This window comes from Rhyacophila brunnea, unplaced genomic scaffold, assembly GCF_057557595.1.
Source record: "Rhyacophila brunnea isolate RB1 unplaced genomic scaffold, BYU_Rbru_1.0 scaffold_1, whole genome shotgun sequence".
NCBI lineage: Eukaryota > Metazoa > Arthropoda > Insecta > Trichoptera > Rhyacophilidae > Rhyacophila > Rhyacophila brunnea.
In genome coordinates, this window is record NW_028232751.1 from 24,756,253 (window position 1) to 24,828,341 (window position 72,089).

Genomic DNA, 72,089 nt, shown 5'->3' on the forward strand with positions numbered 1-72,089 from the left:
ACTCGTAACTGGACAAAATCTGACATTCGAATGAAATTTTCAATATGGCGTCTTATGTATTTCGTAGTTCCATTTTTGGCCATTCTACAGATAATTTTGTAGGTCTGTACTATATTTTTCCACACAGTCCAGACATAGCACACTATTATCAAAAAGGTATCAAAGTATAATTATTAGCAAGATTTTGCGAATTTCCGCAGAACCTCTGGCATAGCTCGCGGAATCACTGTTCAAAAACTAATACGATTATAATAATTTTTCAACTGTCATATTATGTGACTCCGTCAGTGACGTCCCGTGGGGGTAGGCAGATTGAGCGTCGCTTGGGGGCGGCATTTACTTGAAGGGTGGCAAATTGAGGAGAATCACTTCATATATAGAAATAGGTACCTAAACTTGTAATAACGAAAATATATTTCCATTAAAAATTTCAGCTCACTGATTGGAAATAAAATGTATTAATTAACAGGACTGCAATTTTTTTTTGTCGGGTTCGCGATGTCTAGTTTACTTCCATTGCCTCTCGACGTCTTGGTAACCATAAACGACACGTACAGATTTGCGAATAATATACCGTCTGACTTATTAACCAGTGCGCACGGAAATTGCGTTGGCCGTCGAAACTAAAGATGAACCCCCTCTTACAGAGCGTCTCACATACCGCTCCTGGGGGTCTATTCTGTACTTATCGACCGCTAAAGTGATAAAATGATAGATATTATCAAACTTAGGGTAGGTAAGTATCAAAGTATTAGCACTTATTGTAACAATTACAATACGTTGGTTGTAATTGTTGCAATAAGCGTTTTATTTTAACAGCGCCTCTCTTGCTGCTGTTAAAATATAGCACTTATTGCAACAATACAACCAACTTATTGTAATTGTTACAATAAGTGCTAATACTTTGATACAAACCTACCCTAAGTTTGATAATATCTATCACTTTAGCGGTCGATAAGTATAGAATAGACCCACTGGTCCACGATTTTAGTCTGTATTTAGTCTGTAAGAGTTCGTGCCGTCATTATATCGATTATCGATGTAAGATGTGATAATGCCTAAACCTTTGCGATCTTAGGTTAAAATATCATTACAAATATTGCCAAGTTTTGTGAAGAAGAAAATCGACAAGAATCGCCGTTGATTCTTCAAGACAGAGCAAATGAATGTATCGCAAAATGACATGGACAGAAATATTTCTTAGAAATTAGAGTCATGAAAGATAATATAAAATACTGTAGGTACCTAAAAAAATGGGGCGGCATTTTGGCTCTGCCTAGGGGCGGCATTTTGTCTAGGGACGTCACCGGACTCCGTCCAATTGTTATACAGGGTATAATGAACGGATTACATACATATTTTTTAGTGGTAACGCGGTGACTTATTTAATGAGAATTGGGTATTAATAATTAATAATGTATTATTATTTAGATCTTTCAAAACACGATAATTCTGAAGCCACTTACATTGTTATGTCCAGTCAATGGTAGCGCCAAACCATTCGTCTCGTTTCCTATGACCACGCTGGGAGCTGGTACGGCGGAACCCTGGGTCTTCTGAAAAAAATACGTATTTATTTATGATCTAAATAAATTTATTTAGTATATTATTAACTATCCATTCTGTACTGCACTGAGCTAATAATATATACGGTGGTTCTACATTTTTTCGGGTGATTTTGTACAAAGTGTACAGCAGTGGTTTCCAAACATTAAAAATATAATCTTGGCGCCTCCCCCCCCTTTATTTCATTAAATAATACAGACACATTATTAAATAGTCAAAAAAATGTACTAAAACAATGAAAAAGATATATAAAATAAACAAGGTAGTTACTTATAGATATTATATTCATTTTTTAATTAATTTTTGTTTTTTTTTATAATTAATTTAAGTAGGTATATCAATCATCATATAGGTGACTTTTTTTACTATTTATAAAATGATGTGAAAAGTGCATTAGCAAACTATCGCAACTAACTGGCGCAGAAATCATTATTTAAAAGTGGAAACATAGCGAACTTTTTTTGTAATTTTGATTTCTAAAACTCCAATTTTTTTATGAATGCCTCCACTTTGTCTTTTTAAATCAGTGAATGCATTAGTAGTCCTTGCATTGATTTATTCACTCATTTTTTTTTTAATTTCAACCAAATAGACAAGTTAAACTATAAAATTATCGTTTCTAAACAAATTTGCCTCAAATTTCAATATTATGATTTGACCCTTTTATTTAATTTTTCACAAGATAGCCAGCGCGCTTCGCAATAGTATGTGAGGTATTATAAAATTAGTCTCCATATCTTCAGACAGGTTTGCAAACAACCTTTTATAGGACTGTTTTTATGTAGTTCATAACTAGCGGCCGTTTAATAAACTATGCATTTGCAAACTGCAAACCTGTGGCTACATTAATTGTGTTAAACTTTTCGCGCCTCCCAGTTTGGAAATCGCTGGTGTACAGTGACAAAGCTCGGCTTATGAATATTGCCGTATCCCTATATATTGTTACTTCAAACCCACTATAAATCGACATACATCTTCCCGCAAACAACATACAGTATCGTTTTTAAACTTTTGCCTCTACATACAAAATGCACGTGGACAAACATTGGTCCGTAACTTAAAACATGTCCATACACATTGATATCGAATTAATTAATGTATGGACAGTTTAAAACACTCCGCGCTACGACGGGTTGCGAATACAAAAAAAATATGAGCATTTGTATAAATACATTTTATTCAGTTTTATACCTACTATTGTTTTACACTTCTAAACAGTTTTTTTTATTATTTGCGAGCATATATCAGTACGTATGCACATAATCGATTAATAACATATACATGCCAAAGCCAGTTGCCATAAATCAAGACTTTGACAGCAGTTTTGGTTTATGACTTTAATAGAGGCAAGTCATTAAACACAATAGATACTGAGCTCCCAGCATATCTTCAAATATAACTAAACTTTAACGCACATTGTACCTAATACATACGTAAATATTGAACATATCATATTCTTTGACATATGTTTAAGTTTATCACATATCTACGCACTCAAGATGCGTACCTTCTTACTCGCCCTGGAGATAACGCAATTCGAATTATTTCGTATTGCCTGTATTAAGACGATACATCAGTGAAACGGCAAATAATTTTCAACTATAGGCGCGACGAAATTTTGGACTCGCTGGCATTCAGAGAGCGAACGTCGAGGTTTGAATACGTCAATTTGTTTCGTGATGGCGACGGGGGTATTAATTCTTAAATCTTGTAAAAATGACTAAAAACGTTACCCATTTACCTGAATAAGAAAACATGTCAATGAATATATTATTATTGTTACTAATAGAACAATAAACAGAAAATTAAATGGACGCATGTTGGATTTATATGACAAATTATATTTCATTCGGCATATTGCGTCATTTGCACCCGCGACCCGCAATCCGCGCATCGCCTAGCCACGATCTTTTTAGACCATACCTCAACGGCCGAACGAAATATAATTTGTCATATAAATCCAATATGCGTCCATTTAATGTTCTGTTTATTGTTCTATTAGTAACAATAGTAATATATTCATTGACACATTTTCTTTTTTAAGTAAATGTGTAACGTTTTTAGTCATCTATACACGATTTAAGAATTAATACCCCCGTCGCCATCACGAAACAAATTGACATGTTCCCAGCTCGACGTTCTCTCTCCGAATGCCAGCGAGTCCAAAATTTCGTCGCGCCTATAGTTGAAAATTATTTGCCGTTTCACTGATGTATCGTCTTAAGTTTTGAGCATCCAATAAGTTTAGTAAACACATAGTAAAAATTGTGTCAAATAAGAGGAAAAGTCGACGCAAGCAATCGTATCCACGGAAAACGTTGCGTTGCGTTAGCGTGACGTACATATATCTACGTAGATATATCGGTACATAGATTATGTCGTGATTCGCTTTTTTATTCTAGGATTACGGTATACTGCAAACCAGCGAAATTTTGCTCAAAACAAAATTTATATTTTCCGAAGCATCATAATAATATTGTATGTACCTATACTAACAAAAAAATACATATTATTTAAAATACGAAGCTTGCAATTTGAGACATTTTTTTGATAATTTACAATTCCAACTGTATTAATTAATAAATATGTATCTGAAAACATTGAAAGGAAAAATATTTTTTTTAATCAAAGATAAACTTACCTACAATTAATGTAAAAAAAATTTGAATTTGTTACATAAAATATATTGAATAAACTCCAAGTATAAAATATGTATACGAACCAGGTACAAACTTTTTGTATTCTTTTATTCTCATTCGGGATAAAGTGTTAAGAAACTGCTGAAAAGCCGTCAACTTAACAAATGTCAAGAAATATACGTACTTACATATATTGCATATTATGGATGTGTGTAAGTATATTATTTCCGTGAATCTGGCCTTTCCGTGGACGTGTCTACAGTTACGTTATTATTACATTATATTTTATGGTCATATTGATTATAAAAATTTAGTTTATTAAGTTTTCAATTTTTCTTTGTACATATTTTTGACTAATTCATAGTTTAAATATTTTTCATATTTATTCTAAAAACATTGATTTTTATAAAAATATAAATGTGTATAACTTGAGATCCTTTTTATTATGAAGCCTCCCCCTTAATTAATTTAAAGATTAGTTAAATGGAATTAGGTAAGCAATATAATATGTTCTATAATTAATTTAAAACATATTCTATAGTTTTAAATTTGATATCAAGTCCAACTCGGCGTACGACTTTTGACGGTGAAGTTTTTTCTAAAGCAGCGAATATATTTTTGAATAATTTACAGAATTTATATTTATTTTTATAAACATATTTTTTTCGAAAAATAAAAATATTTAAATATTTCTTGAAATCAATTTTTTTTTGAAAAATCAGCGTTTTTCAAATAAATATAGAATACATACTTTTATTAAAAGGATAAATTATTTAAAAATATTTTCAATAACTGAATTTTAATGATAAACATAACCATAAAATAATATGTAATAATAAGATGCGATCCTTCAACGGATTCACATTTTATTACGTTTTTATTTAAAAGTTTATTGTAACTTTAACTTTGCCATCTAGTACTAATTTAATTATGTTATTAAATTAATGTAATGTTTACTTGCTAATTAGGAACATATTTCTATTTTTAGTTAGCTGCTTATTGCCTTCAGTGAAAACCAAATTCTTCCAAGACGTAAAAAAATATTATATTATTATGAATATGTCAGAGCATAATTTATTTTAACTATATGTAGGTACTTATGTATATTAAATTTATTAAAATTCAACTTTGGCCATACCTTTGTATTTTATCTATATTTTGATTTAATAGAGAAACATACAATAAGTACTTACAGGTTTCTGTTAAGTCGAATGGAAAGTTATATAAGTAATATAATGTTTTATTTGGTTTAACAAAATCATCTGATTCTAGGTTTTTCTATTAAATCATAATATAGATTAGAAAAAAATAGATAGGCACGTATGGTTACAAATGAATTTTCATAAATGTTCATATTTAGTATGATTAAAATTACACTTTACTATTTGTTTTATTTTATTTATTTAAAAAAGACACGTCGAGTACATAACCAATTATTAATTCAGCACTTTCACAACGTGACATTTAGAATAAAAATTACAATTAATCAGTTAGAGAAAAAACAAAGCAATAAATAATAATTTATACAAAAGAAATAAAATTAAAAAAAACAACAATAATTAAAAAAAAATACAAATTAAACAATAAATTAGAATTAAAAAAACAGAATATATAATGGATCGCCAAAAATATCTACATCTCTAGGGAGTGCATTGACCAGCCGCACAGCCCTCGCTATTGGTGCCTGGCGAGTCTGACATGAGGAAACAGCTTTTACCCTATTACATTACACCCTATTTCACACTATTTAATAAAATATCGAAAATATGCGTTTTGAAAGAATTTAGTTCACACTGAAGGAAGTAAGTAGCTTCAAAATAACTTTAATAAAATTAAATAAAACAAGTGCAACTAAGTACATAAGCACGGCTTAAATTAAATTTATAATAATTCCTACCTTTTTATTATTCCCAACAGGAGGGAAACTAGTGCCGCCCTTTTTTTTCATTTTTCACAAAATCAGTGTCACACATAAAATTTTACAAATGATAAATGATTTTATTCCTAAGGAATATCACTGAAATTAAAATTTAAACGTTTTTGGAACTTGCACAATTTTTATTCGCGTATTTGTAGGGTATCTACTTCACTAATTAACAAGTTGTTACTCTTCTGAAATGTAGACCTGACTAACAGATTGTCACGTTACCATCATTCTTATATGAAGGATTTTCAGCGAGCGGAATGCAAGTGTTGGTTGAACTACACACATCTAAACAGATTGGTGATGTTGATAATATTATTTTATACTGATACATTGTAGTAAAGTATTTTTTTAATATTCAATATCAGTGTCTGGACATAATAAATAATGTGCAACGTTATCTTTCTTTCCGATTGTTTTGCAATCCGATACGAATGTTAACAGTTTTTTTAAAACTAAATATGAATATTAGCTACTTGTTCAACGTATAATTATTATCGTGTCCTGGGTCTATAGCCCCCACAAGGTGGGAGGGCTGAGGTAGTAAAAAAAAGTCGCCTTATCTTCAATATTATTGTTATTTTAAATTATGTGGTCGTACGATACAATTTTTAATTGTGTATCGATACTCAACAACTCCATAATTCAAATAGGTAGATGAATTCAAATATACTAAAAACACTAAAGCACGTTAATTTTACTGCGTACATCATTTTTTGGAAAACGCTACAGGATGTGGGGGCAATGACTATAATACTCAGTGGCGAAGGGTGGAGGTAGGCTGTTAAGATCCGCCATAAACAGTGCACATTAAACTTTTTCAGACATACATATTTGTTTTCATTGAAATAAGACTACAATTTACAGATAGTGTTGGTTAGTTTTCAAAATTCAATTAAATCCTGAGAAACCAAGCCATAATAGATAATAGTCAAAAAATACATGTCTATCTATAAAATATCTAAAATTATGCAATTAAATGATACATAACTTTGAATATTTTATAAATGGAATAATATTTTTTATTTATTATAGTTTGGTTAAGTCAGGGCTTAATGAATTAAAAATAATAACCAACAATATGTGTAATATGTATTTTTAATCCAACGAAAACGAATAACTATGAATGAATAAGTGTGCACGATTTCATCGTATTGCCCAAATTAGATCAAAACTATTATGGTTTCGTTTAGGCATGGTTTAATTGATTTTTAAAAACTAACTAACACCATCTGTAAATTGTAGTCTTAGTTCAATAAAAACAAATACATATGATTAAAAAAGTTTCGTGTGCACTATTTATAGTGAATTTTAACAGCCTACCTCCACCCTTCGCCACTGAATTAAATACTACTACTTGTAACAGTTGTAATACTAATACTTGTAATACCAACTACAACGTAAATAGGTACCAATGGCTTCACATAAAAAAAAATTATAAAAAAATAAATCTTGCATTCTAGTCAAATCAAAAAACCCAATTGAAAAAGTAAACTGACATATTGTTTCGACAAAACTATTTTTTAATTCGACCTTTTCAAATCGAAAATGTAGCAATTTTACGCAGAGCGTTGGAGCGGAGCTCGGAGCAGGAGCACGGAGCAGTGGAGCAGTGTTGCCAACTAAAATTTTCAAAGTTCAGTAGATTTTTTGATTTTTGCTTCAAAATATCAGTAGATTGACGAAAATGTATGAAATTCAACGATTGTGTTTGGTGAAAGCGTGCATATTGACATAATCTCACAAGTGTCTTCTCATAATCATAATTTCTTCTTTTCCTGACAAAAATTTCAGTAGATCTACTGAAATTTCAGTAGACATGGCAACACTGACTATGCGATCAACCCAGTGTTGCCAAGTCAAAATTTAAAATTTCAGTAGATTTTGACAAAAAATTCAGTAGATTTCATAAAATATCAGTAGATTTTGAAAAATGTGGTTTATTAGATATGATTTAAAACTAATAAGAATAACAATAACTAATAATATTAATTTATTGTAAACAATGATGATATTAATGGGTAAAATGGCGCTCTTGGGTAGAGTTACAATGCTTTTTATGTCAATTTAGAAGTGTATAACATCAAAAAAGGTCATGCGTAAATCATTTCAAGTTTATTATTAAAAGAATCATCAGTTAACTTACAATTATGGAGAAACACAAATATCAGTAGATTGGCAAAAAATATCAGTCGATCTACTGAAATTTCAGTAGACATGGCAACACTGCAGTGGAGCAATGGGAGTTTACCTGGAGCCAGAGCAAATAAAATTTGTAGTGCTCCACTGCTCCGGATGTTTTTTTTTATTATTTAATTTTCGTCCTAAAATCCAACGAAAATAGTATATTTTGACACTGCAATACTGTGTCGGCAAATTTGGTTAGAAATGAAAATGACAATCATTTGTATAGGTACAATAATACTTTTCATCTGAAGCGGATCAGACCCTGGAGCGGAGCCGGAGCAAGTATTAGGTCCCGGAGCGGAGCAACTCAAAAAAGGGTTCGCTCCAACCCTCTGATTTTAAGTGAATGAAATCTTAGGGAGTTCTGAGGTCGCGTTTATTTTTTTTCGACCATGTCAGATCCTAATAGGATCATATGGGCCTCCACAGAGTAGAGGTTTGTATTAACAGATTTTGTTTTTTACGAGAAATGGATGGCAGTCACTTGCTCAACCTATTAGGTCCATACTCCGACTCACACACAAATTGAAAACTAATATGTGTACTTGCCAGAACCAGGATTCGAACCTGGGATCCACGGCGTTATAGTCCAACGCTTAAGCCGCGCGGCCACCGTGGGTGTGGGCGTCTTCTAGTCTATTTTTAGTCATATCAGAAATATTCTTTCTGGATGTTTGAGTGAGCTGGTAAATAATTTTTTTGGTGTCACTTTGGAAATCTTAGGTTTAGCAGAGTTTGACAGGCTAGCCAAATAAGTCCTACACTTTATTGTCTTCCGCGACGCTTATTTCACCTGGAATCGGTTTGAAGATGATATGAGGAACGAACACTGATTTCTAGGCGTTATGCTAATTTTATTCTTAAATATTTATTTCCGAATTCACTGCCGTGTTACTGTGAGTTTTGTACGTTGCACAAGTTGCGCGTATGGATATTTCCCCTCGAATTTCTTCGAAGACTTGCTCCAAGATCACCGGTTAATAATTAATTGTTATGTGGCGTAGTTTGCTGTTTTTCATGTATATTCACGCTATCATTATTAAAAGAAGAAGAAAACAACACAAATAACTAGATTGACTTCAGACCATTGGACTACTCAGCTCTTAATCGCACGGTGGCTTTAACTCCAAGCCAGCGAACTCAGAAATAATGGGAACTGAAATACATAACGGGTAAGGCGATAGCAGGTAATCGACTCGAGTAAGGCAGAATCCGAGTTAAACTTACACACGTGTCAAGAATACGTTTTACGTCGAATACTGAAAACTGCTCTCGGTTTATGCATTTACGCTCATTTAATGTTGGTGTATTACACACACTATTGCACGTGCATAATGCGTGCTTCATTTTCGTAGGACACTCACACATTCAAAACCCTGCATCAATATATACCATATTTATTATCTGTTCTGTGCTCCAAGCTCTATCAGCTGCGCTTAATAGAATATCCGACTTGCTTATATGACGAATTACAGGATGCCGATTACATCCTTTGTGAGCGTCCCCATATGTCGGTTGAAAAGGAAGAGCTTCTCAAGTTGATTTGACCATCGATTGGACCGGTCATCCATTGCGATTTGGTATTTACGAGGGAAAATTTCTCAGCTTTCATAAAGTTTGCAGCATTTTACGGCGAGAGAGGAGGTTTTTTTCCATCGAGAATTGACTGTAATATTTTATATCAAAATATGAATCACACACACTCTAGCCTTGCGTAATATACCAACTGTCTTAGGATGTTGCTCCTGGAACATTCGTGCGCTTGCTTAACAAGTGTTGGAGTTGGGTTTTCAAGGAAAATCATTCTTCATAATTCAGTTACTGTGTGTTGCGGATTTTGACCTGGAGCACCGCCATCTTTAGATTAATAAAGCCTGCGCATAACTTTTTGCACAAGCAACGAGTGGTCCACTGCTATACTATTTATTGATAAAAAAAACTTGCAAGCAGAGTTTGTTACTCTATAATGACTGAAAAGTATAAATAAGTTATTAGTTATTGTCGTTTAGAATCGACTGTCACATTGACAAACGTCCTAGTGCATATTATTATACACAGAAGAAGTTTACTTACGTTGATCGTCACTTCCAATTAGTAATAATACATAACCACTAAATCAGATGAACTTCAAGGTCTCCAAGATACGTTAAAATAATCTGAAAATAAGAATACTCCGACAAGTGAACACGACAGACGCGTCAATTTGAGCACTCTATAGACAATGACAGGTCATCCATAGAGAACGGGAGGGGCGGAAAGGTAGGACCAGTCGTGAAATGTATCGGCTTCCCTCTTCAGTCGGCAATGGCTGGAGGTGTCATCGGGCCGTACTTCTACGACAATAGTAAAAAAGCGACCGTTACGATCAATGGCGTCTGCTATAGGCAAATTTAATTACAACTGAATTTTTGTGGCTAGAATTGGGAGGTGGCAAACATGTAGCTCCAACAGGAAGAGGCCAGATGCCATATAGGTAGTTCGTGAAACACTTACTTTATTGCGCGTAAAAAAGAAATTCGTACAAGAACTTGGATACAATGACATTATTAATGGACGACGCACTCAGTACAGTAGCTAGCAAGTAAATTCGCGCATAGCGACATTGGCACGTGCATAGGTAGACGACACGCAATATCCATTATGCGATAACACGTATCGGGAATTTATAGAAATATCACCTTTATTGTAATGGCGTTAGAACAGTGTTTCTAGTATCAATGTTCATTTGAGCGAACCCGTTCGAACCGAACGATTCGGCAGACCCGACAAAAAGCATCGGGAATTTATAGCAATATCACCTTTATTGTAATGGCGTTAGAAAAGATTATGCCATTCGGTAGACCGACAAAAAAGTGAGTGTCATTTTTTTTCAAATGCTTCGTCCATATTAATGTCATTGCTTGGGTAACACTTTATATGGTTAGGTACTTTTTTCGTTTGTTATAATTTATTTTCACCAGCCCAATATACACTGGTCCTTTATCCTTTATGTGAACTATACATTCAAGATTTACTAATTACAATACTCACGCACTTGTCTATAGAGTGTTTTTAAAATTAAAATTATTAGAACTGCATACAAAATTTTAAAGTTATCATATACTTACCTAATATTTTTAAGAGATTTCAATGCCTGGGTAAAAACTTTAGTATTTATTTGGTGTTTAAAAAATATCACATTATAAACGGAGGCGGGTTTATTGACGTGAATGCCCTAGGGCCTAAATCAGAGGTCGGCAAACGGCATTGGCATCCAGCTCTTTTTTTGCCAAATTCCAAATTACCAATTTACAATTTTTATTTTTTGTCATTGATATAATATGTACATAATGTTGTGATATGACACCCACGATGGCCGCATGGCTTAAGCGCCGGTCTATAGTGTCGAGGGTCCCAGGTTCGAATCCTGGGTCTGGCAAGTACACATATTGTTTTTAATTTGTGTAAGAGTCAGAGTATGGACCTAATAGGTTGAGCAAGTGGCTGACATCCATTACTCGTAAAAATCAGCGCTCGAAATGGAAAATTTTACGAACCGGAGCGTTTGATAATTTTACGAAAATATTAACACTGTTACTTATCTAATTCTATACATATATGTGTTGGATTTTTTTTATAATATGACATCTCGCTCAGACGGTCAAATTAATATGTACACGAAACGGAGCGACAATTTTGGGAATTGTATGAACCGGAACGGCGCTCCGGTGCGTTCCGGTCCATTTCGAGCCCTGAAAAAATAAAATATGTTAATACAAACCTCCACTCTGTTGATAATGATCCTATTAGGATCGGACATGGTCGAAAAAAAAGAAATGTTATCTATAATATAAAAATCAATATTTGTTTGTTTGTTCGTATTTTATGCGCTGCCATACCTTTCATCCGATTGCGATAAAACTTTGTCAACTTATTGCTTGCACTTGCGCGAAGAGTATAGGCTATATCTTGTATGTAAAAATGAATGTCTGTCTGTCTGTATGCCTGTCTGTCTGTCTATCTTTCTGTCTGTCCCGTATGCGTTCCTATACCATTCATCTGATTGCGATGAAATTTTGGTAAGTGGTTGTATGCACACCCGCGAAGGTTTCTGAATTAGAAAAATCATCATCATCTTCTTCTTCTTCATCATTCTATTTTCTTTTATTCGTATGGTTACTACTTATACCATTCATCCGATTGCGACAAAACTTTCGTCAGTTATTGTACGCACACCCGCAAAGGTTTCTAAATTAGAAAAACCATCTTCTTTTTCATTATATCTTCTTTTATTCGTATGGTTCCTATACCATTCATCCGATTGCGATGAAAACTTCATCAGTTGTTGTGGTAACACCCGCAAGGGTTTCTGAATAAGTCCAACCATCTTCTAATTCTTCTTCATTCTATCGTCTTTTATTCGTATGGTCCCTATACCATTCATCCGATTGCGATGAAACTTTCTTTAGTGGTTGTGCCAACACTCGCGAAGGTTTTTGTATTAGTACAACCATCATTTTCTTCTTCATCATCATATCTTCTTTTATTCGTATGGTTCATATACTATTCATCTGATTGCGATGAAACCTTCGTCAGTTGTTGTGGTAACACCCGCAAAGGTTTCTGAATTAGTACAACCATCTTCTTCTTCTGTTTTATATACTTATATTCGTATGCGTTCCTATTCCATTCATCCGATTGCAATAAAACTTTCGTCAGTAATTGTGCCAACACCCGCGAAGGTTTCTGAATTAGTACAACCATCTTCTTCTATTTTATCTTCTTCTATTCGCAAAGAAACTTTGGTGAGTTGTCTTGCGCATGCCCACGAAGATTTCTGAATTAGAAAATCATCTTCTTCTTCTATTCGTATGCATTTTCTCCGATTGCGATGAAACTTTTGACCAGTTGTTGTGCGCACGCCCGCGAAGGTCTCTGAATTAGTGCAACCATCTTCTTCTTCTTCTATTCGTATGCGTTTCTATACCATTCATCCGATTGCAATGAAACTTTGGTGAGTTGTCGTGCGCATGCCCACTAAGATTTCTGAATTAGAAAATCATCTTCTTCTTCTATTCGTATGCGTTCCTATACCATTCATCCAATTGCGATGACACTTTTGTCAGTTGTTGTGCGCACACCTGCGAAGGTTTCTAAATTAGTAGATATTATATAAAATACAAAGTTTGTTGTTTGTTTGTTCCGTCCAATTTTGTTTTTTTTTTACTACATATTAATAACATTAATAACGTTTGCATATTTTGGATTCGATTTTAATTTAGTATTCTTTTGTTTGACCTTTACTCCTATTAAGATTATTTTCATATTGCCGTATTGTATTACACAGATATTTTAATATTAAAAAAATAATTACCTCTTATTATTTTTTAAATATCTAAGATAAATATAACTACGAAGCGACCATGTGCGAAGCCGGGTACTTCAGCTAGTTATATTATATAATAACATTATCGCGAGCCTAATTACTCCTCCGTGATGCTGATGCAAAAAGGCATGATATTCAAATTATTAAATTTATAAAGCCGGTCCAACATAGATAATACCTACACGATATAATTTGTAGAGGTAATATTATTAACCTTAATCCTATAAACATTAACAAGGAATCCGTACCGTGGTCGTGGCTCCATTTTTTGATTTGGTAATAACTAATAATACTTAATGTATCATAATTCTATTATGTATTTAGGTACCTACTTACCTAATAAATGTTGAATATTTTTTTTGTTTTGTTATTTTTGTTTTGTTACGCCAAAGAAGTATAACTTCTAACGCGCGTACATATTTTTTTTTTGTGTACGCACCTGACATATTTGTTTGAGTGGCTATTTTATAGGTTATGTTCGATGTTAGTTGCGGGTATTTTGTTTCATACAATTTAAGAATCGTATGACTGGTTTGAACTATTTCGAGGCCCTCTTTTAAATCTTCTGACGAATTGATTGCGTCATATGCATTAAAGAAAATGTTCGCTGCTTGGTATTGTAATACCCATTGAGATACATATTGTGATGGCGGTTTATCGCACACGGAAAATATTTACAAGGGTGCCTTCAAACCTGTCAGCGCCACAGACCTCCATGTACCTAAGATTACTACTGTTTGAGTTTAAGTAAGGGCGGCACTTTGCCTACGGACGTCATTGTATAGCGAGCACTGATTTACGAAGTCCATTTCCTTTGTCTCCACGCTTGAATCCGGTACCGCCTTCTCCAGGGCGATGTTAAACAATAGGTATATGCCAGGACATCACCCTTGAAAATGAAAATTTATATTAGGTAGGTACTAAGTCATACAAGCACTGTATTCTAGTCCAAATAACCATTATGTATTATACCAGAATACATAATATACTAGAACACAGGTTTACATCCGGTGAGAACATTATTTCGCATAATTTAATATTAATAATTACAAGATAAAAAGAACCTTTTATATACAACGTTTTTAAATTTTCTGTTGAATTATTATTCTCAATATGCTCAAACTTGTACTTGATATGAAGTAAACAAAAAACAAACAATCAAATATAGAATACTGAAATGTTATTTTGATTTCCATAGTAACGCACGTGTATATTAATAATTTAGTTGCTAGGACCACCCCCTTAGCGACCAATAATAGTCTTTTACTTTTTACCATTTATCAATGCTTTTTACGAATTTTTCTGAAATAACTTTCCATACAAAACAGAATTAAATGAAAATGAATTCAATTCTGCTTAAAGATGGCTAAAAGTATTAAGAATGTATTGGCATCGTGTTCTGATAATATATTCAAAAAGTTTCAAATGTGTAGCTAGTCGAGAAGTTAGTTAAAAATCGATTGCAAGATTTGTACTGGACAAACAACCACGGACAAACAAGAATACGAGCTAATAAAAACGTTGTAAAATAGGTAATAGTGCAAGCAATTTTTTAAATTGGGAATATTTAAATATACATCAAAATTACACCGCATTTTAATGATGTTAATTGTCTATTTTTGATGTAAATAAATTCATTTAAAATATAACTACATGCAGGTATCTACCTAAATATATTTCATAACCTATATAACTAAAAAAATACACTTCAATGCCGGTTTTGTCAGTTAAATTTAGAGAATCGTCAATAGTTCATTTATCACAATCTTCTTCTTCTTCGACCATGTCAGATCCTAATAGGATCATTTATGGGTCGCAACAGAGTGGAGGTTTGTTTTAACAGATTTTGTTTTTACGAGAAATGGATTTCAGCCACTTGCTCAACCTATCATAATACGTCATTGGCAATATCCTAGTTCAATTTTTCCACTTCTTACTGCTAAAATTTTGTGAAAATTAAAATTTCAAATGGCATCATTTGACATTACCGAAATGGTTATAATAATAATTGTAAATTGTACGTATTACATTTCACCGTAGCACAGTTCGACACACCGTATATTATACGGTGATCTCTATAGCACCGAGAAGAAGAAAACTACGGGTTGTTCGTGGAGCATTGCAGACAATACCTAATGATCATTCAAGAATGAAAACCTAACATAACCTAACCTAACAAATAATCAAATATATCGGTTATTTAAAAAAATGATTGCCGTGACTTTCTGTAAACCGACAAGAACCGTGTTTTATTTAGACATGAATTTTATCTCAGTAGGCACTATACAACCCAAAGAGGTTGAACGGTCTTTAATACGACCATATATTTCCGATACATTTCACGGTGAAGTGTGATAGGGCGAACTGCATACGTATAAATTTCCGGGCACGCACCGATATTGGACTGGCATTGAGTTATATACGGAGATACCGTTCAGAAAACTATATTTATGTCAAATCTTAAAATATGATTTTTAAAAAAGGGGTAAGAAAACTGGAAAGATTTTTATGAAGTCACGTGCAGAAGAATCATTTTAAAAAATCGTATCGAAGACATCAATTTTACAATTTGATAAGATAGAGTGAAATTCTACACTCATATTATTTAATTACAACTTATCTCCATTTTGTATTCACAATCAGACTGCTATTATGTTATGTATGTATCAGTAATACAAGATTTAAAAACAAATACCTTAGACTATAGATACATCTAGACGCCCACCCATTGCATTGCTATATACCCGCGCGTTAACATAATTTTAGTCCCTACTTTAATTATAGTTTGTCAATTTATGGCTACGGCCGTATGTTGTAGCTTAATTACTAGGGAATGACAAAAGAAATGGCGTATTTCAAAAAAACACTACCTTATTCTTAGGTCAATAATTATTATAAAGCAATCATTATTCATAAGATGTTTATCACACTTGAATGGCCAAAGACATAGCTTATAATAAGTATCTTTAGAATTATCTTCAAATGTGTTAATCTTGCCGATTTTTTGAATAATAAAATGCCTAATTCTTGTCAAATTTGGGATCACAGAGATTATCAATATAATTTTTTATCGTGAATATTTTACAAAAATTATCTCGTAATAAATTATACTAATGGTTTTTAACACCACTGCACATGCATGTACTGAAATATGACTATATTCTAAAACATTAGAGCGAGAGGTTTAAAAGAATACTATTTTATGTAATAAAAATACTTTATGCAGTCATGGAATGTTTAAAGTAAATATAAAGGATAATAAGGCTTCAAAATTATATAAATAGATTATCTACAACGTTTAAGGAATGTCCAGAATCATGGTTTGAAAATACAATAAAAACTCAATTTTGACCTTCGACGAGCATGTCCCCCCTTAAATAATAGTTTTTTTTTGTTTTGGTGGTCCTCGAAATATTTGTCCTATTTTCACCGATCCGCAGATATAAAAAGGTTCAGAAACACTGCCATAGACGAGTGCGCATATTATTCTCGTCTTACAATAAGACAATACTAAAATAAAGCCTCGTGACTTGTCAATTTTGGCGGGAAAAACAAAGTGTTGATCTTGAATTATAAACAAACCTTTAAAATAGCCGTTGTATACAAAAAAGAGACGCCATATGTTTTCAAATCATTGTGTATATTTGCTAACGATTACCTGTTTTTAAATTATATCACTTTACGATAGAAAATAACAAAATACTATTATAATAACAATATAGATATAACAATATAGAATATAGAATTTTACTCGGTTAAGGGCGGACATGCTCAGCGTAGGTCAAAATGGAGCTTTTATTGCATTTTCAAAGCATGATCCTGGACATTCCTTAAACGTTGTAGATAATCTATTTATATAATTTTGAAGCCTTATTATCCTTTATATTTACTTTAAACATTTCATGGCTGCATAAAGTATTTTTATTACATGAAATAGTATTCTTTTAAACCTCTCGTTCTAATGTTTTAGAATATAGTCATATTTCAGTACATGCATGTGGAGTGGTGTTAAGATTTTTTACATTTATTAATTTATAAACGCATTTATAAAACCATTAGTATAATTTATATCGACATTATTGTAGTGAAATATTTACGATAAAAAATTATATTGATAATCTCTGTGATCCCAAATTTTACAAGAATTAGGCATAATATTATTCAAAAAATGGGCAAGATTAACACATTTGAAGATAATTCTAAAGATACTAATTATAAGCTATGTCTTTGACCATTCAAGTGTGATAAACGTCCTACGAATAATGTTTCCTTAATAATAATTATTGACCTAAGAATAAGGTAGTATTTTTTTTAAATACGCCATTTCTTTTGGCATTCCTCAGTGGCTTAGCTACAACACACGGCCGTAGCCATAAATTAGAAGGAGAAAAGCCGCCGCTGCACATGCATGTACTGAAATATGACTATATAGAGGCATGCCAGCAGAGAACCTAGCGGAAAAATACGAAGCTTGCAATTTGAGATTTTTTTTTCATAATTTACAATTTCAACTGTATTAATTAATAAATATGTATCTGAAAACATTAAAAAGACTTTATTTTTTTAAATACAAAGATAAACTTAAAATTGTAAAAAAAAATAATAAAAAGTGAATGCGTTGCAGGGTAATATCTTATTATTACATTATATATTGTGGTCATATTTATTATTAAAATTTAGTTTATTAAGTTTTCAATTTTTGACGGTTTAGATTTTTGACTAATTCATCGTTTTAATATTTTTTATATTTATTTTAAAAAACATCGACTTATATAAAAATATAAATGTGTGTAACTTGAAATCCTTTTTATTCAAAATAAAATAAAATAATTTATAAATATTAGTAGATTATTTATCCATATCGGATAAGGTATTGTGATCGCATGAAAATTCGACCTCGAGATTTTTTGAAACTGAAATATTTCACAGCTCCATGACCGCTGGGGCCACGCCTCCCAGCTTGAGAAGTACTGCTATATTTATGATTCTTACTTGTATGTGTCGTCTATAAACTTTTTATACTGTAATGAGCCTAGTTCTAAATTCGAACACCTGACGATTTATGATGATGGTATATCTATAGAAACCGACAGCCGATGGTCAACGCGAGCGTCGCTAAGAGCATTACATGCAGCGACGTTCCTAGATAAAATGCCGCCCTTAGGCAGCGCCAAAATGCCGCCTCATTTGTTCATACATTATTTTTATCATCCTTCCATGAGTCCAATATCTAAGAAATGTGTTGTATGGATACATTACTAACCAAATATCAGAGTAATTTTATTATTCGCAAATCTGCACATGTCGTTTCTGGTCACCAAGGACGTCGAAGGGCAAAGGAAGTAAACTAGATATCGCGAACCCGACAAAACCAGTGAGCTGATTTTTTTAATGGAAAGATGTCTTCGTTGTTACTAAGTTGAGGTATTTAGCTATTTCTATATATTCCAAATGATTCTCCTCGATTTGCCGCCCTTCCAGTAACTGCCGCCCCCAAGCGACGCTCAATCTGCCTACACCCACGGGACGTCACTGATTACATGTAAGGATCGTAGTTGCGTCCAAATGATAAATTCGCGTTACATTACACGCGTCTGGACGCGGCCTAAGTGCCCGCAGGTGCAGATTGCGCTTAAAATTCATGAAGATATTGTTTATATAATAATAATGTGTTATCTTAAAAGTCATGAGCGTACCAAATCTTACAATTAAGTCGGAGCGAGTACCCAGCATTCTTCACATCCACGTCGCATTAGATACATTTTCATGTCCAAGTACACACCTGCAAAATTTACTTGGCTACCAACCAAACAATAATTTAAAAGCATATCTACCTATAAAGTAATCATTCGCTTTGTAAATTGATTGAACAAATATTTACGATTTTCATGAGAATTGTAATAGGCATTTTTGAAAGAGTAAAATACAACTCTAATTGGAAATGATCACACTTCAACAACATAGTTGATAACGTAAAAACATCCTATCTCACAGATCATACATTTCCACTAAAATCTTGGTGCACAATTATGACAGTAGTCCACCTAGGGATTGCAATACTTACTTAACTGTAAGTATTTCAAAATCCAAAATACCGGAATACTAGTAATGTTTTTGAAAATGAATTATCAGTTATGTGCTGCTAAAATGTAAATATATCGAGTGAATCCAATAGGTAAAAAAATAATAAAACAAATTTCATCAGATATATTTTACAAATTATCATTAGGTATATTATTTCGAAATAGAAAACATCCGTGACAAAAATGTTCAATTATTCTATAACCATTGATGACTGTACAAGCATTGAATTAAAGAAGCTATTCCTGTAGCCGGACTTATTTGCACTTGATGAACTTTTGAGGGCTTTAGTTAAAATTATCAATATCATCATTATCAGCCTGAATCTATCCCCTGCTGGATGAAGGCCTCTTTAAGCTGCTTCCACTTCTCTCGGTCCTGTGCATTGCGTTGCCACGTACTTCCGCAGAACTTTATCATTTCATCGATCTAGCGGCCTCTAGGTCTACCTTGCGGAGGTTTTGTACTTCTTGGATACCACTGGATGACTAGATTTGTCCAACGATTGTCTCTTCTTCGAGCTATGTGTCCAGCCCATCTCCATTTAAGGCTTTTAATAAACTCTATTACATCGCAAACCCTTGTCTGCTTCCTTATCCACTCATTCCTCTTTTTGTCCTTTCGCGTTATGCCCAGCATGCACCTCTCCATACCACGATGTGCTACTCTAAGTTTCTGGATCTCTCTTTTACTTAGGGTCATATTCAAATTATTTGTAAAAAATCACTAGTTCTACAATTATGATCAATACATATTTTTAAATATTATCATAATAAATGTAGGTGTGTATATTTTTGCTGTAAAATAATATGTTAAAAAGATTTGAATAGCTATATTTATTGATAAGCACCTACTTCTGTTTTTTTTTTCATGTTTAAGAAATATTGGTATTCAATAAGAAATACTTACTTACAGAAAAACCGGTACCTATTGACATTTTCATTCGGTATTGCAATCCTTAAGTCCACCCAATAATAAAAACCTAAACTATCTAACTAGTAGAGATGGGAAAACTGGTCGATTTTGAAGACCAAGTATACTTACTACCAGTATAAAAAAATACTTAGTATATAAACTTACAGTAGTATATAACACCAGTGGCAGGCAAAATAATTTTGCGATGTCACGCGAATGTTTCATGTTGAAGAAAAAAAAATCGGTGTGTGTACTTGTGTACGCGCGTTAGAAGTTATACTTCTTTGGCGTAACAAAACAAAAACTAGAATTATTGTTATAGTTACCGTTTTTAAAAAAAATCGGTTTGGTACATGTTCAAACACGCGCGTTAACATGGTCTTGCTCCCTACTTCATTTATCGTTTATCAATTTATTGCTACGGCCGTATGTTGTAGCTTAGCCACTGGGAAATGTCAATAGAAATGGCGTATTTCAAAAAAATACTATCTTATTCTAAGGTCAATAATTATTATAAAGCAATCATTATTCGTAGACTGTTTATCAAATTACTCAAAAACATGGCTAATAATTAGTATCTTTAGAATTATCTTCGTGTTAATCTTGCCCATTTTTTGAATAATAAAATGCCTAATTCTTGTCAAATTTGGGATCACCGAGATTATCAATATAATTTTTTATCGTAAATATTTCACTATAATAATGTCGACATAAATTATATAAATGGTTTTATAAATGCGTTTAAAAATTTATAAATGTAAAAAATCTTAACACTACTGCACATGCATGTCCTGAAATATGACTATATTCTAAAACATTAGAGCGAGAGGTTTAAAAGAATACTATTTTATGTAATAAAAATACTTTATGCAGTCATGAAATGTTTAAAGTAAATATAAAGGATAATAAGGCTTCAAAATTATATAAATAGATTATCTACAACGTTTAAGGAATGTCCAGAATCATGCTTTGAAAATAGTACAAAAGCTCCATTTTGACCTACGCTGAGTATGTCCCCCTTAACCCATTTAAATATTTTTCGAATGTTTGTTTGACAATCAAATCTGAGTGACATGTACTTGCTTGTATTCGTAACAAAGTATTAACTTGATTTTTTTTTCCTGATCCTAAAAACATTATAATGTTCATAGGTAAACGAAAGGTCGGCGGTTCGAATCCTCTCGTGGAAGCTACTTTTTTCATTTGAAAATAAATGTTTGTAGTATATTATGGTGAAAATACACTCAATGACAGTCGGGCACATATATGCCGAAACCCCCGTTTCTTATGTTGGCGTCCTGTGTCACAGAGTGTTAATACGATGTCATAGACTGTCATATATATGTCAAACGATCTATGACAGCCTTCAATGTCATAGTCTTTCGGCTAGGTGTAAACACCTCAATAATTTTGTGTGACACTCGTTCCTTGTCTGTGACGTCTATGCCAAACGTGTTGTCATATATAATTGTTTATGGGTCATAGATCGCGCGGGAAGTGTTTTTTCTATCTTTTATTTCGAACGTCACTTGACAGTAGACACAGGTACACGGTAATAATTGTTATATAAACAGTAATGAAATGGATAAAACTGATAAAAGAGTTCGCAAAATCGTGGTGGAATTGACGGATGAAGCTGTTATTAATTTAATTAGAATCTTGGAAACTAGTCCACTATTATGGGATTGCGCACAATCCGACTAGGTATGAAAACAGAGTTAAAATAAATGCTGCTTCGGTCGAAATAATTCAGGGCTTGGAACGCAATGTTATTGCCAATCGCTCACCTGCCGTTATTTTTCCCATACGAGTCTTTTTTATAAGGGGTTCATGAGCTCAACCTTTAATAATAACCCATCGAAATTTTCACACGAAAAGCGTATGAAATTTATATATACATCACCGTATCTTCACTTCTTGTTTCCTTATTAAATTGTGGTAGCATCCATGGGTTTCCTACATTCGCCGGCAGTGTCACTTTATATTTATTTTTTCATGCCAATCTGGCTTGTGTGATATTGGATTAATATTCAAAATTAAATCTTTATATCTATTATGGTGTTATTTATTTATTTCGTGTTAATCTAATATTAAATAATTAATAATTCCATCTTGGAAAAATAATAATAAACTGGCAAGTTCATTTCATATGGCAGCACTGCAAACGTCGTTAGAAAATTTAAAATCAAAATTTTGTGTTGTCAAAGTTGTCATATTTGTATATAATTTGATTTTTATAAAGTTAAGAAGAATTCCTTGTGTCCAGAATACTAGCGTAATATACTTTTGTGTCCAGCAAACAGTAATATTATACTAAAATATTCTTGTGTTCAGTATTCATAGCTAATATACCTGTATTATTAAAATGTCAAACAAAGAGTCCTGTGGATGGATGTGTTATTTTTAGAGGTAAGTTGTCAATATTAGTATTAAAACATGTGCACTAATGTCAATGTGAGACTTCCCGGTCCCAAAAAACGTTTCTACATACAATAATACGTCAAGCTTTCTCTCAAATATGAATATTATTCAAGACCTGTAGAAAAGTCTGTATAAGCCCGCTCCATGGGGTCTCAAAAATATGTAGTAATTTGGTATTATTTCATATTTCAGCTGGAGTGATGCTTCACAGTTATCCACACCCAGAGAAAGAAACAGATAAATTTTAAGAAAGGGTACAAGTCAGCGCGGTCCATATAAAACAATTAGATGTGACTTTTTTACGTGAGCACCGACGGATATGTGATTCTCACTTTGAGTGGATAGAATGCGTAATAATAGACTCAGCATATTGACGATACCAACGCTACATATTCCAGGTAAGAATAAATTTATCAGTTTTGTGTTGTGTTTTGTGCTTCTTTCTATTTGATTTACATTTGTTCCACTATAAACATCAGATCAATAAATACTGTACAATTCATACTGCACACTACCAAAATAAGAAGGTGTGGTAAACTATTCTTCAACAATTACTAATTATGCCGAACATTGCATGATTCCAGGTGTACGTGCTGAATCATCCTCGACGATCAGAATCAGCCTCAGTCGGTGCGGACTAGAACTACTGTTGTTTGGGAAGAAGAACGGGCAGAATCGCCAGGGTACGTGACGTTGCAGCAACAGCGTCAATTGGAGAAGCCTAGCACTTCTGCTGTTCGGCAAGAGGAAAGTGAGTAATATTTTTAAATAACATACTTTCCAAATGCAGTAGTCGGGACTTGCTTGGCGGATATGCATGCGCAGTTGAACATTGGAAGCAAACCTTTTGGAATTAATACGAAGCACACGTCGGTGCGGAGCTTATTTGACATTCCCCAATTTTCACAACCTGTCAAATAGCACCATACATTCACAACATCGCATCTCGCTTACGCTTGAAAAATGAGTTTGGCGAGGCAGTCAGAACTTTTACGTGTTAACAGTTATTATCGCGATAGTAACTTTATTTCAATACTGCTAGATTTGTTAGCTGGTACGATAAACTGTTCCTCAGCGACTATTAATGATGGTGAATATTGTACAATTTCAGTTGAACGTGTAGAATCGCCAGGATACATGATGTTGCAGCAATAGCGTCAGTTGTAGAGGCCTAGCACTTCTGCTGTTCGGCAAGAGAAAAGTGAGTAGTATTTTTAAATAACATAACTTCCAAATGCAGTAGTCAGGACTTGCTTGGCGGATATGCATGCGGAGTTAAACGATGGAAGCGAACCTTTTGGAAATAATACGAAGTACACGTCGGTGCGGAGCTTATTTGAAGTTTCCCAATTTTCACAACCTGTCAAATAGCACCTTACACTGACAACATCGCGTCTCGCTTACGATTCAAGAATGAGTTTGGCGAAGCAGTCAGAACTTTTACGTGTTAACAGTTATTATCGCGATAGTAACTTTATTTTAATACTACTCGATTTGTTAGCTGGTACGATAAACTGTTCTTCAACGATTACTAATTATGCCGAACATTGCACGATTCCAGGGGAACGTGCAGAATCATCCTTGACGATCAGAATCAGCCTCAGTTGGTGCGGCCTAGAACTACTGTTGTTTGGGAAGAAGAACGTGTAGAATCGCCAGAATACGTGACGTTGCAGCAACAGCGTCAGTTGGAGAGGCCTAGCACTTCTGCTGTTCGAGAAGAGAAATGTGAATAATATTTTTTTAGGTGGCTTGAGGCACATGACTAGTGCTAATTGACAGAAATCAATCATATCTACATAACTAAAAAATACCAAAATTGGCAGGTTCACAAGATGCTAAATTTACCGGGACTATAAAAATCCAACTTGCAAGAATAATAATTAAATTATAATGTATACACATTACACAAGGTGTTCTCAAAAACATCGTAGCTTTTGTTTTAAATTAATTATATGGCCAACTATACAAAACTGAAAAATTAAAGATTTATTGTTACTAGCTGAGCCAGCTGGCGGTCGCCAGTCTGTCTCGCTAGGTCTTGCAGACGGCTTGGCGGTGTTGGATTTTAATATAATTGTGAAGTATGCATAGAGTTTTCCCTTCGGAATTGATTTTCATTCACCTCAAGACAGTTTGACATATTGCTGATTTGTCAGTTTTACGATTTTCAAGTCGTTACTGTCAATATAAATTTGGGGTCATGTGCGTAGTCTATTCTGGAGTCTGGCCTTCACAATATCATCCGACACCACCTCAGGCTGATAGGCCAAATAGAACAGCTTGCAATCGCCGATTGCGACCACTGACATTTTAATAGAATAAAATATGTGTAGTTATATAAATGTGTCGTTAAAACACGTGCATTTAAATATGATAAATAATTATACATCTCATAAATTCGAATATAAAGCAATGTATGTGATTATTATAAATGGCGATCCAATATAACATGAATATTAATCTGCCACGGGACCCATTGAGATAATAAAAGGTTAGCAGTATATAAATAATAAATGCTTGCAGCCGTTGAATAATATTTAAAAAATCAAATTTTGAATTAAAATTTAACCTTAAATAACATAGTCTTCCGGTGCGGGACATTCATATCGAAACAAAATTTATTTTGGGTGGGGTTTGGGTATTATAAATAGGTAGGTATATAAAATCACAAATTAAAAAATATATAGCAATTTATATGACCAAGTAGAGTAGAATTAGGTTGAGATAACCTTCATGCAACAGTGGATTGATTCTGGTTGATGATGATAAAAACGATATTATGAATGGGTAAATATAATATCAACAGTTTTGATAAATATAGCAATCGTTTAACTGCTAGTAGTAGAATCAGGTTGCGGAACCCTTCATCCAGCAGTGGATTGATGCTGGTTGCTGATGATGATGATTATGATGACGATATGAATATCGTCGGTCTATCTTGTAAATCCCATTTTGGTCAAAAATGAGATTTTGAGCGAATACGTTGGAATGGTTGAATATCTACGTATGTGTTAAACTCTTATATCCATATCTCGTTTAATTATTTCAAAAATCAATCCACAAAAACCTCGTAAATCGCGTCCATACAACAATAAAATTTGCAAACCTCGTAAATACCGTAATCCCGCCATTTCGTATGGAGAACTGTCATAGTGTGTTGAGTATTACATTACCTTCGTCTTGTTTCGTTATAAAACTATACTTTGGGTATCATATTACGAGAAGAATTGATTTATATTGATACAATATAGATTAAATATTAAGGTAAGCGTTTTATTTATAATGATTTCCCATAATATGCACACAATGTTACATTTATAATAGAACGTTTTTTTGAGGTTAGAATTTCATGACATGCATATTTAATGATGTTTGGTTGTTTTCAATGGTTTGTAGTTTATTAGCACATACAATTAGAAAAGAAAACAAATCAAATTACATTCAAGTACCCACTTACTACGTGAATGCAAAATTTACAAAGTTTAATCTGTTTTCAGATGTCATGGGCTCAAAAAATTATGGACATGCTACAAATAAAAAAATAACACAATTGAAACAACTGCTGCTAAGGAAGGAAATAATATAGAAATAATCCCAATGGAATATTATGAGACCATACATATTATTCCATTATCATCGCCATATGAGGTCATTTCTAGCGATGACAATGTTTTAATGAATGATTCACAACACGAAGGTTCAACTTACAATATAAGTGTGAGACCCCAACTAGCAGAATTATTAGGAAACAATATAATCGAGACTATTGACAGATCTTCAAACTATGAAAATCTCGTGAAAAAGCCATTATTTAGTTCCTTATTCCGATACTGATGATTCGTTACAGGAAATCAGTACTGACACTCAAAGGAAAAGGAGGAAAAAAAATTAATGCAAGGCAGATAAGTCCGAGTGGAAAATTGAAAAAAAGAAGGCAAATAGAGGTGAGCAATATTTCGGAAGGAAAAAAACAGAACATGCTTGGGAGCATGTTCTGTTAAGCATCAAAAAAGTTTTTGCCATCTCTATCGGAAACAGACAGAAGAGAACTAATCCTATATAGCGATGGTTGTACATATCAAAATAGAAATTCGACGATGGAAAATTCACTATTGAATATTGCAATGATGAATGATAATAGGATTCAACAATTTTTTTTAGAAAAAGGACACACCCAAATGCCAGTTGATTCAATGCATTCTACCATTGAAAGGTACCTGAAAAGACGGGATATAAATGTTCCTGCAGAATATATGCCGTAATGCTCGAAAGAAACCAAAGCCATATTATAGTGAATATCTGTATCAAAATGATTTCAACAAATTTGATTTTAAATTTATCAAAAGTGTTCGTCCTGGAAAAAAACTTGGTAATCCGGTTGTCACTGATTAAGGGCATTATTATATGAACCAAATGGCACTATACAGTATAAATTAAGATTTTCAGATGTTTGGAGTGTATTGCCACCAATGACATTAATATGGACGAAGCATCTGGGAATAAAAATGACACGCACTTTTTTGTCGGGTCTGCCGAATGGCATAATCTGTTCTAACGCCATTACAATAAAAGTGATATTGCTATAAATTCCTGATGCTTTTTGTCGGGTCTGCCGAACGGTTTGGTTCAAACGGGTTCGCTCAAATGAACATTGACACTAGAAACACTGTTCTAACGCCATTACAATAAAGGTGATATTGCTATAAATTCCCGATGCGTGATATCGCATAATGGAAATTGCGTGACGTCTACCTATACATGTGCGAATGTTGCTGTGCGTGAATTTACTTACTAGCTACTGTATTGAGTGCGTTGTCCATTAATAATGTCATTGATTGAAGGACAAGGACGTCACACCTAAAAAGTTTGCTGACCTTTCTTTCACCTCTACATGCCAGTCGTCTTAAAATCAAACCAAGGAAACATCATGATCTGCAAGAACTGAAGACTGTTTTGTCAAAGGATTTTCACGATTACTACGATAATCTACCACATTAAAAAAAAAATAACATGTTCATTTAATATATTTTTTTAAATATACCTATAAAAGTAAAATTGTTAATAAGTTTAAACATTACATTTGATATTTTTGTAAACTATACAATGTCTCTTAATTTTCCCCAGTACTCGTTTTTATGACTGAAAACCTTCTAAATCCATAAAGGCAAATTACACTTAGTATGAAAACCTCATAAATCCAAAAAAGGCTATTTTTAATAAGTATAATGAAAATTTATTAAAAATAATTACTGAATACAGTTGCTGATTTAAAAAGTAACCAAATGGATTTTTGAAATTTCGAAATTCCATTTAAAATCAAAATTAGACAGTTTTTATTGTCTCCTGAACAATTAGTTGATTTGGATTTACGAGGTTTACAAGATAGACCGACGATATGTAGATAAATAACATTAGCATTTTTAATAAATATAGAAATTCAATACTGTCAAGAATCAGATTGCGGAACCCTTCATCCAGCAGTGAATTGATCCTGGTTGATGATGATGATGATAATGACGATATGAATGTGTAGTAAATATAATGTCACCGATTTTGATAAATACAGCAATTCAAATGACAGAAAGGAGTAGAATCAGGCTAGGGAGGCCTTTATCCAGCAGTGGAATTGCTCAGGTCGATGATGATGAGGATGATAGAAATAGGTATAATATCACAAATTTGTTTAACCGCTTGTAGTAGAATCAGCTTGTGAAACCCTTCATCCAGCAGTGGATTGATCCTGGTTGATGATGATGACTATATAAATATGTAGATAAATATAATATCACAGATTTTCATAAATACAGCAATTCAAATGGCAGAAAGGAATAGAATCAGGCTAGGGAGGTCTTTGTCCAGCAGCGGATTGGTTCAGGTCGATAATGATAAGGATGATAGAAATAGGTATAATATCACAAATTCGTTTAACCGATAGTAGTAGAATCAGGTTGTGGAACCCTTCATCCAGCAGTGGATTGATCCTGGTTGATGATGATGACTATATAAATATGTAGATAAATAAAATATCACAGATTTTGATAAATACAGCAATTCAAATGACAGAAAGGAATAGAATCAAGCTAGGGAGGCCTTTATCCAGCAGTGGAATTGTTCAGGTCGATGATGATGAGGATGATAGAAATAGGTATAATATCACAAATTTGTTTAACCGCTAGTAGTTGAATCAGGTTGTGGAACCCTTCATCCAGCAGTGGATTGATCCTGGTTGATGATGATGACTATATGAATATGTAAATAAATATAATGTCACAGATTTTGATAAATACAGCAATTCAAATGACAGAAAGGAATAGAATCAAGCTAGGGAGGCCTTTATCCAGCAGTGGAATTGTTCAGGTCGATGATGATGAGGATGATAGAAATAGGTATAATATCACAAATTTGTTTAACCGCTAGTAGTTGAATCAGGTTGTGGAACCCTTCATCCAGCAGTGGATTGATCCTGGTTGATGATGATGACTATATAAATATGTAGATAAATAAAATATCACAGATTTTGATAAATACAGCAATTCAAATGACAGAAAGGAATAGAATCAAGCTAGGGAGGCCTTTATCCAGCAGTGGAATTGTTCAGGTCGATGATGATGAGGATGATAGAAATAGGTATAATATCACAAATTTGTTTAACCGCTAGTAGTTGAATCAGGTTGTGGAACCCTTCATCCAGCAGTGGATTGATCCTGGTTGATGATGATGACTATATAAATATGTAGATAAATAAAATATCACAGATTTTGATAAATACAGCAATTCAAATGACAGAAAGGAATAGAATCAAGCTAGGGAGGCCTTTATCCAGCAGTGGAATTGTTCAGGTCGATGATGATGAGGATGATAGAAATAGGTATAATATCACAAATTTGTTTAACCGCTAGTAGTTGAATCAGGTTGTGGAACCCTTCATCCAGCAGTGGATTGATCCTGGTTGATGATGATGACTATATGAATATGTAAATAAATATAATGTCACAGATTTTGATAAATACAGCAATTCAAATGACAGAAAGGAATAGAATCAAGCTAGGGAGGCCTTTATCCAGCAGTGGAATTGCTCAGGTCGATGATGATGAGGATGATAGAAATAGGTATAATATCACAAATTTGTTTAACCGCTAGTAGTAGAATCAGGTTGTGAAACCCTTCATCCAGCAGTGGATTGATCCTGGTTGATGATGATGACTATATAAATATGTAGATAAATATAATATCACAGATTGTCATAAATACAGCAATTCAGATGGCAAAAAGGAATAGAATCAGGCTAGGGAGGTCTTTGTCCAGCAGCGGATTGGTTCAGGTCGATAATGATAAGGATGATAGAAATAGGTATAATATCACAAATTCGTTTAACCGATAGTAGTAGAATCAGGTTGTGGAACCCTTCATCCAGCAGTGGATTGATCCTGGTTGATGATGATGACTATATAAATATGTAGATAAATATAATATCACAGATTTTCATAAATACAGCAATTCAAATGGCAGAAAGGAATAGAATCAGGCTATGGAGGTCTTTGTCCAGCAGCGGATTGGTTCAGGTCGATAATGATAAGGATGATAGAAATAGGTATAATATCACAAATTCGTTTAACCGATAGTAGTAGAATCAGGTTGTGGAACCCTTCATCCAGCAGTGGATTGATCCTGGTTGATGATGATGACTATATGAATATGTAAATAAATATAATGTCACAGATTTTGATAAATACAGCAATTCAAATGACAGAAAGGAATAGAATCAAGCTAGGGAGGCCTTTATCCAGCAGTGGAATTGCTCAGGTCGATGATGATGAGGATGATAGAAATAGGTATAATATCACAAATTTGTTTAACCGCTTGTAGTAGAATCAGCTTGTGAAACCCTTCATCCAGCAGTGGATTGATCCTGGTTGATGATGATGACTATATAAATATGTAGATAAATATAATATCACAGATTTTCATAAATACAGCAATTCAAATGGCAGAAAGGAATAGAATCAGGCTATGGGAGGTCTTTGTCCAGCAGCGGATTGGTTCAGGTCGATAATGATAAGGATGATAGAAATAGGTATAATATCACAAATTCGTTTAACCGATAGTAGTAGAATCAGGTTGTGGAACCCTTCATCCAGCAGTGGATTGATCCTGGTTGATGATGAAGACTATATAAATATGTAGATAAATAAAATATCACAGATTTTGATAAATACAGCAATTCAAATGACAGAAAGGAATAGAATCAAGCTAGGGAGGCCTTTATCCAGCAGTGGAATTGTTCAGGTCGATGATGATGAGGATGATAGAAATAGGTATAATATCACAAATTTGTTTAACCGCTAGTAGTTGAATCAGGTTGTGGAACCCTTCATCCAGCAGTGGATTGATCCTGGTTGATGATGATGACTATATAAATATGTAGATAAATAAAATATCACAGATTTTGATAAATACAGCAATTCAAATGACAGAAAGGAATAGAATCAAGCTAGGGAGGCCTTTATCCAGCAGTGGAATTGTTCAGGTCGATGATGATGAGGATGATAGAAATAGGTATAATATCACAAATTTGTTTAACCGCTAGTAGTTGAATCAGGTTGTGGAACCCTTCATCCAGCAGTGGATTGATCCTGGTTGATGATGATGACTATATAAATATGTAGATAAATAAAATATCACAGATTTTGATAAATACAGCAATTCAAATGACAGAAAGGAATAGAATCAAGCTAGGGAGGCCTTTATCCAGCAGTGGAATTGTTCAGGTCGATGATGATGAGGATGATAGAACTAGGTATAATATCACAAATTTGTTTAACCGCTAGTAGTTGAATCAGGTTGTGGAACCCTTCATCCAGCAGTGGATTGATCCTGGTTGATGATGATGACTATATGAATATGTAAATAAATATAATGTCACAGATTTTGATAAATACAGCAATTCAAATGACAGAAAGGAATAGAATCAAGCTAGGGAGGCCTTTATCCAGCAGTGGAATTGCTCAGGTCGATGATGATGAGGATGATAGAAATAGGTATAATATCACAAATTTGTTTAACCGCTAGTAGTAGAATCAGGTTGTGAAACCCTTCATCCAGCAGTGGATTGATCCTGGTTGATGATGATGACTATATAAATATGTAGATAAATATAATATCACAGATTTTCATAAATACAGCAATTCATATGGCAAAAAGGAATAGAATCAGGCTAGGGAGGTCTTTGTCCAGCAGCGGATTGGTTCAGGTCGATAATGATAAGGATGATAGAAATAGGTATAATATCACAAATTCGTTTAACCGATAGTAGTAGAATCAGGTTGTGGAACCCTTCATCCAGCAGTGGATTGATCCTGGTTGATGATGATGACTATATAAATATGTAGATAAATAAAATATCACAGATTTTGATAAATACAGCAATTCAAATGACAGAAAGGAATAGAATCAAGCTAGGGAGGCCTTTATCCAGCAGTGGAATTGTTCAGGTCGATGATGATGAGGATGATAGAAATAGGTATAATATCACAAATTTGTTTAACCGCTAGTAGTTGAATCAGGTTGTGGAACCCTTCATCCAGCAGTGGATTGATCCTGGTTGATGATGATGACTATATGAATATGTAAATAAATATAATGTCACAGATTTTGATAAATACAGCAATTCAAATGACAGAAAGAAATAGAATCAAGCTAGGGAGGCCTTTATCCAGCAGTGGAATTGCTCAGGTCGATGATGATGAGGATGATAGAAATAGGTATAATATCACAAATTTGTTTAACCGCTAGTAGTTGAATCAGGTTGTGGAACCCTTCATCCAGCAGTGGATTGATCCTGGTTGATGATGATGACTATATGAATATGTAAATAAATATAATGTCACAGATTTTGATAAATACAGCAATTCAAATGACAGAAAGGAATAGAATCAAGCTAGGGAGGCCTTTATCCAGCAGTGGAATTGCTCAGGTCGATGATGATGAGGATGATAGAAATAGGTATAATATCACAAATTTGTTTAACCGCTAGTAGTAGAATCAGGTTGTGAAACCCTTCATCCAGCAGTGGATTGATCCTGGTTGATGATGATGACTATATAAATATGTAGATAAATATAATATCACAGATTTTCATAAATACAGCAATTCAGATGGCAAAAAGGAATAGAATCAGGCTAGGGAGGTCTTTATCCAGCAGCGGATTGGTTCAGGTCGATAATGATAAGGATGATAGAAATAGGTATAATATCACAAATTCGTTTAACCGATAGTAGTAGAATCAGGTTGTGGAACCCTTCATCCAGCAGTGGATTGATCCTGGTTGATGATGAAGACTATATAAATATGTAGATAAATAAAATATCACAGATTTTGATAAATACAGCAATTCAAATGACAGAAAGGAATAGAATCAAGCTAGGGAGGCCTTTATCCAGCAGTGGAATTGTTCAGGTCGATGATGATGAGGATGATAGAAATAGGTATAATATCACAAATTTGTTTAACCGCTAGTAGTTGAATCAGGTTGTGGAACCCTTCATCCAGCAGTGGATTGATCCTGGTTGATGATGATGACTATATAAATATGTAGATAAATAAAATATCACAGATTTTGATAAATACAGCAATTCAAATGACAGAAAGGAATAGAATCAAGCTAGGGAGGCCTTTATCCAGCAGTGGAATTGTTCAGGTCGATGATGATGAGGATGATAGAAATAGGTATAATATCACAAATTTGTTTAACCGCTAGTAGTTGAATCAGGTTGTGGAACCCTTCATCCAGCAGTGGATTGATCCTGGTTGATGATGATGACTATATGAATATGTAAATAAATATAATGTCACAGATTTTGATAAATACAGCAATTCAAATGACAGAAAGGAATAGAATCAAGCTAGGGAGGCCTTTATTCAGCAGTGGAATTGCTCAGGTCGATGATGATGAGGATGATAGAAATAGGTATAATATCACAAATTTGTTTAACCGCTAGTAGTAGAATCAGGTTGTGAAACCCTTCATCCAGCAGTGGATTGATCCTGGTTGATGATGATGACTATATAAATATGTAGATAAATATAATATCACATATTGTCATAAATACAGCAATTCAGATGGCAAAAAGGAATAGAATCAGGCTAGGGAGGTCTTTGTCCAGCAGCGGATTGGTTCAGGTCGATAATGATGAGGATGATAGAAATAGGTATAATATCACAAATTCGTTTAACCGATAGTAGTAGAATCAGGTTGTGGAACCCTTCATCCAGCAGTGGATTGATCCTGGTTGATGATGATGACTATATAAATATGTAGATAAATATAATATCACAGATTTTCATAAATACAGCAATTCAAATGGCAGAAAGGAATAGAATCAGGCTATGGAGGTCTTTGTCCAGCAGCGGATTGGTTCAGGTCGATAATGATAAGGATGATAGAAATAGGTATAATATCACAAATTCGTTTTACCGATAGTAGTAGAATCAGGTTGTGGAACCCTTCATCCAGCAGTGGATTGATCCTGGTTGATGATGATGACTATATGAATATGTAAATAAATATAATGTCACAGATTTTGATAAATACAGCAATTCAAATGACAGAAAGGAATAGAATCAAGCTAGGGAGGCCTTTATCCAGCAGTGGAATTGCTCAGGTCGATGATGATGAGGATGATAGAAATAGGTATAATATCACAAATTTGTTTAACCGCTTGTAGTAGAATCAGCTTGTGAAACCCTTCATCCAGCAGTGGATTGATCCTGGTTGATGATGATGACTATATAAATATGTAGATAAATATAATATCACAGATTTTCATAAATACAGCAATTCAAATGGCAGAAAGGAATAGAATCAGGCTATGGGAGGTCTTTGTCCAGCAGCGGATTGGTTCAGGTCGATAATGATAAAGATGATAGAAATAGGTATAATATCACAAATTCGTTTAACCGATAGTAGTAGAATCAGGTTGTGGAACCCTTCATCCAGCAGTGGATTGATCCTGGTTGATGATGAAGACTATATAAATATGTAGATAAATAAAATATCACAGATTTTGATAAATACAGCAATTCAAATGACAGAAAGGAATAGAATCAAGCTAGGGAGGCCTTTATCCAGCAGTGGAATTGTTCAGGTCGATGATGATGAGGATGATAGAAATAGGTATAATATCACAAATTTGTTTAACCGCTAGTAGTTGAATCAGGTTGTGGAACCCTTCATCCAGCAGTGGATTGATCCTGGTTGATGATGATGACTATATAAATATGTAGATAAATAAAATATCACAGATTTTGATAAATACAGCAATTCAAATGACAGAAAGGAATAGAATCAAGCTAGGGAGGCCTTTATCCAGCAGTGGAATTGTTCAGGTCGATGATGATGAGGATGATAGAAATAGGTATAATATCACAAATTTGTTTAACCGCTAGTAGTTGAATCAGGTTGTGGAACCCTTCATCCAGCAGTGGATTGATCCTGGTTGATGATGATGACTATATGAATATGTAAATAAATATAATGTCACAGATTTTGATAAATACAGCAATTCAAATGACAGAAAGGAATAGAATCAAGCTAGGGAGGCCTTTATCCAGCAGTGGAATTGCTCAGGTCGATGATGATGAGGATGATAGAAATAGGTATAATATCACAAATTTGTTTAACCGCTAGTAGTAGAATCAGGTTGTGAAACCCTTCATCCAGCAGTGGATTGATCCTGGTTGATGATGATGACTATATAAATATGTAGATAAATATAATATCACAGATTTTCATAAATACAGCAATTCAGATGGCAAAAAGGAATAGAATCAGGCTAGGGAGGTCTTTGTCCAGCAGCGGATTGGTTCAGGTCGATAATGATAAGGATGATAGAAATAGGTATAATATCACAAATTCGTTTAACCGATAGTAGTAGAATCAGGTTGTGGAACCCTTCATCCAGCAGTGGATTGATCCTGGTTGATGATGATGACTATATAAATATGTAGATAAATAAAATATCACAGATTTTGATAAATACAGCAATTCAAATGACAGAAAGGAATAGAATCAAGCTAGGGAGGCCTTTATCCAGCAGTGGAATTGCTCAGGTCGATGATGATGAGGATGATAGAAATAGGTATAATATCACAAATTTGTTTAACCGCTAGTAGTAGAATCAGGTTGTGAAACCCTTCATCCAGCAGTGGATTGATCCTGGTTGATGATGATGACTATATAAATATGTAGATAAATATAATGTCACAGATTTTGATAAATACAGCAATTCAAATGACAGAAAGGAATAGAATCAAGCTAGGGAGGCCTTTATCCAGCAGTGGAATTGCTCAGGTCGATGATGATGAGGATGATAGAAATAGGTATAATATCACAAATTTGTTTAACCGCTTGTAGTAGAATCAGCTTGTGAAACCCTTCATCCAGCAGTGGATTGATCCTGGTTGATGATGATGACTATATAAATATGTAGATAAATATAATATCACAGATTTTCATAAATACAGCAATTCAAATGGCAGAAAGGAATATAATCAGGCTATGGGAGGTCTTTGTCCAGCAGCGGATTGGTTCAGGTCGATAATGATAAGGATGATAGAAATAGGTATAATATCACAAATTCGTTTAACCGATAGTAGTAGAATCAGGTTGTGGAACCCTTCATCCAGCAGTGGATTGATCCTGGTTGATGATGAAGACTATATAAATATGTAGATAAATAAAATATCACAGATTTTGATAAATACAGCAATTCAAATGACAGAAAGGAATAGAATCAAGCTAGGGAGGCCTTTATCCAGCAGTGGAATTGCTCAGGTCGATGATGATGAGGATGATAGAAATAGGTATAATATCACAAATTTGTTTAACCGCTTGTAGTAGAATCAGCTTGTGAAACCCTTCATCCAGCAGTGGATTGATCCTGGTTGATGATGATGACTATATAAATATGTAGATAAATATAATATCACAGATTTTCATAAATACAGCAATTCAAATGGCAGAAAGGAATAGAATATGGCTATGGGAGGTCTTTGTCCAGCAGCGGATTGGTTCAGGTCGATAATGATAAGGATGATAGAAATAGGTATAATATCACAAATTCGTTTAACCGATAGTAGTAGAATCAGGTTGTGGAACCCTTCATCCAGCAGTGGATTGATCCTGGTTGATGATGAAGACTATATAAATATGTAGATAAATAAAATATCACAGATTTTGATAAATACAGCAATTCAAATGACAGAAAGGAATAGAATCAAGCTAGGGAGGCCTTTATCCAGCAGTGGAATTGTTCAGGTCGATGATGATGAGGATGATAGAAATAGGTATAATATCACAAATTTGTTTAACCGCTAGTAGTTGAATCAGGTTGTGGAACCCTTCATCCAGCAGTGGATTGATCCTGGTTGATGATGATGACTATATGAATATGTAAATAAATATAATGTCACAGATTTTGATAAATACAGCAATTCAAATGACAGAAAGGAATAGAATCAAGCTAGGGAGGCCTTTATCCAGCAGTGGAATTGCTCAGGTCGATGATGATGAGGATGATAGAAATAGGTATAATATCACAAATTTGTTTAACCGCTAGTAGTAGAATCAGGTTGTGAAACCCTTCATCCAGCAGTGGATTGATCCTGGTTGATGATGATGACTATATAAATATGTAGATAAATATAATATCACGATTTTCATAAATACAGCAATTCAGATGGCAAAAAGGAATAGAATCAGGCTAGGGAGGTCTTTGTCCAGCAGCGGATTGGTTCAGGTCGATAATGATAAGGATGATATAAATAGGTATAATACCACAAATTCGTTCAACCGATAGTAGCAGGATCACGTTGCGGAACCCTTCATCCAGCAGTGGATTGATGATGATGGTGACGATATAAATATGTAGATAAATAACATTAGCATTTCTAATAAATATAGAAATTCAATATTGTCAAGAATACTATCAACGTAAAGAGGCCTTCATCCAGCAGTGGATTTATTGAAGCTCGTGATAATAATGGCATTATATATAGATAGGTAGATAATAATATAATATCACTGATTTTGATAAATATAACAATTCATGTAATTCAAGTAAGGAGTAGAATAAGGCTGAGGAGGCCTTCATCCAGCAGTGGATAGGTCAAGATTGATGATAGGGACGATAAAAATAGGTAGATATTATACAATATCACACATTTTGATGACCATAACAATTCGTATTAATCTCTTTCATTGTTTGCAATGGCAACTTTGTTAGTTTAATATGACTATATTCTGATCTATGGAAATTTGTAGCCTAGGTAATTATTCAATAAAAAAAGAATGAGTGAATAGCCACAAAGAAGTATTTTAAAAAATCAAATTTGGAATATCACGTTATCTATGAAATGGCGGACAGTGGTGTACGCTGCTGTTGAAAGATAATATACATAGTGAATTGTACCAAGATTATTGTTTTCTCACCGGAAAAAAGTGCGCCAATGCCTACATTACGATATTTGAATAAAAATAATCGAATCCGTTAGTCAATTAAAGGATTAGAAGGTCTTAAGCGACGAAGACGTCATTCTGCTGTACGTTAAAAGAAATATGGTGAATCGTATGCGGTATATGAGAAAATATTGGATATAAACGTCACGTACCTGTAAAATCATTGAAAATTTCTGAAATGTGGTCAATTCAATCGGTAGATGAATCGGTAGCGCACATTTTGAAATGAAGATGTAAAAATTACAATAAAATGTCGCTTAAATGGGCCGTTGGTGCGTTTTCCAAAATCTCTTAGGATAATAAGATATAGGAGATAATTATAAGTAAATAATACATTGTTTTATAATGTTTCAGATAAAAGATATGACAGCATATTAGCGCGTATTGGTGTCCCTCGTGTTGATCACCTCACCCCCAAGGCAAGAATACTCCATAGAACAGCGGTTAATGTTCGAAGGCAGATGACAAGGGCATTAAAGAAATGTGGAAGTTTTAGAAGTAGACTTCATGCAGCGAAGGTATTTTCAAAAGATACAGCATTGATACAGGTAAAATAACACAAGTTTTACGTTTCCTTTTACGAATTTCATATACATTCAAATTTTAAAAAATTGATAAATCTCATTTTCTAATAAATGTAGGTAACAATATGTAAGTTTTAAAACAATAATTATTTCAGGTTTTTTCGGTCCGAATGATTGCGTATTAAGGGGACGTTCTACAGAATTGGCCTTGAGAATTGAAAATATGATTTTTTAACATATGGTCCATAATATCTGGTCTACTAGTTAATATAAAAAGGTCGTGTCAAAGTTGTTTGTGTCAATAAATTTGCTCTATGACTCGATCCGACTCAGGGCTGTCGAAGACATAAATCATAAATATTTATAATTTTAAATTTTTATTATAATATAAATTATTTAAGTTTTGTGCATCTAATGCCGGGTCCACACTGGCAACATGTTAAGTTGCTGGCAACCTCGTTAGATTTTACGATAATTATGATGATTATCATAAAATTTCTTAAGCAATTATGGTAAGTGTCGTAAAATTTAATGAGGTTGCCAGTGTTGAAATGGCTTAATATCCACTGTGGTTCACGTAGTGGCATGGACCTGGGGTTAACTAATTCAGGAAGTCAACACCCATGATAGAATTTTTTCCAGTTTTGGTTGCATTATATTCCAAAACTCTTCTGTAAAAATCGTTTCCGATTTTATAAATGGAAATTTCTCGGTGTAAATAGTAAACAAACCTACGAATAAAAAAAGACAAGAATTAACATACTGATTCATCGCAGTAAAATCTGGCAATCAAATTCGCCATTTTGAAAAGTGACGATTTTGCGTAAACAAATATCACGTGGTCTGTACGTGTGCGGCAAACTTCGAATGTGTTTGTAATTTTGTGTATTTTATGTTTGTGTATCACGCATTGTCGGCCATATTTGCCGGCCTTTCTGTATGCCGTGACTTGTACACATCTTCCTTCCTGTCTTTTTTATTCGTAGAAACAAACAGTATTTTTTATTAGCTTTTTTTATTAGATTTTAAAGCTATTGATCAGAGTAGGTACTATAATCAGTTTTTTGGAGTAATTGAAATATGTAAAATCCTTACGTAATTCACAATTTCATTGTATTTCATAAAATTTATATTGTCATAGATTTGTTTATAAACTCTTTGTACTTATTTCATTCTCTGTAATCTGATTGCATTATATTGCTATGTAATATTATTTTTTGTTGTACATTTGTATTTCTGGAATAAAAACAATAATTATATTAATTTTCTGGGTTTTTTTTTCTTTACCATTGCAATACCACAGATTTAAAAAAAAAATGACAAGCTACACAAACTTGTGGTAGGTCACTTTCAAATATGCTATGGTCACTTCATTAGCTATGATCACTTTGAACCACTTAGTATACGTGAGTGGCCGATCTATAAAAGTATACAGGAGGACCTCGACTTTCGCACATAATTGGTTCCTGAAAAGGTGTGCGAATGTTGAATGTTCGAAAGTAGAGGGTAGTAAAAAAAATTAAACTGTGTATATTTTGAAATATATATTTATCAAGTAAATATAAGATGTTTAACAGACATGTTTAAGTGGGGTTTGCGGGTGTTTCCCTTAAAAAGTTATCAAGAGTTAACTGTTTGCCACTCTTCTTTTTCTTATTTTAAATAAAATATTTTAAATGGTAAATCTACAATAGTGCTTAACTGCTGGCACGAAATGTAAAGTGAACCATTCTTTTAATATTAACGCAGTAAACCCAGGCTTTTTTATTTGATTACTGGAAGCAATTCTTTATCCTTCCCTTTCAATGCTCTGGGATTTTCTGGTTGGTAAATTAACATTGGCATCAATTTTAAATCACCAGCCAAGTTTCCACCAAGAAGCAATGTCAATCGGTTTTTAGAAGGTTTATGCCCAGGGGCAAGTGATTCTTCTTTAGATAAGAATGTACGACTAGGCATTTTTTCCAAAATAAACCTGTGTCATCTACATTAAATATTTGGCTAGAGGAATATTCTCCATCTTCAATAATTTTGGATAATGAGGAAATAAATTCTTTTGCAGCATATTTATCCGCATCAACTGATTCTCCAGTGAATTTAATATAAACCAACCGTTACTTGCTTGAAAAATCGTGTTAGAATCTTCTTTTTCTAGCCTTCCAATCTTTGTACAAACTAACAGCCTTCGCTTGAATAATTGAAATATTCAGAGGGACATCTTTTTGATGTTGGTCGTCGATCCATGATGACAAAATATTTTTCCATTTCATCCATAACTATGCCGTGTCTTTTGGAAACAACCTTTAAAGATAATATATTTCCACAATTTTGAACGTATTCCTTAATTTTATTTTTCAAAATTGAACATATCGTAGCAGACCTGTTTGTATCATACGAACGTCCGATTGAAGCAAAAGATTCACCGCAATTAGAACGTCATGTGAAGTTTATAAGTCCTTGATTTCTTTTTGTTCGTATCAACACTGCAGTTTTTCCATTTCTCACTCATGTTTATAAATTTTTAGGGTGAAATATTTCAAATGAAGAAAATTAGCAAAACGCACAACATGACATGCCCGCACGCGCTCCTAGCTCACAAGCAAAGTGACGGTTGCGAGCAGGATGCAAGTGACGCAAGAAATGCACTTGCTTGTGAGCGAGCGAGAAGGGGATATCTTAACCCCACGGCCAGCGCGACGTTTTAAAAAAACGATTTTTTTTGAAATGTGCGAAATAGCGAATTGTGCGAAAGTCGAACGTTCGTAAGTCGAGGTCCGCCTGTATTAGCTATGTAGCCAACTGACGTATTTCGATCATATTTCAATTTTCATTTGACAGATTGACATTCACGAATACTCATAGACTAATATATTTTTCGAAGACATACCAACCATAATGTCTGTCAAACGTCATGTTGGTAGTATTTAGCAGTGACAATTATATGTGACACAATAGATTTTACGGCATCGTGTGTAAACCCATTGGGATATAGGTCCATTTACCTGTATCACCCAATGCTAAAACTCCAACTTGTTTTGAGTGCGTTTGTTTGTGCATCGTTAGTGCACGATTTTTTTTCGTTTGTGCACCTATAATAACCGAAAAATTCCTATTTCAAATTGGGTATTCCAACTAAACGTTGGGTCACCCAATGTTGATATTTCAACTTTTTTTGAGTGCGTTTGTTTATGCATCCCTACTGCACGTGTTTTTTTCGTTTGTGCACGCACATTAAGGGGGTTATTCGAACTTCAATTTGGGTGACCCAGCTGAATGCTGGATATGTGTGTCACTAAACTTGGGTTTTTTGTTAAATTTAAATTGTAAACACTTGTGCGTTAGTAGTGAACGTTAGTGTACGATTTTGTTTTGCTTTTTCACCTATATTCAGCGCGCTATTTAATTTTAAAATTTGTATGCAAAACCCGAATGGGTGGGTTTAAAAATTTTTTTTTAGTGAAATCTCTTGTCGCATAGCTAGTGCGCGATTCTGCATACTTTTTTATTTTTTTTCGTGCGTGAGTTATTTAATATGAAATATTTGATGAACGTTAAGTAGAACCATCCAACAAACTTTTTAAACTTTTTATTAGGTCATAAATTTGTCTATTATTGGCTTACGTTTATGCACGTGCTTTTTTTGTTTTCGATAGTGAGAGATATTATTTGTTAAATTTAGTGACTTGATACTTGAACCATTAAATTGGAATTATCCAAATCTTTTGGTAGCCTTGGATGGAAAACATGTAGTGATTGAACCACCTCTTACAACTATAAAAACTCATTTAATACAATTTTAATGGCACTTGTTGACGCCAACTACCGTTTCATCTATCTATACAGATGTTGGCACCAATGGCAGGGTTAATGATGGTGGTGTGTGGGGAAATGCACTCTAAAGAAAGCTCTGGACTGCAATGAATTAAACATTGAATTGCCATGGATATGACGCTTTTCTTTTAGCCACAAATCTCGTTAAACCATACCCGAGAGCCAAATTAGTAAGTCGAAATGACAGAAGAGTCTGTAACTACCGTATATCTTGTGCTAGAAACACAGTTGAAAATGCATTTGGTATTCTGGCGAATAGGTCTAAGGCATGAAGTCTTGGTCGCTCAAAGGATGGCGAAATTCAAATATGGTCACGATCCTCAGACATGAGCCAGACCAAGAAGATGCGACTCTAGCTTTACATAACTGGCAACGTAAATTATGTTTACAAGAAGAGTTTGACAGAATAGTAGATGGTGTATCAACACCGGGTAGATGGTGTGGAGATCCAGATCCTTTAGCACTAGAACCGCTCTCATGCGCATGCATATTCGTTCTATGAAATTTTCATCAAATATCCATTAATTCTCATGTTATGTTAAGTTTTGTTGACTTATGAATGAATGCCATTAAGCGGTGAGTATCGATATCATAATTTTCATTTCAACATGACAATAATTTCACTAATTTCATTTCAGGTGTGGAAACCAAGAAGGTTAGCTCGATGAATTATTACGCATAACGTTTGATGATTCGTCAAAATGCTGACAACTATTTGCTGCGATTTCGTCGATTGCTTCAGCAATATTGCGTTGACATGTACGTCAAAATCGAGACGGAGCGCCTCAGGGAATCCCGATCTCGAGGTGAATAAGGAGATACATATCCAGGCTTTGCTTTTTATCGACTACATGTGTTACCTCATGTGCGGCAGTTTTTTAGTCAAGTTAGGAATGCCAACGCCACATCGTGGAATGTACGACGCTTTTTATCAAGAATTGGACCGTGAACGTGAATATGATCGAGATGCATTGAACCAATCAGTTTGAACGAATGTACCACTGATGAGCCCCCAACAGAAGGAAGTGACGATATGTTAATGAAGGCAATTGATGATGGAAATGGTGGCTTATTTTTCCTCGATGCGCCCGGTGGAACTGGGAAGACATTTCTCATGTCATTGATTTTGGCTACTGTTCGTGCTAGATCCGAAATTGCTGTAGCAGTTGCTTCTTCTGGGATAGCGGCCACGTTGCTAGAAGGATGCCAAACAGCTCATTCAGCGTTGAAATTGCCGTTAAATCTTCAAACGACTGAAAAACCGACATGCAACATTGCGAAACACTCAGCAATGGCCAAAGTTTTGGCAGCAAGTAAAATCATCACCTGGGATGAATACACAATGGCGCACAAATGCGCATTGGAAGCATTCAATCGAACTATGAAAGATGTGCGCAATGACTCAAGTTGTTTTGGAGGCGCAATGATTTTACTATCTGGCGATTTCCCAAAACACTACCAGTCATTCCAAGATCGACCGCTGCCGATGAAATAAATGCTTGCCTCAAATCATCGACTCTGTGGCGCTATGTGAAGAAACTTCAGCTGACGACAAACATGCGAGTTGCATTGCTAAACGATCCACCTGCCGAAGATTTCTCCAAGCAATTGCTGACTATCGGTAACGGCTGTGTTCCTGTCAACGAATCGAATGGATTGATTTCGTTTCCGCAGAATTTATGCAATTTCATCTCAACGAAGGACAACCTCATCAACAAAGTGTTCCGAACATCATTGCTAACCACAAAAATCACAATTGGTTGAGTGAACGAGCAATTCTTGCGGCAAAAAACAAAGATGTGGATCACTTAAACTTCACAATTCAAAATCAAATCGTTGGTCCACTGCATTCCTTCAAATCTATCGACTGTGTAACAAATGAAGAGGTAGCAACCAACTATCCAACTGAATTTTTAAACTCATTGGATCTGCCTGGCTTACCACTGCACAAGTTACAACTGAAGGTTGGCTCAGTAGTCAACATGCTTTGAAATCTGAACCAATCAAAACTATGTAACGGAACGCATTTGGTGGTTGTGTTTCACGCGATGATAATCAAAGGATTCAAAAAAAAGGTTCAAAGGTGAGGAAGTTCTCATTCCGAGAATTCCGATGATCCTAACTGACATGCCATTCGAGTTTAAACGAATTCAATTTATGATTTGTCTTGTATTCGCCATGACGATCAACAAATCACAAGGCCAATCCTTGAGTGTTTGTGGCCTCAATCTAGAAAATGAATGTTTCTCTCACGGTCAATTGTACGTAGCATGTTCATGTGTCGGCAAACCATCCGCTTTGTTCGTTCTCGCACCTGACAACAAAACGAAAAATGTTGTATATCACAAGGTACTTCAATGAAGGGAATTGACCCGAGTGCAACCTGTCCAGCAAATAGTTCAACAGATAGTAGTGCAACAATGCTACGCGAATCATTTCGATTCGCTTCAATAAAGCAAATGCCTTGTTGCCACGTGAATTACATTCATTTCAATGTAATTAAAATACTTTTCATTTTGATTTGATTTTTGCACATTTATTGAACTTAATTCATTGTGAGTATTCATTTTAACTTCTTAAAAAACTGAATTTAATGCAGCTAATAAGTTAACATAAGATTTCTTGATTCTGAGGCGGTACGAAGTTTGCCGGGTCAGCTAGTATATATATATATATATATATATATATAGATTTGTATAGCCGTACAGTTAAAAACATATTTTTACTGGCATTACATTCCGATGTGGATCTCAGCTGCCCCACGAAGAGGTCTCATAACAGATATTTTTCACAAGAAATACAGAATGGTTTGCTCAACCTATTGGGTCCACAGCTCAACAGTTGATATTCCTAAATTATACATAATACACATGATTTAAGAATGTAACAGTCTCAGTAAAATACACATTCGAAAAATCTTGGATCTTCTCAAGCTGACTAAAGGATCTCTGGGTAGCTTAACTGGTAAAGTACTCAGCAGGTATGCGATAGATATAGGGTTGATTACCATACCATGTTCTAAAGTTTTTATCAATTAAGTTTATTTCTGAAACTGTTCCGAGTTATGTAATAAAAGATTGAAGAATGTAACATTCTTCAATCTTGTGTATTACATCTTGAAGAAACTATAATTTAATTTAAACTATTAAAAAGTACTAGTATGTCAATACGAAAACGCGAAGAGATCCTTATGCCATCTACGAATTAAAAGTTGTACATAATATATGTAATAGAATATGAGCTGGTATTCACCACATATGAAAATTGCTTTACAACAGTTGTTTTGTACACACAATAAGCTTTTTATCAAGTCGTCGTCAGCCGGGGTCGATCCACTGTGGGATGAAGGCCTCCCCTAGCTTCCTCCATTTTTCTCGGTCTATAGTTTTTTACTGCCACATACATCCTTCTTGATTGTTCATTCATGGCTGAGGATCATGACCACTTTTTAATTTTGCCATCCTTTGCCATTCAATTGCTGAGTTTATTCTTATTTTTTTTATCAAGTATAAGGACTGAAATTTATGTTTGAGTTTATATAATGAGCGAATTTAAATAATTCATGCAAAGACAGTGTATCAATATCTTAAGTTGTTTTATTGTTTTCAATATTCCTTCATTTGGTCGCCCTATGTTTCAAAAAAGTCTTAAAGGCTCAACCAAACAACTACGAGATGAAAATTCTTGGATCCCTATACGCTGCATCTATTTTTTAATCTAAACGAGATATAGCTCGTGCACATCTCACGAGAGTCACCGATCAATTCCCAGATGGCATCGGAGCTTGGATTTAATTAGAGGTCTCTGATTTGCAGTTATATCGTCCCATTTTTTATTAATATACTAGATAAACTTTCATTTTTAAAGACATAATAATTATGTATAATCATCTCGTCATTTGTCTTTGTTTCATTGTTGATACTAGATAGATAAAATGTACATTTCAGAGAAGAGGTGTTTATATTCTGCAATGTGAAACTTGTAAAACAGTTCATCTGGGTCAGGTAGGCAGAATAATAGTTATAGACACCACATCAATTTATGGAAAACAGATTCACAATTCACCAACCACGTCTTTATAGAGAGCAGCAGCCATATTGTAGATCCAATTCATGGTCCGAAATATATGTATCTATATGACAACTAACCTAACACCAGCTGTAAGTGCCCATACGCACTTGCGGCAGGCCGCATATCATTTTTTGTATGCCGGCTAGCCGCAGCGGCCTGCCGCAAGTGCGTATGGGCACTTAGTTGTTTTATTTCAATGAAAAAAATATGCATGCCTGACAAAGTTTAATGTGCACTATTTATGGCAGATCTTAACATCCTACCTCCACCCTTCGCCACTGCTATCCATGCTCCGAGGCTTTCTATGCAATGCGCTGCTCACCCATCTAATGGTCAAACAATCAATGAAATGTAAAAACAATGAATTGTTGACCGTGTATGTTTATACAGCAAATATTTTAAGTAATATTCTGTAGAAAATCTATATCACGTTTGCTTAATCTTATCAATGCTTTTTTGTTTGCAGTACGAGAATTGTTTGAACAAATTCCACGCCCACCATAATGTGGACGATTTGATTTACATGGCCCGAACTGCGTCGTATGCGAATCGACTCCAGGAAGCCAATATAGTTTTGCTACGAGGCAAACGAGTTGGGCCTTCTAACGGCTCTCTACTCTACAGCATGGTGCTCATCCTGAAAAGAATGGCCGCCCACGTTTTGATTGGTCACAGAAGTTTATTACTTTCAATACTTACCTATGTACCTACCTGCCCACAGAAAATTGATTAACTTTTGTATCATAAATTTCATGGTTTTCCTTTATAACATTGATGATTTATTGTAGTATATTTTGACCAAGCAAAGAAATTACACGTTACACCTGCTTTACATTTTTGAGTTTAAGTCGACTACCCAGTTAAGTACCTCTTGGATAGATGATTGTTAATAGATAGGTAGTTTTAAGTATTTTAATAAAAATAATTGATGTTTTATGATAAATGTTGAATTTCATTTTTTCACCTTTTCCTTCGCTCAGCTATTAAGTTATAAAATATTATCATATTCGAAGAGAGCACATTATGGCTAGTTAGTTACGCCGTAATTGGATATTACACTGGTGACTAAATTATTAGTAAAGCGCATCGGCTGGAATTCCATGTATACAGGTTCAAAGCCTGTCAGGTGTCATATTTTTTCAAGTACCAATGTTTCTGAGGTGTATTCAAACAATGATAGTAGGTAGGTATGTTGGTTCTTGTCGGTTTATAGGAAGCCAGCGGCAAACAAATTTTGAAAATGGCGGATATACCTACTGAATAATTTGTTAGGTTAGGTTTTCATTTTTGTATTCATGAATTTTGCCAAAATTAGCAATGAAAATTGGCACAGTTCCCGCCTGGCTTCCTGTAAACCGACTTGTACCGGTATGTTAAATCAGTGCCTCGCAACCTTTTCTCACCCACGACACACCACAGGTCTTCCCAGAATTCTGTGACACACCACATGTAAAACAATTTATACACCAAAACATGGACCCCACATCCTGAAGGCGGACCCCAGGCCAGGTTATTTGCCCCCCCCCTACCCATCTACCTCTAAGGTGATGATAGTGTGATACTCTAAAATAGAGTTTTTTGAATTGAATGTATGTTAGCGAATGTTTGTATTTATTAATACATCCACTTGAATTATGGTTTATTTGTCGAATATTGACACAATGAATCCTACAATCGCATCTTTTAAATTATTAATACCAGCGTAGTAAAATAGTGCTGCAGTTGACTTTTTTTACTATGTGAACAAATTTGTAATTTGTGTTTATCTTACTTATCTGGTTGACCTGCCACGCCGTCCTCCTTCTGAGCCTGGGCCCACAGGCTAGAGCCCTGTCAGTCCCCCACCCTGTGGGGGCCATGCACCAAAATTACATTGATTTATATTTTTTTAATGGATATATAATTAAATATACATAACACATGAGGAAGAACTAAATGTACATTTCCATGTATTTGTATTATCAATATAATAACAGGGTTCGAAATGGAACGGAACGCCGTTCCGGCTCGTGAAATTTGTAAAAAATAATATATTTGTACAAATTAATGTATGATACCTGAGCTTTCAATGAAGGTAAAAGTTTTATATATTTTTTGACTTGATATTTGAAAGAGCAACCCGAAGATCTTGGTTAAGACACTTCAAGAAAGACTGCTTATTATTTTTAATTATAATTGAAATTGAAAAACTTTTGCACACATATCGTAGATATGGGAGCTGAACTGCAATAGCCTTGTCGGAAATCCGAGAATATTCTTTATTAACCGAAATCCAGAAAATAGCCAATGGAACATCGGCAAAGTTAAGTTTTTAGAGTCTCATCGTTTCTCAATTCAACTAATTCCTCTCAAATTTATAAAGAAAGCGCTTCGATAGAATTTTCGGCATAGGTTGCGAAAGGATTTCGAATCCAGTCGTATTGATTGTATGAATGTAATGATGAAATTTCTTTTGCAGCAAAGTTAATTGTGTTTGAGACGGATCCAAAATTAATTGCTTGTTTTCAATGGTGGTCTGGCAGGTCCTTTGGTACATTTGTAGAGATCCTTGTTTTAGCTCCTTCTAATTTATCAGAGCACGTCAATCTATTATTTTCATTCTGACTTTGCAAGTTCATGCAGGTGCTAAAATATATTACCAGCCATGTACATAAATTTGGCTATTAAGTAATTATCGTATAATATACAAAATTATTTGTTTTTTTTTGCAAGCAATGCACCATAGAGCTACAAGTCTCATGACAGTGTTAAACAGTGTAAGATTCTCTCAGTTCAGACGGCATCCTAGTTATTTTCGTGGAGCGTACGTGGCATAGGTGCTGGTGCATTATGGCTCATCCATCAACATTGACCTCGGCACTTTAACGTGAGACCTGGCGGCGGCGCTCGTGTTGTATCTTGTCTATGGTTTTCGATTTCGAAGTATTGAAAGTACTGAAAAACGAGAGGAGGGGATGCAGTTCACCAAACCGCCGCCTATCACTGTAAAGATTTCGCACTGTAGTTAAAAAAATTCCAACTACAGCAAGTTGTAATATTATTTGACCCCAAGCAAAATACAGGTTCCTAAGAATTTAAATGCGGTTTGCTGTTCGTTTCTTTTAACCCATTGAATACAGACGAAAAGAGTCAGATAATTTTTATTAGTAAATTTGAAAAAAGTTTACTAAAACTGTTACAACTTTTTTATTATGTTCTATTTCAATATATTTTTAAAACTTATACAGGTATTAACACATTTCATTTCATGATCCTTTTTATATATAGCTTTAAGAAAAAAATCTAAAAATATTATTTTTATTATGGACAAGTGGTGCCAAATTGACTCCAATTATATCAATGGGTTAATTGCAAATTATCATGTCAATATTCATCTAAGTAAAAATTATGTTTGGCATTCTTAGTCCGATCCCAATAATTTGGACTATAAATTTAACAGGAGTCTTATAGGATAATATATCTGTTTTGACATTTAGAATTATTTGGCAAACGCATGAAGTATAGTTAAGTAGGTAAACTTCACAAATATTAAAATCGCTCAATTGACATTCCGATTTTCAGACGCATGCAAAGGCTGCCATTTTTTTTATGTTCAGTGAGATTACTTAACTGCAGTAATAAACAGTTTTATAGAAATTTTACTGGATTTTTCAATTACATCGTAATGCCAAAGTGTAGTATTATTAGATGCTTATCTAATCATTGTAACGGATTGTCTTTTTACACATTCTGCAAATTGCCAAATAAATGTCATAGGAGTAGTGTGAAGTTCTCCACAAATTAACTTGCAATGCAGTCACTTGTAGCTTAACTTAATCAGCCGTCCAGTGGTTTTTTTTTGCTTAAATTTCATTCATTTAGGCTCCATCTCTATAGAAAGTTTTTTCAACATCTTTCGTTTATGTAATTGAATTTATCGTGAGTATAAATTTGCCTTGAATCTATCTGTATGGCGTGAGAGAAAAGATAATATGTAAATGTGTAGTTGTGTGTATATGTAGAGTGAGATAGGGAGAAAACATTAAAAGGGGTAAGGTGAAAGAAAACATACATGTAAACGCATTTGTTTATAAATATATATTTTTATTATGACACAATATTGGTTATGTTTACAAAACGTGCTGTTTACTAGGTTGTATTGAACGACTATGCGCATGTACGCTTGAGACAGAAATGAAAAGTGAATAATCATAATAAAAGTTGCAACATTCAGTCTTCACTCAACTGGCCCAAGCCACAGCCCTCGATATCACAGCTGAAAATTACAAACCTCCAGCATTTAGAACACCCAAACATCGCCGCACAAAATAAATTAAAATTAAAAAATACAAAATAAAAAAACATACGAAAAATTGAAATTAAAATAAAACATACATAAGTATAAACTGATTAAAAAACACATACATATAAATACAAATTTCAATATTATTAGCGATTAGGTTAGGTTTGGTACTCATCAATACAAAATAATATTATTTTGCACGCTACTGTCGGCGCGTTAAGGTACCATGCGCTGAAGTTGGGGTTGTATTGCGTGCTAATTCCGGAGCGCTAGAGTCTGCGCAAAAGAGCAGAGGGGTGCCAGTGACTACACCAGTCAAGTCATACCAAGCTTCCGTAAGTCTTGAGTATTAATGATTAGCACTAAGTCTGTGCAAACAAACCCTTAGGGTACGGAATTAGTCAGGAGTTTTAATGATATCTTCAAGAATACACAAAGTAAAAAGAAAATAATAATATATAAATGAGAAGACATCCTGTAACAATAACATGGGATTTTATTTATTTGAAAGTGGTACAATAATTCTTCAATTAACAATATACATACATAATATTATTTTAAGACATGACAATGAATGAATGAATATTGTAATAGGTCAATTTTATTAGGTGAATGTAGGTCAGCTATGCTTTGAATAAAATAAATTGATATTTTCACACTAAAATGATAAAATATTGATCTGAGAATTACATGTAGAGAGAAAATAGACATAACATTGAAAAGAAAATGTGAGTTACCTCGCTATACAAACTTTGCAATTTAACTCGCTCATGGCAACTGCAGGTTAATAATAAAATTATACTGGACAAACGACAGAATATATATCACAGTATTACATAATAATATATAGATATTTCAGGCAGTGTAGTAATGACAATCATGGAGCCATATATCGTCTATAATTTTCTACAAACACGTATCTCAAAAAACATAACTTTTCAGGAGAGGCAAATAACAACTTTATTCTCTCGGTTTTAAATTAAGAAATAAATTTTCTTCTATAAAATATCAGATCAAGATCAGTCATATTGTCGGAGATACGAGAATGCGTTGTAACTTTACTGTGAATATTACTGTAGCAATCACGTATCTTGACTTACGAGAAAGAGCTTCAGTACAATCATCTGTCAGAGTTCAGTATTCTGTATCCTTACAAACACGTAACTCAAAATATGAGTTTATAATATTTATAAAAATCTTTTATTGTGATACGAGTTATTGTTATTGCTTAAATCTATTATGTTGTAAAGTATGTTTTGAGATATATGTTAATGGAATATGAGCGTATTCAAATTCTGAATTTATTACATTAAACACAAAACTGACAAAAATAATATATCATGTATGTAAAAAAAATTATACATAGACAAAATATAAAGGGTGGCCATCAATTCACGCAATATTTGAATTTTGGGCCATTTCTGCGGTAAAGTGTTGTCAACGAAAAAAAAGACAGCGTGACAGCTGACAGTTAAGGGTTATTAAAAATGGAGCGCTACACGAAAGAACAACGCGTTTTGTTTTGCGTTTGTTGAGCAATATTTTTAAAATAATCAAGGTTTGGCAGCTACAGTCGCAATTTTCGTACAAAATATGGTCGGAATAGTGATTAAACTTCATCAACTGTGAAGAGATTAAGTAAAAAATTCAGGGAGACTGAATCAATTGCTAATCGTATACACTCTGGCCGTCCTTCAACATAAAACATCAAAGCAGTTTGTGAGAGTGTTGGACATTACGAGAAGTTCTCTACAGCGTATTCTCACGAAAGATTTGGATCTTCATGCTTACAAAGTTCAATTTACTCAAGAACTGAAGTCTACTGACTTATGGAACAAGTGGATGGTGATTTTTCGAATATAAAATCATCTTCAGCTGTGAGGTTCATTTTCATCTCGTTGGATTCGTTAATCAACAAAATTGTCGCATTTCGGGTTCAGATAATCCATGAGTCATTGTTGAGAAACAAATGCATCCACAACGTGTCACTGTTTGGTGCAGATTTTAGGCTGGAGGCATCATCGGACCATACTTCTTCGAAAATGCGGCTGGTCAGGCAATAACAGTTAATGGTGCTCGCTATCGCGAAATGATAATCCAGTTTTTTGTACCTGAATTGCAAGATATGGATATGGACGACACGTGGTTTCAACAAAACGGTGCCACATGCCATATAGCCCGAGAAACAATTTAATTACTGCACGAGTTATTTCCTGGTCGTGTAATTTCCCGTTTAAGTGACCAGAATAATTGGCCGCCATGCGATTTAACATTGTTGGACTTTTTTCTTTTGAAGTCTAATTTTTATGCCAACAAGCATCAAGACATCCTTAAATATAATTATAATTAAGTACGCGCTATATATGATACATATTATGTAAATAGAAACAAGAACCAAAAAATACTGTTAAAAATTTAATAAAAACACAAAATATTATAAATTACTGATACACCCCTGTTACAGGCGGGCTTCTCCCGGTGTAAAATAATCATTTAGTAGCTATCAAGTCGAAACGTAACCCTGACCTCTAGAAACGGCTTCGTAAAACAACTAATCTGTTTCCTTGCTCAACCACGTAAGTATTTTTTTATTCATAAGTAAAGGCCTTCGTCCGGTGTGTGAAAATCATATACTGGGCGGAGGTGTAATTAAGATAAATATAATTAAAATAAATAATAATAAAAATATAATTTAAAAAGTATAAATGATGATGGATGAAAGAGATAATTTTAAGACTAAATATAAGTATTCAAATATAATAAATTTTGCCGCGCATTGTGCGTGAAATCCTCGCGCGCCGGCGCCAGGGTCAGGCTCGTGATTCGCCGAATCAAAGATCATGCGATCAGATTTGGCCAATCACTAGTCCCTTTTACTAGTTGGCGTGGGTCTGAGGAATTTAAAAAGAGAAAAAAAGTTAGTAAGCGTCCCTTTTCCAATAGGATAGGACCTGCGACTATAATCGTAAAAACCCAGATATAAATTTGTGAAACTAAAAATCATAAGAAAATATAAGACCACGTCACGAACACGAAAGACCGAGTTTTATTTATACTCCAACCGTTTAATTTTTTTTTTTTGTGAATCCGGGGTTCGATGGACACCTGAGCTAGCCGCTGGAACCCCGGGTATCTCATTACATTATAAATTATGTATGCGCGTTAGAAGTTATACTTCTTTGGCGTAACAAAATAAAAAATACCAAAACAAAATATTATTGCAGAATGTACCTATTTTGGAAGAAAAAATCTCAAAACCTGTTTGAAAAATTTAGTAAACCGCTATTTTGACTATCTTTGCTTAAACAGGCGACTGTTTTATTACAAATCAAAAGTAAAACATAGCCTATTTAATGGTTCAACTGAAACGTGATATTGGCTTTTGTGATGAAACATAATAATTATTATTGTCTTCAATTATTATAAAACGCTAATAAATAAATTGACATGGGATATATGACAAATATACTAAACTGTAAAAATATATATTTTTGTGTATGAAGTGTCTAAATATTGTAAATTTACAACGTACCATTGTATGAATTATTTACCAACTCAAAATTCACAAAATTTATATATTTATTGATATATAATTTTACTCATAAATATAGCCTCAAATCTTGATACACAACTTTTACAATGAAAAATAAATAAACACTCCAATATAAATAAAGTTATATGAATATAAATTAACAGTGAAGAATGTTAATCTCCAGAAATTTGTTTATAAATATATATTTTTATAATAACACAATATTGGGTATGTTTACAAAACATGCTGTTTACTTGATTGTATTGAATGACTATGCGCATGCGCATGTACGCTTGAGACGGAAATGAAAAATGAATTATCATAATAACAGTTGCAACATTCAGTCTTTACCCAACCGGCCCAAGCCACAGCCCTCAATATCACAGCTGAAAATTACAAACCTCCAGCATTTAGAACACCCGAACGTCGTCGCGCAAAATAAATTATGTCGCATCGGCGGGCAAAACTTCCATCCCATGCCAAATTAATGTGTTACATTTGCGCGCGCCACTTTGTCACACTCCAAAAATACACTCTGAAAATACAATGAGATGGTACAGTGGTTTCTGAGATGGGGGATGCTTTTGAAAATACGTGGCTTAGTCTACCAAAACATCCATGTATGTATCCAAGAATTATTTATATTCAATGGATGCAGGTGGAGTAAATATTTTCTAAAATATTATTAGGTACTGATACCACGCAAACTGTCACCTCCTCCAGGCCTGAATGCGACCCAACCATCAATCTGAGGCAAAAATATCAACTAGGCATATCCAGATAGCAAATAGAGACAGAAAAATACTATAACAAACAATTGTATACTAGATTTGCATAAGGATTATCATCGTAATACATCGTATAATCTCCATCAAAACAATCGAGAAAATATTACTCATTTCTTCAACATGTTGGAAAGTCATTGATGAAAATAAAATTACCGCCACTGCCATCTACAATATGGATGAATCGGGATTTTCCACGGTGCAGAAAAGGCCCCAGAAAATTATCGGGCATAGAGGTAAGAAACAAATTGGCACTGTTACAAGCGCAGAGCGAGGTGTCAACACAACAGTGGTCTGTGCTGTTAGCGCTGCTGGTCATTATGTTCCACCAATGATTATCTTTAAAAGAATGCGCATGAATCCACAGCTTCAATAAGGCGCGCCTGCAGGGAGTATTGTTACGGTGTCTGAAACAGGCTACATTAATGCCAATTTATTCGTCGCGTGGATGAAACATTTCATTGAAATTGTTAAGCTTACGCTTCAACAAAAAGTATTGCTGCTGCTCGATGGCCATACTACGCACACTAAAAATTTAGATGCACTTTTACTTCCAAGATAACATCGTATAATTCTTTTGAATTTGCCTGGACATACCACTCATCGACTTCAACCTTTGGATGTGTCTTTCTTTAAACCTTTGAGTGCCTACTACACACAAGCTATGGAAAAATGGCCGCGGGCAAATGCTGGCTGGACAGCCAGTAACACAATACCAGGTTTGCAATTACTAAACGAGAGCTATGAACGTTCAGCAACTATTGGAAATGCTGTTAATGGTTTCAAAAGTTCGGGTATTTGGCCACCAAATAGACATATCCTTCAAGACCACCTCTTCGTTGCATCTGAAGCTTTAAGTAGTTCAGAACCACAGCCAGGAGCATTGCCTGGATCATTGGAGCAACTATCGGACCTGACTCCATCTACATCCAAGCAACCAACATTGACTAAAGATTTTCAAGTCTCAATTCATGAGATTTCTCCTATTCAAAATATTCTTTCTCATTTATCTCTTTATCTAATTTCTCTGTATTTTATGTTCTTCTTGCTTTATATATTGTTAGGCTTAACTATATTATAATTTATATGGAAACTTTGCTGGTTGCAATATCTTTTTTCTAGTCTATTTTATACATATTTGTAATCTATGTAAATGTTTGTTTTCCTTAATAAAAAAATATAAACACAATAAAAATTAAATATATTAAGTAGGTACGTCATTTCCATCCTAGAGCCGGGGTGCAAAGTTATGAAGCGTATACTCTACACCTACATTCATTCACACCTTAAGAACCCAAAAGTCATTTTTAAACTAAGTTTCCTTATAATTATTATATTATACAATATATTATCAAAATATAATATCAACCAAGGGTACTTGATGGAATTTAAATTTAAATTAATAAAAATATAAATTTACCAAATAAACAGGAATTAACTGTATTAGATGACAGTGTGTATTCACCATTGGTGGTGTTTGAAGATGCCGAAAGGCGATATTCGGATCGCAAAAATGGCTCAAAAAGAATAGTAAAAACCTTAAGAGGACGTTCTACAGAATTGGCCTTGAGAATTGAAAATATGATTTTTTAACATGTGGTCCATAATATCTGGTCTACTAGTTAATATAAAAAGGTCGTGTCAAAGTTGTTTGTGTTAATAAATTTGCTCTGTGACTGATCCGACTCATATTTCACATTTATTTCATCAGGGCTGTCGAAGACATAAATCATAATATATATTTATAATTTTAAATTTTTATTTATAATATATATTATTTAAGTTTTGTGCATCTAATGCCGGGTCCACACTGGCAACAAGTTAATTTGCTGGCAACCTCGTTAGATTTTACGATAATTATTGTAAAATTTCTTAAGCAATTATGGTAAGTATCGTAAAATTTAATGAGGTTGCCAGCAACTTGTTGCCAGTGTGGAAATGGCTTAATATCCACTGTGGTTCACGTAGTGGCATGGACCTGGGGTTAGCTAATTCAGGAAGTCAACACCCATGATAGAATTTTTTTCCAGTTTTGGTTGCATTATATTCCAAAACTCTTCTGTAAAAATCGTTTCCGAGTTTATAAATGGAAATTTCTCGGTGTACATAGTAAACAAACCTACGAATAAAAAAAGACAAAAAGGAACATACTGATTCATCGCAGTAAAATCTGGTAATCAAATTCGCCATTTTGAAAAGCGACGATTTTGCGTAAACAAATATCACGTGGTCTGTACGTGTGCGGCAAACTTCGAATGTGTTTGTAATTTTGTGCAAAGTGCGAATGTAATGTTTTCAAATAATTGATATGGATTAATTATACCATCGTATTATTTTCTCGAAATCATAAACATACTATAATAGTATTTGAGTATCAACCTATGTTCAATTTGAATTGGGTTATAATAATAATATACCCGTATATATATCAATAGTATGTTTGCTACAAAATCCAGCCAAGTTATCAGTACGTACTTGCACAGGTTTGATTAAAAACCATGATGAAATTAACATTTAAAAAATATGAATGCTTAATATTATTTTGACAGCCCTGTTTTCTGATCGGCTTCATCTCGCAGGTGTTCATAAAATAATAATAATTCTCCGCGCGGCAGAAATTATCAGTAATAATAATAATATTTCTTGAAATAAAATCTCCGATGATTAGTGATTTTTGCGAAAAGATCGATTTAAATTGACGTAGTTACGACGCCGAGGTCCTTTTTATACTGAATTATATTTGAACTGCGGGCTCTTCAGCGGGCCCTTAAGTCAATTAGAATATACTTAATCAAATATTTGCTCATGTTACTCTTATTAGAAAAATTTGTCTGGTTGTTCCTGCAGTTTCTTGTATAAGTTATAAAATTCTTCTGTTAAAGTGCTTTCCATATTGATTTCATTGTCCCCATATTTTGCTGCAAAGTTTTGCCATTTCAAATAGGAGTTTTCCAGCAAAAACTTTTCTGTGTTTATGGTTTCCTATCCCTGATTTGACGCTGAACACGACCGGACGCGCGCGGGCTACTACGGACACTCTACCCGTGCCCGTCCTCGCGCCTATTCCGCATATTACACGCCCCATGACTACGGCCAAGCGCAAATACTGTCTAAATTTATTCTACTGTGCAAAGTCTCACCGTATTTTTATAATATATTATTTTATGAAAAAGTAAATAAAGGTGAATAATGTCTACTAGAACACAAATTTAACAGCAAACACAATGAAATTATGAAAGGTACGTAATTAATTCCTTATTTTTATTTACCTCACGGCTTTTTTAGGTTACCCTTTTGATACTAGTTTTTAATCTAGTCACTCTAAAAGTTGTTTTCTTAAGCTTTTTTCTTTACTTGCATTATACCTTTGCCTAGCTATAGGTAATACTGAAGGCCTGATATCATAACAAATAGGTGCTATTATATGTTTTCTTACATGTTTCAAGTCTTGTTTTATTGTTGAGGATGTTAAAATGTTTTATCTAAATAATCGTATTTTTTTAATTACAGAAACTAGTTTAAGAAGTAACGATGATGTCCCAACACCAATTGTCGCAGAGAACTTCACCAATGATGATTATGATGGTACTGACCAAGAGATGAATACTTTTTTCCTGATCGCAATATAAATTGACTCCGTCTATTTCCATGTCTTTCACAAGAAACGATGGCGATATAATTCCGAAAACTAGTGAAGATGAAAAGTATCGCAATGCTCGATTTTCAGAAATGAACAAAGTATTAATGAGGAGAATGGTGGCCAACGCCTGGTCGGCCTTAAGTGGACACATTGACGCTAGTAGATGTGGAACTTATTATGTTTGCACCCTGCGTACCTCCGGAAAAGACCTGCACGCCACACGCATCATGAACACCTACTGTGTGGACATCATAGGGCTGAGCGAAGTGTGCTGGAAAGGAGCCGGGAGAAAGTTTGAGGGTTAATCTATTGTCTACTCAGGTCAGGAGCAATATCATCGCCAGGGAGTGGCAGTATTGATATCAAAGAGAGCGGCCCGTTCCCTCGTCCAATCTCGGAGAGAATGATACGTGCTTCCTTCAAGACGCCTAGTAGCTCCTTGACCGTCTTTCAGTGCTACGCCCCCACTGAGGATGCCGACGCGCGGACAAACGATGCCTTCTATGATTCTCTCCATGCGGCAGTCTTTGCCATCCCCCAAAGAGACCGCGTGATTGTAATGGGGGATTATAATGCTAGAGTAAGAGCAGACCCGGTGCTTGGCCCCACGATAATGGGACGATACGGCCTCCAATGACAATGGTGTGTCCTGGTGAAATCAGTATTGAATTACTATAATATCGTCACTGTACAGGCCAATTGGCGTAACCCTCAAATATCAAATTGTTCAAAAAGTCAGGGTTGCAATATCAAAAAAAAATATATCGAAAATGCGTTTTTCCACAAAAAAATGTAACAAATATAACGATTTGCACATTGCTCCCCAAAACATTCAAATTGCCCCCCGCCCCTCCCTCCCGGTGGTGCATACTAGATTGTACCTTCTTACAGCCACACTAAAGGTCTCCACACACCAAAGCGAATATTCGCAGCGAATTATTCGCCAATCAAGCTCATATTGGCTTACGGGACAGAGCACGCTTGCGCGACCGCTTTGCGTCTTGAGTGCGAATTTGCAGCGAATTATTCGCCAATCAAGCTCATATTGGCTTACGGGACAGAGCACGCTTGCGCGACCGCTTTGCGTCTTGAGTGCGAATTTGCAGCGAATATTCGCTGCGATTTTCGGGAACACAGCGACAGCGAATTTATTCGCGGCGGACAGATTTCGCCACGGAATCAGTAAAATCAAAATGGCGAAGATATTGAGCAGCTGATCGAGTTGGTCCGGAAATATCCAATCCTTTATGATTTCTCTGACAGTGACTACAAAACATAAGAAAGAAAGATAAGATATGGGATGAAATTGGCAGGGAAATTGTTGAAAATGGTATGAAGGTCGTCATAATAATATTATGTAGGTATCTTTGTCTAACCAAAGTATGTAACGTTTTTTGACAGGATGAATACGCTATTATAAATAATTAACTTTAATCTAAAGTCCGGATATTTAAAAAATACATATTATTAATTTGCGTCATGCACAGCCTTTAATAACAGAAACTTTATAACTTTGATTGTTAGTGCACTGACAGTTCTAACTTATTGCGATCGTTTGACGTTTTGGTTTCGACTTTCGAGCAGTCATATCAATAATGTTAAAATTAGGTATCAGTTACAATACTTCAATCATATTCGGTATCGGTCACGTAAATACCCATTGTATATTCGTCGATAATATCTTGATAATATTTTTTTAGGTTAGGTAGGTAGTCTTTAAGATTATTTTTTTGCATCTAACATTATGCAGCATTGCATTTCTATTGTGGCTAAAGATATAATATACATATAGGTAGATAAGTAGGTACTCCATGTCGTCATGGTGGTATTTTGTAAGGTTTTAGACCTAAAACCTTACACATCCTACTTACTATTGGGTTACCTACAGTACGACGTACCTAGGTTGTGTTGATATCAATAGACCTCAATCACAAAAACGATATGTACCTACATACCTACTATATATTTCCTTCATTATGTATTGGTATATTGAGCTAATAAACTGGTTTTGCCTAGTTCCGACCGCGAACCAAGATAATATCTACATGTTCCACGTACCTACCTAACATAACCAATGTTTTCTGTTTCACATTAATTTGTATACCTACAAACATTTTAAACTTAATTGAGATGTTCTTAAACTTCTGTTCATGTAATATTATGTAGGTAGGTATATCTTGGTCTGCATTAGGCAATATTCTATTTTTCTGCTACACATTATTCGGACAAACATGAATGACTTAAAACCTGTTTCTATGGACATAATCATACTCTAAAATATTTTTCAACTACCATTTATTATCAAACAGCCAATTTTGTGTGATGTCTCTTTCTATTCAGCGTTGGGGTGATTATAGACATGGCGGGTGGATAGAATCGAATAATGGTAATGTCTTAATGGTAAAAATGTAATTAAGTACCTACTGTACATTACAAATTTATGTAGGTAGATTTAAGTATGTAAATCAAAATCAAAAATATAAATGTAAATGTTATACAACACAGTATCATGTAAGTATTTAAAAAAACGTATACTTACATAAACATCTATTTATCCAAGAATTATTTGATACTTGAATCTGTATTTTATATACCATATTCGATGGATGTATGTGGTGTAGATATTTTGTAAAATATTTGGTACATATTTATTATTTAACTAAGCGTATTTAATTTGCTACATGACCTGTAGCTCTTTTATAATCACAAATTATTGTTGAATGTTCCGAAAATGAGTTTATGTGCTGAAACAGCTGTCAAGGTAAATGACTCAGTTAAAGTAGTTTTAACGGCCCACGTGCTCGTCGTAGGTCAAAATTGAGTTTTTATTGTATTTTCAAACCATGATCCTGGGCACTCCTTAAACGTTGTAGATAATCTATTTATATAATTTTGAAGCCTTATTATCCTTTATAGTTATTTTAAACATTTGATGACTGCATAAAGTATTTTTGTTACATAAAATAGTATTCTTTTAAACCTCTCGCTCTAATGTTTTAGAATATAGTCATATTACGGTACATAACTGTGCAGTGGTGTTAAGATTTTTTACTATTATTAATTTTTAAACGCATTTATAAAACCATTAGTATAATTTATTACGAGATAATTTTTGTAAAATATTTACGATAAAAGTGAATATTTTACAAAAATTATCTCGTAATAAATTATACTAATGGTTTGAGGTACCTAGTATGAATCTATTTTAATATTGATTCCAAATTATTGTCAGTTTTCAATAGACATTATGTGCACAAACTATTAATCATATTGAGTACTTATTGAAATATGATATACGAGTATTATGTTGAATTTATTAGATATAGGTATGCCATATGAGAATGATATTCAATATGTAGTGACAGTAAGTTTTATTAAAGGCACTGCAATGCAGCATAACAGCACAGGATTAATCTCAATTTAACTTTTTGGCTATACCTGTAATTATTTTAGTATTCATTCATTTAAAATAGTTTACAAACTTTTCTCGAGTAGAAAATGCTAATCCCGCTGCACGTCTTGGATCGTTGTTTAAATTAGTAAAAGCTCTAAGCTCAGGCTCCGGTGGCTCTAAAAATTCAAAAAACCGATCATTGCAATTTTTTGTTCGCACAAAATTATGTAAAACACATGTCGTTTTCAAATAAGAATTGTGGTGGATACTTTTGTTTCTATTGGTCTATAAAATATTTGCCATTTTTGAGCCAATATGCCAAAGACATTTTCAACTACTCTTCTTGCACCGCAGAGTTTTAAATTGTAATTTTCTTTCAAAGGATCTGTCCTCGATTGTCTATATGGGAAGGGTCTCATTATATATGTTTTCAGACCGAAAGATTCATCTCCGATTAAGACGAGCTCGCAAGGTTGATTCTGTCCAGGGAGATTTTTAGGTCCCGGAACATTCGTTTTATTTGGTTCAAATCGTCTTCCCATGATGGAAGTCTCGAAAATTCCTCCATCGCTGTTCTTGCCAAAACCACCAATGTCGACGCATATGAATTTATAATCTGGTCCAACGATAGCCATAAGCACGATTGAAAATTTATTTAAATAGCACCAGTAGTTAGAGCCAGTTTTGCCTGGACACTTGATGGTGACGTGCTTACCGTCTACACTGCCGATACAGTTAGGAAATTGCCATAAATTCTTAAACCCTTCAGCAGATTGTTTCCAAGTTTCTGTTGTAGGTTGGGGTAAATATTCACTTTCTAATTTTCTGCATATAGCTTCACAAACTTGTGTCACGATTGCACTCACTGTTGAAAACTATGGCCAATTGTGTAGAAAGTATCACCGGTCGCAAGAAATCTGTAAAATAATTATTTTTGTTTAGGTGAACAAGCTAAAAAAAGATGGAAGAATTTACGGGACACATATGCAAAGGATCTCCGGTCCAGAAAAACAAAAACCGGCCAAGAAAACATATATAAGAAGAAATGGATGTAGGCCGACCAAATGTCGTCGTTCCGACCATTTCTGACGTTCGCCAAAATGTCATCCAACATATGCGAAGAACCTGACGACATACAAAGTTTTGATTGGATGGCCACGAAGATACGGAGATTGAAAAAATTGATATTTGAATTGAATTGAAATAAATATTAATTTTGAATAGTTTTATTTTAGAAATCTATTGAACTAAAAATATGTCCAGATATTATTGTGCCCTATTATATTATGTTCTTCATCATGGAATTGCTTATTGTAATGGTCAAGAATTACTGTACACGCATGAGTTGCCATCATCTTTTTTCATAGTTAATGTTATGTATGTAATTAAACCCAATTCTCTAAACGTCTATACTGAATAGTATCTTCTACTTTGCTGTATATACCTAACTGCCTTTTTCAATCTGGATCAGTAGGTATTTATTTATAATTTCTTATAGTAATTTTTTTTTTTTTTTCCCCCGACCATGTCCGATCCTGATAGGATCATATGGGCCTCCACAGAGTAGAGGTTTGTATTGACAGATTTTTGTTTTTTTACGAGAAATGGATGTCAGCCACTTGCTCAACCTATTAGGTCCATACCCTGACTCACACACAAATTGAAAAACAATATGCGTACTTGCCAGACCCAAGATTCGAACCTGAGACCCACGGCGTGATAGTCCAACGCTTAAGCCGTGCGGCCACCGTGGGTGTAGTACCGTAGCGTAAGTATAGTACTGAGATAAAATTCATGTCTAAATAAAACACGATTCTTGTCGGTTTACAGGAAACCAGCGGCAAACAAATTTTGAATAGTAATACTGTTCATAAATTTGGGCTCTATGTTACGACCGTACTCCCTGGATAAACGTCAGATTTTTATAGTCACTATACGAATTGAATATATATTGAATATAAAAATCTGACGTTTATCCAGGGAGTATGGTCGTAACATAGAGCCTAAATTTGCAATAATATAATATAATGTCAAAACGATCATTCAGTATTAATGTATATAAAAATAATAATGGAAGTAAGTACATAAATAAATTTTGTTTTCAATGTTATCATAATATTACATAATATACCTAAATGCTATGTTCACTTTCATGTGAAAACGTGTAATGTGTAATAACTTGACCGAGAGATGATGAGAAAAATGTGTGATCTTATAATGATTTATTTTATTGATTTACATAGATGCATGTTTAATATCTGTTATGCCAGGAAGTTGTATGTGTGTTTTTACTATTTACTGTTTCCTTGCCTTTTAATCTTTACTTAAATTACTTTTTTTTCATCTTACTATTTTTATTTCCAAAGTTTTGGGTTTATGTTCCGGAATTATTGTGTTTAATAAATTTATTATAAATTTTCAAGATATTTTATTACATATCTCTCCATCCATACACCTAAAACACACTATAATTTTTATTGATTAAATATTGTAATTTGCTAAAATGCAATGCCAACTGGTAAAGTAGTACAGTGAGTAGGTATAGACAGTACTGGCAAAGGGTGACTTGGAAAGAGGTAGGCTGTGGAGATCAAAGAAAAAGAGCATACTTGTCAGGTATACTCATGGGAAATAAGACGATATTACTAATGAATAGGTACACGCTAATGTCAACATCACACTAAATCGATGAAATTACAATAGCTCACTGACAATATAGAATTGAGCAATGAATATAAATTATATATTTTGCAAATCGATCATTTGACAGTTGTAGTTGATTTGTGAATATCATCCATTTCCGATGTGATAAACATCTTTTTAAATGTTGTCAGTGCTTTGTGAAAACAGTCTATTGAATTGTGCGAATATATATTCCCCATAATCTTTGTGATTCTATTTAGACATGTTGATAATAATACTTAATTATATCATTATACATCATCTTTTTTTACCTCAATGCAATACTTAGCCGTTCATCAGGCGAGATGGCTTCGCGATAGTTTGTATCACATTTTCGAATGTCATTTGTGATGGCATTCAATATTTCGTCAAAACATTCGAAGGTCATACGAAAATAAATGTAGAAACGCTTTTCATATTTGCGTAGTTGAGGCATCAAAGTGTGGTATTCTCCATACCTTCTTCTCTGTAAATTGATGTCATGAATCCATTTTCTTTTTTCCCTGAGAAGAAAAATAGTAGGTAAATTAGTCGAAAATGGTTTATGAATTGGATGAAAATAAATAAAACACGTAATGGTGTGAATAGTCAAACCTGGCATTATCATCCTCTTCCAAGCATAGTAATAAAAACGCTTCTTCGTCGTTCGTTGTCGAGTACATTTTGTTTGTTTGTCAAGACTTGTCACTTTGACATTAGTATTTAGTCTATGGCTGCCTCCAATGCTGCCATCTTGTTTTCAGATAATTAAAATACACTTTACGCGAAGTGGGTAAAAGTTGTAGCAATTCTGAAAGCGCTATAGTGTACGTGTATTTTTTATATTTAATTCATAAAAATTATAGAATAATTGGCGTAAATATTAATAATATTTACAATTTTAAATCTGGCGCGTAAATAAAATTATTTAGTCTATGGCTGCGTCGCTGACGCTTTGGTGTGGGGCCAAACGCGAAATTCGCATCAAATCCATCAAATCCAAACGGTAACAGCGATAGCGAGGGCGTTGCGAATTCGCTGCGAATATTCGCTTTGGTCTGAACTAATCACCTACAGCTGTGATCTCTTCAAGGAATACAAGCTAGAGGTGAGATGATTACCCACTTTACAGAAAACAAGCTGGCTTGGATGTCTAAAATTACCACTCGGCCAAAGTGAATGCTGTCCGCATTAAAAGTGTCTCGGTTTCCAGAAAATGTGATTGAACATGGTAGAGACAGTGGTACCGATAGTATTGCGGGTGTACCGGCACTGGAAGACTTCTGGGATGGCTTTCCTCCCTTAAATCCTGGACGAGACCGCGTTAAAAGAACCAGAGAAAGAAATTAATGAGAAACCTGTTCCTGAATTTCAATCTATTGTAAATGAAAGTAAACCTAAGCAGCAGGTCTTTCTAAGAGCTACATGGCTCTTCACCGGAGATGGTCGCAGGTAAGGTCAAATTAATTATTGATAGTGATTCTAGGTGCTTTTTACTGGTTCTCCGTCATCGTAATCTGTCAGTCGCCATTTTGAATTTTAGCTATCTTTTTGTCATCGAATTATAGTACGCGGTCCAAGCCATTATAGTCTTTCGGCAAAAATTATAGTACGTGTAGAGAAAATGAAAGTTTTTTGTTTGTCACAAACATAACGGAGAATTCGAGAAATTCCGATGTCCTACTTAATTATAACACCTCTTACGACCGAAAAATGCTAACACCGGCCGCCGTCATTAACTGTCACGTTAGTTTTTTAGAGTAGGTATACAACGCAAAACCATGTCCATTGACTAAAATCGCACACTGAGATCTTATTTATGCTATTTTCTATAGTTGTTATTCCACTTTAATTAATATATTAGGACCGGTTTCGTCCGCCTCAGTGGGACATTTTCAACGTTGAAAATGTCCCACTGAGGCGGACGAAACTGGTCCTAATATATTAATTAAAGTGGAATAAGTACTATAAAAAAATAGCATTTTTTTAATTGTGGTATTTTTGACGTACTATACTTTTTTAATAGTACGCGGACGAAAATGTAACTTTTCGAATAGTACGTGAATCAAAATGTACTATAATTATAGTTCGGTTGGCAACACTGCGCTCACTGACAGATGACAGCGGCCGGTGGCGGAGAACCAGTAAAAAGACCCTGATTCTAAAATAAACACAAACATGTTGTATTTGTATATTACTGAAAAAACCATTAAAGAAAATGACATCTTGCCTCAAGGGATCGAAGGACAAAATATACCATCTAGTAATACATTATTCAACGTCACTTCTGGCACGGATGAGGTGACGGCCTTCGGCGGTTAATAGACCTGCGATAGAAAATTTTCCCATCAACGGATTGAAGAGTAATAATAAAATTAACGAACCGGAACAGAAGAAGAAGTACGTCTTTGTCCCGGCTACGAATGTCAACAATCCAAAACTTATGTTAGCTATCTCGCAAAAACCTTCCAACCCCAATTCAATATTAGTGACGAAAGGTAAATTGCAAGAGGAAAGATTGCCGTCGAGATTGCAAACTACTACTTCAGTCCGCGAGTAAATGGAGATTTACTCGTTACGTTTTCTTTTTCAAGTAAATGTGTAACGTTTTTAGTCTTCTATACACGATTTAAGAATTAATACCCCCGTCGCCATCACGAAACAAATTGCTATGTTCCCAGCTCGACGTTCTCTCTCCGAATGCCAGCGAGTCCAAAATTTCGTCGCGCCTATAGTTGAAAATTATTTGCCGTTTCACTGATGTATCGTCTTAAGTTTTGAGCATCCAATAAGTTTAGTAAACACATAGTAAAAATTGTGTCAAATAAGAGGAAAAGTCGACGCAAGCAATCGTATCCACGGAAAACGTTGCGTTGCGTTAGCGTGACGTAGATATATCGGTACATAGATTATGTCGTGATTCGCTCTTTTTATTCTAGGATTACGGTATACTGCAAACCAGCGAAATTTTGCTCAAAACAAAATTTATATTTTCCGAAGCATCATAATAATATTGTATGTACCTATACTAACAAAAAAATACATTTATTTAAAATACGAAGCTTGCAATTTGAGACATTTTTTTGATAATTTACAATTCCAACTGTATTAATTAATAAATATGTATCTGAAAACATTGAAAGGAAAAATATTTTTTTGAATCAAAGATAAACTTACCTACAATTAATGTAAAAAAAATTTGAATTTGTTACATAAAATATATTGAATAAACTCCAAGTATAAAATAAGTATACGAACCAGGTACAAACTTTTTGTATTCTTTTATTCTCATTTCGGATAAAGTGTTAAGAAACTGCTGAAAAGCCGTCAACTTAACAAATGCCAAGAAATATACGTACTTACATATATTGCATATTATGGATGTGTGTAAGTATATTATTTCCGTGAATCTGGCCTTTCCGTGGACGTGTCTACAGTTACGTTATTATTACATTATATTTTATGGTCATATTGATTATAAAAATTTAGTTTATTAAGTTTTCAATTTTTCTTTGTACATATTTTTGACTAATTCATAGTTTAAATATTTTTCATATTTATTCTAAAAACATTGATTTTTATAAAAATATAAATGTGTATAACTTGAGATCCTTTTTATTATGAAGCCTCACCCTTAATTAATTTAAAAAATAGTTAAATGGAATTAGGTAAGCAATATAATATGTTCTATAATTAATTTAAAACATATTCTATAGTTTTAAATTTGATATCAAGTCCAACTCGGCGTACGACTTTTGACGGTGAAGTTTTTTCTAAAGCAGCGAATATATTTTTGAATAATTTACAGAATTTATATTTATTTTTATAAACATATTTTTTTCGAAAAATAAAAATATTTAAGTATTTCTTGAAATCAATTTTTTTTTGAAAAATCAGCGTTTTTCAAATAAATATAGAATACATACTTTTATTAAAAGTATAAATTATTTAAAAATATTTTCAATAACTGAATTTTAATGATAAACATAACCATAAAATAATATGTAATAATAAGATGCGATCCTTCAACGGATTCACATTTTATTACGTTTTTATTTAAAAGTTTATTGTAACTTTAACTTTGCCATCTAGTACTAATTTAATTATGTTATTAAATTAATGTAATGTTTACTTGCGAATTAGGAACATATTTCTATTTTAAGTTAGCTGCTTATTGCCTTCAGTGAAAACCAAATTCTTCCAAGACGTAAAAAAATATTATATTATTATGAATATGTCAGAGCATAATTTATTTTAACTATATGTAGGTACTTATGTATATTAAATTTTTTAAAATTCAACTTTGGCCATACCTTTATATTTTATCTATATTTTGATTTAATAGAGAAACATACACTAAGTACTTACAGGTTTCTGTTAAGTCGAATGGAAAGTTATATAAGTAATATAATGTTTTATTTGGTTTAACAAAATCATCTGATTCTAGGTTTTTCTATTAAATCATAATATAGATTAGAAAAAAATAGATAGGCACGTATGGTTACAGATGAATTTTCATAAATTTTCATATTTAGTATGATTAAAATTACACTTTACTATTTGTTTTATTTTATTTATTTAAGAAAGACACGTTGAGTACATAACCAATTATTAATTCAGCACGTTCACAACGTGACATTTAGAATAAAAATTACAATTAATCAGTTAGAGAAAAAACAAAGCAATAAATAATAATTTATACAAAAGAAATAAAATTAAAAAAAAAAACAATAATTAAAAAAAAAATACAAATTAAACAATAAATTAGAATTAAAAAAACAGAATAAATAATGGATCGCCAAAAATATCTACATCTCTAGGGAGTGCATTGACATAATAATTATGTATAATCATCTCGTCATTTGTCTTTGTTTCATCGTTGATACTAGATAGATAAAATGTACATTTCAGAGAAGAGGTGTTTATATTCTGCAATGTGAAACTTGTAAAACAGTTCATCTGGGTCAGGTAGGCGGAATAATAGTTATAGACACCACATCAATTCATGGAAAACAGATTCACAATTCACCAACCACGTCTTTATAGAGAGCAGCAGCCATATTGTAGATCCAATTCATGGTCCGAAATATATGTATCTATATGACAACTAACCTAACACCAGCTGTAAGTGCCCATACGCACTTGCGGCAGGCCGCATATCATTTTTTGTATGCCGGCTAGCCGCAGCGGCCTGCCGCAAGTGCGTATGGGCACTTAGTTGTTTTATTTCAATGAAAAAAATATGCATGCCTGACAAAGTTTAATGTGCACTATTTATGGCAGATCTTAACATCCTACCTCCACCCTTCGCCACTGCTATCCATGCTCCGAGGCTTTCTATGCAATGCGCTGCTCACCCATCTAATGGTCAAACAATCAATGAAATGTAAAAACAATGAATTGTTGACCGTGTATGTTTATACAGCAAATATTTTAAGTAATATTCTGTAGAAAATCTATATCACGTTTGCTTAATCTTATCAATGCTTTTTTGTTTGCAGTACGAGAATTGTTTGAACAAATTCCACGCCCACCATAATGTGGACGATTTGATTTACATGGCCCGAACTGCGTCGTATGCGAATCGACTCCAGGAAGCCAATATAGTTTTGCTACGAGGCAAACGAGTTGGGCCTTCTAACGGCTCTCTACTCTACAGCATGGTGCTCATCCTGAAAAGAATGGCCGCCCACGTTTTGATTGGTCACAGAAGTTTATTACTTTCAATACTTACCTATGTACCTACCTGCCCACAGAAAATTGATTAACTTTTGTATCATAAATTTCATGGTTTTCCTTTATAACATTGATGATTTATTGTAGTATATTTTGACCAAGCAAAGAAATTACACGTTACACCTGCTTTACATTTTTGAGTTTAAGTCGACTACCCAGTTAAGTACCTCTTGGATAGATGATTGTTAATAGATAGGTAGTATTTTAATAAAAATAATTGATGTTTTATGATAAATGTTGAATTTCATTTTTTCACCTTTTCCTTCGCTCAGCTATTAAGTTATAAAATATTATCATATTCGAAGAGAGCACATTATGGCTAGTTAGTTACGCCGTAATTGGATATTACACTGGTGACTAAATTATTAGTAAAGCGCATCGGCTGGAATTCCATGTATACAGGTTCAAAGCCTGTCAGGTGTCATATTTTTTCAAGTACCAATGTTTCTGAGGTGTATTCAAACAATGTAAGTAGGTAGGTATGTTGGTTCTTGTCGGTTTATAGGAAGCCAGCGGCAAACAAATTTTGAAAATGGCGGATATACCTACTGAATAATTTGTTAGGTTAGGTTTTCATTTTTGTATTCATGAATTTTGCCAAAATTAGCAATGAAAATTGGCACAGTTCCCGCCTGGCTTCCTGTAAACCGACTTGTACCGGTATGTTAAATCAGTGCCTCGCAACCTTTTCTCACCCACGACACACCACAGGTCTTCCCAGAATTCTGTGACACACCACATGTAAAACAATTTATACACCAAAACATGGACCCCACATCCTGAAGGCGGACCCCAGGCCAGGTTATTTGCCCCCCCCCTACCCATCTACCTCTAAGGTGATGATAGTGTGATACTCTAAAATAGAGTTTTTTGAATTGAATGTATGTTAGCGAATGTTTGTATTTATTAATACATCCACTTGAATTATGGTTTATTTGTCGAATATTGACACAATGAATCCTACAATCGCATCTTTTAAATTATTAATACCAGCGTAGTAAAATAGTGCTGCAGTTGA

General features: G+C 34.0%; 2 long non-coding RNA genes across 2 annotated transcripts; one reads left to right on the forward strand and one right to left on the reverse strand.

Moving 5' to 3' along the window:
* The first annotated feature begins 22,858 nt into the window (after window positions 1-22,858).
* On the forward strand, window positions 22,859-47,980 carry LOC147079608 (uncharacterized). Its single transcript, XR_015070019.1, has 7 exons — window positions 22,859-23,086; window positions 23,291-23,496; window positions 23,683-23,849; window positions 24,210-24,299; window positions 24,660-24,826; window positions 38,970-39,163; window positions 47,508-47,980. It is a non-coding gene; the product is annotated as an uncharacterized LOC147079608 (long non-coding RNA).
* Window positions 47,981-63,204: 15,224 nt separating this feature from the next.
* LOC147079609 (uncharacterized) lies at window positions 63,205-66,037 on the reverse strand. Its single transcript, XR_015070022.1, has 3 exons — window positions 65,951-66,037; window positions 65,629-65,859; window positions 63,205-63,591 (listed from the first exon to the last, which is right to left on the reverse strand). It is a non-coding gene; the product is annotated as an uncharacterized LOC147079609 (long non-coding RNA).
* Between the last annotated feature and the right edge of the window lie 6,052 nt (window positions 66,038-72,089).